The sequence below is a fragment of the Embiotoca jacksoni genome, unplaced genomic scaffold (assembly GCF_022577435.1).
Source record: "Embiotoca jacksoni isolate LCO1_2020_lvr unplaced genomic scaffold, fEmbJac1.0.p SCAF_6, whole genome shotgun sequence".
Taxonomy (NCBI): domain Eukaryota; kingdom Metazoa; phylum Chordata; class Actinopteri; family Embiotocidae; genus Embiotoca; species Embiotoca jacksoni.
This window is the reverse complement of record NW_027185414.1, coordinates 5,679,578-5,751,666: the sequence shown is the minus strand read 5'-3', so window position 1 is coordinate 5,751,666 and position 72,089 is coordinate 5,679,578. Positions and strand designations below refer to the sequence as shown.

General features: G+C 41.4%; 2 protein-coding genes across 3 annotated transcripts; both read right to left on the bottom strand.

The window, feature by feature from the left end:
* Positions 1 to 34,010: 34,010 nt before the first annotated feature.
* Positions 34,011 to 55,289, bottom strand: cyld (cylindromatosis (turban tumor syndrome)). Of its 2 annotated transcripts, XM_069173518.1 has the most exons (17): positions 54,952 to 55,289; positions 52,652 to 53,193; positions 50,594 to 50,905; positions 48,796 to 48,901; positions 47,149 to 47,250; positions 46,510 to 46,626; positions 42,434 to 42,822; positions 41,120 to 41,285; positions 40,882 to 41,023; positions 40,268 to 40,390; positions 39,952 to 40,043; positions 39,546 to 39,612; positions 38,621 to 38,753; positions 37,618 to 37,726; positions 37,248 to 37,366; positions 36,666 to 36,882; positions 34,011 to 36,354 (listed from the first exon to the last, which is right to left on the bottom strand). In XM_069173518.1, the coding sequence occupies exons 2-17, from the start codon at positions 53,141 to 53,143 to the stop codon at positions 36,170 to 36,172; spliced, it is 2,871 nt and encodes a 956-aa protein (XP_069029619.1). In that variant the 5' UTR covers positions 53,144 to 53,193; positions 54,952 to 55,289; the 3' UTR covers positions 34,011 to 36,169. The 2 variants fall into 2 exon arrangements, with proteins under 2 accessions (XP_069029619.1, XP_069029620.1); XM_069173519.1 differs by lacking the exon at positions 46,510 to 46,626.
* Positions 55,290 to 56,126: 837 nt separating this feature from the next.
* nod2 (nucleotide-binding oligomerization domain containing 2) lies at positions 56,127 to 61,473 on the bottom strand. The gene is made up of 10 exons (XM_069173779.1): positions 60,924 to 61,473; positions 59,964 to 60,090; positions 57,860 to 59,639; positions 57,653 to 57,736; positions 57,477 to 57,560; positions 57,274 to 57,357; positions 57,114 to 57,197; positions 56,816 to 56,899; positions 56,589 to 56,672; positions 56,127 to 56,367 (listed from the first exon to the last, which is right to left on the bottom strand). Exons 1-10 carry the CDS (start codon positions 61,407 to 61,409, stop codon positions 56,295 to 56,297), a joined length of 2,970 nt encoding a protein of 989 aa, XP_069029880.1. The 5' UTR covers positions 61,410 to 61,473; the 3' UTR covers positions 56,127 to 56,294.
* Positions 61,474 to 72,089: the final 10,616 nt, after the last annotated feature.

Below are 72,089 nucleotides of genomic sequence, written 5' to 3'. Positions count from 1 at the left end.
TACATCACTTAACAGCATCTGAAAAATCGCTGTTAGGAGCCTAGGCCAGGTGCAGAGTCATTAACCTATGCCATGGATTGAGAGCAAGGTCATGATAGAACACTCCTGTAATGTTTGTCTGAGAGCGGCTTTTGTTACTTGACCTCTTCTTTATAACACTATCTGCACAGACAGAAGCATGCATCAATAAACTCATTTCCTTCTCCCCTCGGCAGCTACAAAGGGTCAAGGAATGTGATTTTGAACTCTAACCCAGCTCAGTTCGGATGATACCTCTTTAATAGTTAACTCAAGATAGTTCCTCAAGATTTTCTTTTTCAGAAGGGCACTTTCTTCAGCTACTAACTCCATTTTTTTATCATGTCAAAATTGTTTCCTCATTGACTTACCATAGCACAGCATAGCAACTTTGACTAGGCGCAGCGTTTGACACTGTAGATTATAACATCCAGACTGAAAGGCAGTGGGCGGGTGTCTCCCGGAGCACCCTGGACTGGTGCTCTGTCAGATAGGAGTTTTTCTGGGGTGTGCCTCAGGGTTCTTTTCTGGGTCTTTTTTTATTTCCATTGTATATGCCTTCTCTTAAGCCAATTCAACAGTATTTCTTATCACCATTACACTGACGACATGCAATTGTATGTGTAATGCAAACCTGATGAGACGGATGATTACCATTTTGGAAAGTTATCTGACTACCATTAGGATGGCAAACAACTTTTTACAGTAAATGCAGACAAGATTGAGGTTCTTTTTATAGCCTCAGACAGCACAGCCCCTAAAGTCCCTTTCTTCAGCTGTACAGTCCAATCATAGAAACCTCTGTGTTATATTTGATCAGGCTATGTATTTTGATCAGCATAATAAGTCATTGACACATACGTGTTTCCTACATATAAGAAACGTTGCCAAACGTGTCTGTTGTATTGCAACCGAAACTGGAAACCTTGGTACCTTGTGCATATCTCTGATACTTTGACAAAATAGTGGTATTTAATGCCAAGGAAAAGAGAACGGGTTGGTAGCTCTAAGTATTATTCTTATTCTTTCGTATATATGATTAAGTGTCCCTTAACAAGGGCACCTTTAGGTTTAGTTGTACTTTACTTTGCAGTTGTGTTAAAAACTGTTCAGGCTTATGCTCATATGTGAATATCTGAAAAAAATCTGCGGAGAATCATAGTTTGAAAGGGACGTTATGCTTATTTTAATTTGTTAAAGTGGCCATAAAGATAGACATATAGAAACGTATTCTCACAGTACACACAAATATAAACAAAGACTACACATACAGTATGGACAGAAAACACCATGACATATGTGTTAATCATGTGGGTAGAGGCATGTGTTGGTACAGTACTGACTCCTCTGACTTTGCTTACCCTTGGAAAGCTTTCTGCGCCCTATGATCCAACATCTGAAGAGCTGATAAAAACCCTTCAGTTGCCTCAAAGCAGCTGCGAGGCTTAACATTGTCAAAAAGGGTTTTTTATTTCCCTACCGTTTCGACCTCCTGTGTATATTTTATTGAGCTGTTCTCATCCCACAGCGGCGCACGGCAGCCATAAGCTGCCGAAAATGTATTTCGAAGCTCATTAACACAGGATGGCATGCTTGGTGCATGGAGCATCGTTTTTCAGAGACACTTGTGAAGGAGTGTGAGGGCCACGGCGAGGGGCTCAGAAATCGTTGTTTTTGATATTCAGCGAGCTTTTCATCTTTTTTTCTGCCGCAACACTACATGAGAGGATTAGGAAAGTTAATGAATTATCCTCACAGGGGCCAAGACAGTGTGTGTAAGCTGCACTATCCCACGTCTCATAACATGGAGCTGTTTGAATTTATTGAACCAAGGGCTGAATTTTCCCACACTGTTCTGACTCAGATCAAGATTACACCCAGTCCCCTTTCTCTGTAATCAAGATGACAATATGAAAGTCTTCTTAATCTTCGTAAGTCAGAAATATTGTTAAACTTAACCTAAAGTGAAGGTTGACTGCATAGTGTAATGCTCACAGTATCCTTTCAACTACTCTACAAGTAGCTTGGTATCTACAGCAGTTTCTCTGATCAAATCAAGTGTGTGTCTTGTGTATGTGTGTGTTGGTGGGAGCTGGAGTCGGTGGATCCCCTGGGCAGCTAATGTTGGAGATTATATTCTCCTGAACTTCTCTTAAGTGAAAACAGTCCACAAAAGTGAAATATCGCTTTAAGATGTCGCCTCTTGCTATTGCCGTCTGTTTGCTCACCTCCCAGAGGCAGCCCAGTATCAAATGCACCAGCACAAATGATAATAACACAGCAAGACCTTTCTATTTTTCCAAATTAGGTTGAGCCCCAGATCGGTGCCCTTGAGGCCAGTACAAAGGCTCTAATTCTTCCCCGAAGATTTTTCTCTTCAGTTTTCGATCATATAAAGCAAATATCTCAAATGTGATTTGAATTTTGGAAAAAATTAAAGCTGAAGGGCGCCAGAAGGAGGACCAGTGTGGTGCGGTGGGTGACAAAACACCGCCTCGCTTGCACTCTTTTTTGCAGACATCGATTGAGTCTGTTTAGCTCACTGTCAGCTGGCTACACTGCAAAGCAAACCCTGGAGAGACTGTGACCAGAGTAACTGAGCAGCAGACCAAACTGCCCCCGGGGTTAATTGAAGTCCCTCAAGTGACTCAAGTGCCCTCTCTTTAATGGGTCAACTCATAAAATGTTGGATTTCTGAACAGCAATGGGGAAAAATGTATCCTCTCATGTACCCTCATTTTTTTCTCATCGGCCCTTTTTCTTGAGAGGGGATCTCGGATGTGGCTGGGCCTAAAAACACTTAACTTCCTGAACTCGAATAACAAAAGAAACATCTTGAGCAGGGTTAGGCTGATGATAATATGGCTGTGTCTTGCTTCCTGTGATTTCTTTTTTTCTTTTATTTTTTGCTGTTACCACAAGTATCTCCTCTTGGTAATAAGGCCAAGTGGATTGTGCTAAGAAGCAGTAGCTTGTGAGACAAACAAAATACCTGAGTAGCCTGGGAAAATCATGGTGAAACTTAATGAAGAGTCTTTATATTGCAAAAGGAACAGTTTAGCCTTATTCAAATTTATTTTATTTTCAAGAGTTAAACAATGGGTTCAGCACCATTCTTATATATGTACCTCATATATGGAGCTGGAGTTCAAAAGCAATTAGTCTAAACTAGGAAACAGCTACTCTACCTCTGCAGACTGGTACCACACCAAAGCATGTAATAAATCGACTGGAGGATACTGTGTTAGTTGGGATGGCAAAAAAAATGTATTCGTTCAAGTATTGTAGTTTTTTTATTTTACAATTTTGAAAGTCAATTATAGTTCCTCAATTGCTATTCAATTTACTATTTATAATGAGCTGGTCTAATAAAAGCTAGCAGCTAGCAGTTAGGCCGGGAGCTAGCTGGTTAGCCTGTTAAACAATAACAGTGTGTGAATAAAGGCAACGAGAGAGTTGTAGGTTTACATAAATGGCAGCCAAAAGTCACTGGTTTCCCACATACAAAAAATAAATCCTCATATTTAACAGTGCTCCCTGGAGAGAAAACTGGAAGATAAGCACACAGAGAGCATGAAGCAAGTGTTACTGGAACACAGCATCAGCAACAGCTGACAGTGTGTTCAGTTAATCAATGGTTAAATAAACGCTAAAAAACATGCGCGGAGAAAATGCGAAGCGTAGCGTTCCAAAATGAAGCCCAGCTTTGCTCTGTCGACACATTTTACAGCTGCTCCACCATCTATCAGTTTCAATCAACAGTGATTCCCCTTGCTGCATTGAATCAGAGGTATCTGCAAATTAAATCTTTAAACATCTTAAATCTTTAAAAACTAATTTGCTTAATGCCTCACAACGCCCGATTAAGAGCTCTGTCTGCAATTATATTAGGTCAGTGATCACCAAGTTCAATGATTTACTCTGCAACTGTGCAGTCAGAGTGTGCATCTGGGTGTTTATGTGTGTTCTATGATTGTGAAAGTTATGCCCGAAAGTGGTGAGTCGTTTTGAAAGAACATACTGTAGTTGTACGTGCGCGCGTGTGTGTGTGTGTGTGTGTGTGTGTGTGTGTGTGTGTGTGTGTGTGTGTGTGTGTGTGTGTGTGTGTGTGTGTGTGTGCGTGTGTGTGTGTATGTGTGTGTGTGTGTGTATGTGTTTGGTGTTGGAGAAAAACAAGATGGTGAGAGATGATGTTATTGGCCAGTGTTCAGAATGCCTTCCTTCCATCTCTGTCATTTGTTGGAAGATAATCTTGCCATTGATTTGTAAAAATGCTTGAAAATGAAATGAGTGTCTCTCCCTTCACTTATAATCAAGAGGGCATATTGATCAGGTTTCTAATGAAGGCTCATTTAGATAGGGTGGAGAAGGATAGGTCGGTGTATCATATCATGTCAAGGAGTAATAGGATGTCTTTATCTGAAGATTCCCGGATATCGGTAAAAGCAAGCCTTCCATATCTTTATAATTGAAACCTGCAGCATTGTGTCATTATCTAATGTTCTCTGCTTAAAGGGAAATTCCAAATATAATACACTGGCAAATTACTTTCTGCATTATTCCCTTGATGTTTCCCATTTTCTGTGCATAATGATGCTAGATAACAGCAAAGTCCCTTACTTGTTCTGTTTCATTTGATCTGAAAATCAATTTCAGTTTACCCTATTTATAATGTTATATTACTAAGTGATGCTACGATATTCTGTCATTATGACTGACAGTACAAACTGGCCTTTTTTTGTCCTGATTATCTGCACATGCTATAGTAAAGAAAGCCATTTTTTCATGAAGAATTGAAAATATGAAGTGGTAGCGATTTCTGCATCACACAGTAATGTAATTGGTATTTTTAACAAATGAAAGGCAATGCAAAAAACTAAAAAATCAACAGTAATTGACTACTACTCATGTCACTTAACAGTAGGTGGCTACTGTAGCTGTGGAAGAGCACTGGGCTGAAGGGCAGCTGCCAGCTAGTGAATTGGATATGAGTCCAGCTGAGTTACAGATCTGTCCAAGACTGGCCATGGATGGGCCTTCATGGACAAGTCTCGATGATAACTGCACTTATACATTTCTTCTTTAACCCTGTTATGTGAGAATATATCTGTCTGTTACCTACTGAGCAAAAACTCCTATGTTTTGCAGATGACTTACCATTGTTTTTGAGAGATAGCTTCCATATTTCGAATTTTTTGTTCCAGGCTATGCAATGAGTGACTAATTTTGGGTGACATCTTTCTTCAATTAAGACATTCACAGCCGACTGCAGTATGCAACCGTCGGAACGTTGGTCAGTTCAATATTACAACGATTAGAAAGTCAGCAGTCTGGCTGCTCTTCATGAACCCAGCGCATACATAGTTAGGTTTTGCAACAGTATCACAAAATATATTGAACACGCTGTTGTGATGTCCCTGCATGTTTCAGTGCATTTTAAAATGTAATGAGTGTTTCTTTATTAAATCACCCTAAATATGTATACAGAATGGAAGTAAAACAACATTTTAGATGACAAATTAATGAAACAAAAACAATTTGTTTGAAGTGCAGTTATGTTTTGTGACAAATCCATTTCTGAAGTATTTTGTATCTCCAGGCCACCATAGAAAATGAAGTACTTCGAGGTTTGGTGAGGAGCTAAACGGCGGACAAGATATAGTACAGTGAGTCTGTACATATTTTGCCAAAATGGTCAAGACTCGGGGCTATGTGCCAGTGCGCTACTCATTGCGCTACACTGGGAGTCGAACCCCTCAGCCTTGCAGACAGCCATTTTTATCAGCTGAGCCAATCAGAGCCATTAACAGTCTGATGTTGTGTCATTATTATGCCACAAAGTCGAGTTCTTGGCAGCAGCATGACCATTACGCAGAGTAAACAGAGTGATGTGCCTCTAACAAAAGGGTGTTATGGACTTGCCCTCTTTTCTGTTTGTTTCTACAGGCCTCTCACGTGTCCTTGTATCTCCAGAGTTAGCGCTCTCACACAACGTTCAAATCAGTAATGCACTTCCCACAAAGGCCGAAAGTGCCCATTCACACCTAATGGCGGCATGTTAAAACACAGTACACGCAGCCTCCAGGGCTCCATATACTACCCAGAGTGCATTGACCACTGTGACTGCATCCAGAAGGGCACTGTGTTGTGATCAAAAGACAGCAGTGGGGCTGGTGGGGATGGGAGACCAGAATCAGCTCTCATTATGGCTGTGGGACATCCATTTGAGCATTTTTAATATGTGTATCCTATTAGGCAGTTTAAGTGCTTTTTGATAATTGTGCTTTGTACTTTTACAGCACTTCAGTCTATTCCCAGTTCAATTTCCTCTTTTATCGGACGTTTGAAATATTGATCTCTGACAGATAAAAGCAAACACCATAATCTCACTCGGGTGAGCTGGTGAGTGAGTGAGCGCGCGGTGTGAGGGGAATACACTGGGGACCGGTTGCCCCGCCAACCCCTTTCTGTTTTATTACCTTTATTCGTCAACAGAATTTGCTTACTGCTTTGGGATGTTTATGTAAAGCACCTGCAATCTGATAGGTGGTTGATATGACCATCTCTCCCAGTGAACCAACACCACCCACCCACCCCAATCTCTCTGCCAGCCCACCCGTCTCCTCCCCTTCCATCAACCCCCATGACATTTTGCAAAATGCAGCACAGGGGCTCCCGAGGTGCTTCCGATGATTGCCGCTGCTTAAACTGCTGTCAGCGCTGTCAGGATAACAGTGATTTATCTCCATAGCACTTTATGGAAGTTAGTGTTTTCTGTTAACCTGAGTACTGAAATGCTGCTTGGTGCTGGCTTTCCAGTCACATTAACCTGAATCAATCACGTCTTGATTTTGCCATAAAAGAAAACCCCTCTGTAAATAACACTAGCTATTGGCGCACTGAATACACTAAACTCAATAGCAGCCCTGCTGAGCTCCGGTTGATGCGCAGATATCATTGTTACCTGTTTCCAATATCCTCACGCCAACGCAGGGATTTGATGCTTTGACTTGTGTGCATAATTTCTTCAAATGGGGCAACACTTAATACCAATACTGTCAAGAGACACACTGAACCTGCGGTATAAGGCAGAAAACCATGGAAAAAAAGTTTCAAATCACAATCTTGTAGCTTTGAAACCAAAAAAATGCACACTGATTGTGTATGAAGCGGTATGTTCTTTGTTTCTGAGTTGAATCTGTTCAGTTTTAGACGGCAGGTCCCTCTTGAGATAATAGAAAGGGCTGTTTTGATGTTTAAAGCATTGCTAATCTCCTAAAGCCTTAGGCTACCCATCCCACTGCATATTTGCAGGCCTGTCAGTTTGAGTGGGGATGCAAGAGGATGGTCCTCTGAGCAAATGAATTTTTTCTTTTTTTTCCTTTTTAGCTTTGCAGACACTATTTGAGATTTACTGCAAACATTTGACCACCGGCCTGGTGTATTGACTGCATTTGACAAGCGTAATCCTTTTCTTCTTTCCAGTCACTTCCATTCTGTGATCAATCAGAGCATCAATGCCCTGTAGACTGCTATGAAGTGCAGAGTGTTCGATCATGAGACGGTGTGGACTTTCACTATAATATAGTGATTGATTCATCTTCAAAGATATCTTAAGTGGTTGTTTGGGCACGGTATATAATGCCTTTTCGTTGACTGCAGCCCTTTCCTTTTACCCAGCTTGCAATCCTTTAAAACGGCAACACAAGCACACACATCAAAACTTAACTCAAGACAAATACACCGCATCACTTCTGATGTGATTCATTCCCGCTCACCTCTTGAATTTCTCTTGTTGGACAGAACTTTGATTTGAAAAATGTTCGAGTAGTGTACAAAGCAGACGACGCTCTTTGAATCCTTTTGGATTTTCACCGTGGACGTTCCCCGTCTGAAAATTGCAAATTTGAACCTGAATCACAAACTGAAAACTGTTTGGATTAATCTTGCAGCAACCCTGTACTTTAAGGGAAAGTTGCAGCAGACCTATACTTTGACCAAACACAGAATAAGACCAAATAATAGACTTTAAAGTTGCAGTGAAGGCCAGACCAAACCCACAGGTCTGCAATACCTTTTATGTCCATTTGAGTTAGTGTGTGTTCAGGTTTGATTTACCTATTTCAGCTGCGAGGTTCCTGATCATCACTTTGAGCTGCACTTTAATGCCACAGCCCATTGATAGTCAGCAGAGTAAGAAGTGAGGATGGGGAATATGTTTTCTCACCGGGTCACAAACCTGCTTTTTGTGATCCCATAACAACAAGATCAGCACATTGAAAAAAAATCCCAGTCCTGAGAAAGTAAAGACTGCGTTGAACAATACAGTGAACTTTTGTTCTCTTAGTGATACGTTTGTCTGGAAGAGGTGTATGTGTGTGTTGGGGGGCTTTGGGTAGAGATGGGGGTAGGAGCGTTGCAGAAGTATTAAAGGAAGTGTAGTAATTACAGCAGAGGCAGTGTCAGTGACCTCTAGATTGCACTATCTTGTCTCCTTTGTGCCTGCCTTTGCAGCCCGCCTCATTGAGTGAAATTGTATCTTTTCACTTTGGCTCTCTTAAAAATGTGCATGGTATTGGGAGCCAGTGAGGCGTGATGTTTTTTCTTTTTTTCTTTTTTTTTTCATGCCTTTTCTCCACCTCCCACTGCACCCCTCCCTCCAGCCTCCCCCAGCTGCCCCTCTCCTCCATCCCCACTGTCTTACTGGGAGGTATTTCATGAACAGCTGGGTCCCGGGAGAGGAGAGGTTAGTGAAAGAAGCGCAGTGTGTATAATTCAATGATTATCAGGTGTGTGTGTATGTGTGTGTGTTTATATATATATATATATATATATATATATATATATATATATATATATATATAAATGTATATATCTCTGTGTGTGTGTGTGTGTGTGTGTGTGTGTGTGTGTGTGTGTGTGTGTGTGTGGGCCTCCCCCTTCTATTGGCAGGTGTCAGGTGACAGGCAGGCCATGTCACTGGCTGTCAGCCGGCTTTCTATTGGAGCAGTCACACTCTTCACAACATTACCATAAGCTGATGAGGAAGGCTCGGGCCCGTCTTGGTGCACACGCTCTGATCTGTAGCTCTGATGTCACATGGGAGACTCAAGACTATGTCAATGCCAAATCACCTAAATCTCAAAACCCATCTTTTTTTTTTTCAAACCCTATTTTTAGCTTCCTTTCACCCTAAAGCAGCAGTTTCCACCACAGGAAATATAAATTATACAGACTGGAAGAATTTGTTGTTGTGTTTGACAAAAGCCAAACAAGTAGTGTTTTGTGTGTTAATATATTTGATAACACAAAACTAAGGTTGTCACTGCTTTAGCTGTGTGTTAATTTCATACTTTTACAGACTGTAAAAGTACAGAAGTGTAGTTTTACCAGTGCAACGGCAAATAAATGATTGATTAAGGTTAGCAGTAAATAATCATGACTCATTAACAGAAAGCCATGAAAATACTAAATAACTGCAAACATCTATTGCAAGAGTGTTATATGTTTGGCTTTAAAAAAAAAAAAAAACAGAGAATTGAAGGCAACAGAACAAACCTGCTGAGACTAGTGCTGCACCAATTAGTCTGTCAATTGATTAGTTGATCACTATTATGATGATATATACATCATTAATTGATCATTTCTCATCTATGAGGTCACCTTCTCTCATGAGAAGATTTGACAGTTAAAATGTAGCATTTCTCATCATAAAGTCCATGAACATATATCTACACTACAGCATTTAGTATGATCTACTCTGAGTAGATAAATGTCCTTATTGTGAGGTTCCCTTTCAGATCCTTTCTGGCTGACTCTCTGACCCTCAGTTTAACACGTGTTAACCTCCGCAATCTGCCCCCTAAACTCCACATGCTTGATAATCTTGTATAAACACTGATCCAGTCTGCACAGTTACTAGCCCCACTAATGGGCAGATTGGTTCAGGGGTGATTCAAAGATGGTCTCGCATTTGCGCTACCTTTAGCATGCTAATTGCTATTCTCCTCCTCAGTGGGGATCCTGTTTGAAATGGAGGGGACATGTGAACTCGGCTCGATCCCTAGCGCTGCTGCTCCTGGCTGCTATGTCAACATGCCGGGCCGTGGAGAAGACTGGAGGGCTGACATAAACACGAGCCAGGGCTCTTTGAACCCAGCTCCTTTCCTGTCATTTAAACACTATGTTTGTGTCAGAGCTTGTTTTCCATAGCTGTGTGTGGAAGTTAATATCACAAACATGCAATCATGTTTGAATCTTCTACTCTTTGAAATAATCTGATTGGCACTGCTGCTACTGAAACAATAGTCAAAACCTATATATTGTGATCAAAATGTAAATCTGAAATGAATGTGATACCTTTGCTTGCAACAGTTTTCACTAAAGTTTATATTTTTTTCTAATTAATAACCAAATGTCAGCCATAAAGCCTGGTCTATTCGCTACAGGAGATTTATTTATAAAAGGACATCAGGCACTTTTAAAGCCAAATGACACACAAAAAAATTATTTGTTCAAGTTTTAAAGCGGGCATGTTGAGTGGCAGGTCTGATCGATAGCATTAGCTGGGACAAAATACATAAAAAAGGGAATCAATGCTAATAAAGTGAGCTCAGCCTTACAAGAAAGCCTCTGCCACTTCCATTCACCTCCCGATCGGCCGTCTTCCTTGTCCAGTCCGATGTGAGACATGGTTGACTATCTGTGACACAAGATCTAGGTCAGGGATCATAGCTATTAACAATTATTAATCACCAAGTTCCAGCAAGGCGGCAGCAGCTGAAAAGAAAACAATGACAAAAGCTACTTTTTCTTTAAATTAGAGGAAGGGGGCACATAAAAAAACAAAAGGATCATTAAAGATTTAACATTTTCTAATGCTTTTACAGCGCTCCATAGTGTTCATACCACTACAATAAACCAGTGATGAATAGTGTATTGTAAAATAAAGATTATTGTAGTCAAATCTTTACCTAAAAAGAAGTAAAACACAATAAAAGCACATTGTTTGGAGAAAAGTGGACTGTTAAATGCTGCGAACAGTGATGAATCATGTTCCATCTGCTTCTCATGGTGTTTTCTTAAGCGGCGACCACCGAGGCTCCACTCTGCATACCTGTGCTAACCTCCACACTGTAAGCATGTCTCCCTCTCTTAAGTCTCAAGCACCTGTTAAACTCGGAAAACACTTGACTGCGTGACTGCACTCTCAAAAAAAAAATCTTGACATAGTTTGCCTGAAAAATGTTTGTCTTTATATACAGAAAAAAAAAATTGTTTTATGGTTGAATTAAGTCAAAATGCCTGAAATTGTAATCTGAGTATGAACATTAAAAGCTTGTTTTGCTGTCACAAAATATTAAAGACAGTGAGGATGCAAATTAATATGTGTGTGTTAAAAAGTAAATTTATTTTGAAAATACAAAAAAACGGATCATTTTTTGATTTGTTGAAAACCTCAGTTTCATCTTCTAAAGTCTGATGTCATTTTAGTATTCACTGATAGGACAAGGTTTATGTAACCTTTTGCATCTAGTTTACTTGTGCATAAACAGGCCTCCAAAGATCTCCACATGGAGGACATGTTCCACAAAGCCTGTTTGATTTAATCTACATTCATGGAATAAATGTTCATGGAAATTGAATGAACTCTACTCTTTTTTGTCATACAGAAACTTGTGACTTTATATAAACCCAGATCAAATGCATGTTATGAGGCACAAACATGCATCAGCATGTGAACCTCATCCTAACTTCATGTGTGCCAGCGCTGACTGTTTCCAAAGACAAGAAAAAACTGGTTGAACTTAAGTTTGTAGCTGTATTTGTGCGTGTGTGTGTGTGTGTGTGTCACTAAAACACCCAAACATGTACATATTGGGTGTGTTTGTGTGTTCATGTGAGCGCTCTGTCTGATTGCAGTTTGTCATCTGGAGCACAGCGCCCCACAGTGGCCCTGGCTGGCACAGGTTTCCTCTCTGCAGGCTCCCCCAGCACCTCTGTGCTACCTAACTGCATGTGCTGTGCTCCAAGGTGGACACTACATTTACATAAAGGTGCAAGCACTTTGCGCCTGCGATCATCAGCTCTGTTTATCGTTTGATCAGCTATGATTGATGCTCTGTTAATACAAATTTAACTTAGCGTATTTTCCCTGCCAAGGGACCCATGAAGAGGTTCAATTACAGAGCAATCTCATTAATTCGAGAGCTTGTTACTGAGAGAGGACAGCGGGCTTTTTTTTTTTTTTTTTTTTTTTTCATTCTGGAATGCAGATGTGTAAGGGACATAATTAGTAGATAAGAGTCCTAATTCGATCCTGCTGTGTGGCTGCAGAGGGTGTAGCCCTTGCTATGTTTTACAAGTTTCACGGTGTGGAAGTACACTTTTTTATAACCTGCTCTCACACACGCACCATCCGTCACACACAGAGTGGGAGGGAGCCCCTTGTAGCTCCCTGGTATTGTCAGCAAAAGATTGTCGCTGCAGATGTACGATTCTTGATAAAGTCTCGGTTGTGTGACAGTTTTAAAGAGAGTGAAGCAGTTGTAAGTGCATGATTTGCATTGATTCAGAGTATAATCTTAAAGCTCTGGTATGATATGTAAATACATTGCTAAAAGTTGAGTTAGATGAGCACAGCAATAGTCGAGGGCACATTTTTCTTTGGTTGAGAAGAAAGCAGGGTGCAAACATCAAACAGTCCTGTGTGCCTGCTTCACAGCACTGCTGTAATGTTTTTATAGCACAGGTTCTCTTTCCCGGCCTTGTCTCGCAGGCCATGTAAAATGTCAGTGAGGTGGAGGGCTGAGCGAGCCCACAGGGCTGCTCCACAGAGTCATATCAAAAGGCCGACCACCCCCTGGTCCAGCACTCAGAGCCGGCTTCATTGCCCTCGTTAGATGGCCGTGTTATTTAAGCATCTCTTGGCCTCTGTGGGGAGACCTGTTATGTAGAAACAGGGGAGGCATCCGCCCTTCATTCTCCTCTCTGAGGCCAGATACGAGCCTGACAGTGCTCATCGCGTCGGTCCACCCACGTCTGGAACTCCCACGCACACCTCCCCTCCTGTTAGGAGAGCGCGCTGTGTAGCAGACTGGAGGCGCAGGCCCAGCCGCGGCACAGCAGGACCGAGAGGCAGGAGCAGGGTGGTGGAGGTGGCAGCTTGGTGTTGAGGGGAGAAGGAGCGGGAGGGGTGCAACCCCAGCACTGGGTGGCGGATCTCCCCCAGCTGTGCCCGTCTGAGGGGAAAAGCGGCCCAGAGGAAGCTCCATTAGCTGCGGAGCCGGCCCGGGTCCTGAGTGGCCGCTGGGCAGCAGCAGAGCAGAAACACACTCTCTGTCTCCTTCAGCATCACAGACCCTCCACACTCAATTACCTCTCTGGGAAAGAGGTCTAAGGACAATGAACACAGCCTCTGGAGCACTGATTTATATTTTATTTACACAAGTTTTTTTCTTGTTCACAGTGAAGAAAGCTTTTGGAGGAAGAGCACTGGGATTGTACCTGAGTCTTGCTTCTAGTGTGGTCGAGGCCATTTACTACGTGTTTCTTTTTTATTTAGGCTGCTGACTGTGAGCAGCGTCCAGCTTGTACTTTGTTCCAAGTGTTGTATCACTGAAAAAGCAATCAGTGGAGGAACTCTCACCACACACCATGTCTACACAACACAGACAAGTCAGCAGAGGAAGCTGAACTTACAGTATCTGATGACTCTGCTCTGTCTTTTACAGTGCAACACCTGTAAAATGAAGCTGCTCCAGTATCTGTATAAAGCTCTGTATTACTATTTTGTCTCTGCTGGAGAACAAAAGTGGTCCGGCATACTTTTATAGCGAAGGATTGTGTTAACATCAAAGTCAGACATGCTCTCAGGCACTCCTCCCCACCCTGAGCACTTCAGAGGTGGATTCATTCACATCAGGGTGATTCTTTCTTTTGCCAACACCAAGCTGAAATGTCTTTATTCTGAAAGAGACTCTTCTTTCTCATTTTTATAAACTTCTAGACAACACATTACCAATCGTGAGCCTCCGCTGAGTACTGACCCATTTCTCTGCTAATTACACGTGTAGTTTCTTTCTCACATGGCAGCCCTTGCAGTCAGCTCACTTCTCCTCGTAAAACTGGACAAGGGCACAGATTTGTGTCTGCTCTGTGGCCTCTCTGTGACATGAACGACTCTTATCTCGGGTCTATCTGTTCACCCATGTGATATCGCTGCAGTATTTTTTACACGTGACACTGACATTTGAGAACATGTTTTTCTTCACGCTGAATTTAATATTTTCAGTTCATCTCTTTTAGCCTGATGTCTGTGATTTATTCCTGTTTTGCGTAGAAGGAGGAACACTTTAGAAGTATGCACACGTGCAGCGGAAATTGATTAATTGTTTCAGTATTTTACATGCAACCGACATTCTGTACTTAAGATAAACATCTTGGTTTTCAGGGGTCATGTTTTTTAACCTCTGTCCTTGTGTTCCTTTGAAGACAGAACACTCCCCCGTCTTCTTGCCTTTATTTGTCTGTCGCTCCTCTTTTTTTTGTGTAGTTGATAAGTTTGGCTTTGCGTCCGCATCTCCATGTTAACTCGGTTTGTGTGTGTTTGTTTATGTGTCTCGTAAGTCTTGGCCAGGCAATCTTGGCCCGGTCGCCTGCTGTGCTGCCTGTCATTCTTGCTTGCATTGACATTCAGACTGAGCAGCTGGGCCTCTTCATGTTTTTCAATTAGACATCACTTCAAACCAGCCTGTTTGGAATTTAAAGGGCTGCCTTTCCTTGTTTATACACCCTGGAAACACTGGAAATAAAAATCTGTGGCGTGATGAATTCTCCTCTGGAAAAATATATACGCATATTTGTGTTCATGTGACCTGTGATGCGTGCATGGGAAGAGACTTTTGAGTGTTCAAAAACGGAGTTAAAATACTGTGAAGGTGCTGTTGTGTGGTAGAAAACAAATGCACAAGTAGCAGCAGATCATCAGAGGAAGGTTCGACTCATCTCAACAGGTGTTCCCTCTGGGCACTGGGAAAAAGGCACACGGTAGTGCGACTAAACAACCCAAAAGGCTTGCATTTTTCCAATCACAACAGAGGTGTCATTTACGTCCCCGTCACCAGGCGTGACCTGGACCCAGACTGAGCCCTGAGGAGACACGCTATTGATCCGCACAGCCAAGAAAGCCAGCTGCCACTAAAGCCATGACAGTGGAACTGTACGGCATCGATCGGCAGCGCCGCGGCCCCACCATATTATTTATAGAGGAGAGCTCCATCCACTACTCTCTTATGTCTGATAATTGATGGCAAGTGGGGCCTTGCTTCCTACCCTGACCCCGACAAACTGAAAGTCAGATGGATTACATCTAACACAATTATGATTGATATTATCAGATTACGCCATGCACGACAAGGCATGCTGGCTGAGCAGAGCTGAGGTATTCACTCTTTGGAGAGGCCTCGCTTAATTCCTCCAGTGGGAAAAGCGGTGATTCCGTGGTGAAGGGGTGAAGGTGTATGTGTGTGTGAGAGTCCGCGTGGAATATAACCTCAGGCTGGTGGTCCAAGACTATCCAGTATCCTCTTATCCATGAAGCTAATATAAAACATCCGCGTTAGAGCTTCCACCTGGTCTGAAAGCGGCATGTTCACACTTCCACCTCCTTCAGAAGGTGTGAAAATATCCTCGCAGTTGACTTTGTTCGACTCCAGCAAATTAATAGGTTTGCTGAAATTAACGCTGGTGCATCCCCTCATTGATTTATTTCCACCACATTTATATGACTCCCCAAGCGTAATGATGGGATTGAGCACTTCGCATTTTCTTCCACCTCAATACATTAACATTGTTTTATGGTTTTGTGGGTCTCCTTTTCTTTTGGAAAAAAACACTTCCTCCGTCATGGGAGATGTGTTTAAATAATTAGGTCAGAAACTCTTTCTTCTTTTAATATAATTTTCTGCTGCTGCTTTCTCGACCTTCACAGGGATAAATATGTCGAAGATTCTATTAGCTTAAACTGGAGTCGGAGCCTGTGAAGGAACGACTTTCTTTTACATGCAGGAGCCGACGGTGACACTTACTTTTGTATGTTTTGATTCACAGTTAGAGTGTGACTTCTGTTTGCATTCATGTGTGAGCGAGCTTGTCCACGCTCATTCGCTAGACTATGAAACCTCTATTGTAGATGAGGCAGGGTGGAAGCGGTACACTCAGAGAGCTTCAGCAGCACAAACCCTTTCTGTCCCATCAATGACCGGCATCCTGCTCTCAATCCATTTCTTTATATGCTATTATTATGAAGTTTACTTGCATTTTTCCCTCTAATCCAATTACTCTGACCGACTATAATGCGATTTAGACATTGTTTATTATTCAATTACGGGACATATCTCCCTCTCAAACATGCAACGCTTGCCCTTAAAGCCCCTCTTTATGGCTCAGAAGTTTCTGCATACTGCGGAAATCGTCAGAATGGGGAATTGAATTAACATGACAGAAGGAGTAGCTCCTTATGAGACTTAAATTGTAACGACAAGCCAGTTAAAATTAATTTTCCACTCTGATTGGATTTAGTGCCATCATCATCGCTTCACAGATATGTCTATTCTTCATTCATATTTGAGTGGAAAGAAAAACGTAAATCTCACAAATTGGGTCCTGTCCCATCTTGTTAAAACGATGGAGATTTATGGGTCGACTGTAGCACAAGGTCTCAGCCTGTCCTTGCCAACAGCAGCTTCATAAATACACCAACAAAAATGTCTCCAGTAGTCACAGCAATTGTACCAAATTAAATTAAATCTGCATCTGTCTCTCCTGTTAGATTTGTATGTCCAATTCATTTGAAAAACTAACATTCTTATTAGTTACAGAGGTTGGATATGTTGCACACCACAGCATGGACTACATGGTGTTTTAGTGGTTCCACTTACTGACTTACTTTGTATTATCTTGTGTTTTTATACAACTTCCAAACCTCTTTAAGGGGCCAGTGTAGAGTTAAGGGGTTATTTGGGGGAATAACTGTGTACGCTAAGCATTTGGGGAATGAAAGTGCAAATTGGACATCCTCACCTGATGTTAGGCTGTCATACAGTAACTAGAATGTCCACTCATAAATGAGCGTGCGCAGCATACATTACAAACGAGAGTGTGAGTCTGTACAAGGCAGCGAGCAGATCCAAAGTTCCCCGTAACAGTGTGACGAAGTGGAGGAAGTGATCGGGAGCAGGCCGGCTGGCTGACTCTCCTGTTGGTCTGGCCTACTGGCCGAGCCAACAGCATTTTAACACCTGGAGTCCTGGCTTGGTCCTTGCCAAACACCACACTATAATGAGTTGTTAAGGAGCTCAAAAAAGCCAATTCACCTGATGAAAAGAGAGGCGAGGAGGAGGGGGGGATGATGGGGGTGTAGTTATTGAGTGTCAGCCAAACATAGAAATGCCCCATTCAAAAGATGGTGTGTGTTACACCCCTGTTAGTCTCTATCATCTTAATTTAATGGCCTCTACTCATTTGTGATATTTGATTTCATTTTTCCCTTCAGCAGAGAGAGGCGGTCCTATATGTATGGTCAACATATGGCACATATTAGATTACTCATATATTGTGTTATGTTTCGGCAGGATCGCCTTTCTCATGCAGTGGCTTCATGCAACATATGTTCTCTCCCATTACTCATATCACAAGCTATTGAAGTATATCTGGTATCTGATAGCAGCAGTACTTTATCTCCATAAAGGACCACTAAGCTCTAAGTAACTTTTTGTTCCCCCCCTCCCCAAATTTTTTTTACTTAGAACTTATGTACATGGAGAGTGGCTGCACATGCATTCACCCAGTTGCCTGCTAACTTCAGTGTGCTAACACGCTCAAAGTGCCAATGCTGACATGTAGAACTAAAATAATGCGTTGAGGAATTAAGCTGCCAACCAAAAAAAATACATCACTATTTCGAAAATGTATCAATCATTTCAGTCAATAATCAATCAAAAAGAGTGAAATAGTGTCATAAATTAATTTTTAAAAAATCCGGCTACATTTGCACTTCCCTTTGTTATATGATATAGTAAACTGAATACATGTTTTGGACTTTTGGTCAGACAAAATGCGTAATTTTTTTAGGATTCAATTTGGTTTGTTTATTCATTTGGTTTTTTTTTTTAACATCCATTCTTTAACATCAAATTGTGAAAACAGGAGATTATGTTTTGGCTGCATCCACTCCCTAACAATGGGACTCAAATAGGCTAATCTGAGTTTTATTATGGTTTTGTGTTGGTACTTCTTTTGTGAAAGAACATGAATCAATCTCCCCTGTGCTCTCACACACTCGCTTAGTAGACGTTTGAGCAGCAGAGTAACATAATTGTGATTGTCCCCAGTGCATATGGTTTTTTTGCTTCTCCTTTCGCATTTCTCAGCATGCTTTCCTCCCGTGTAACTTCTGTGAATAAAACAACCAAATTTAATAGGTGTAAGTGATTGGTATAAATTATATTTATTTTTAATAAAACATGCAGTTTTGGAACAATAAAGATACATTAAAATAGCCTCCATAAAGTTGGCTCTGACTCAAAACAATGAACACACAAGCTGGGAAGGTGGTATATATATCTATATCTATATCTATATCTATATCGATATCGATATAGATATAGATATAGATATATATACACACACCTATCACAATCCATGTAAGATGTGAAGCCATGTTGAATAAACATAATAGAATTAAGTCCGTTAATAGACCCATTTCAAAGTCTTACATGAGTTCCTGACTGCTTTGGCTTCAGATGTACTGGCGATAGTAAAGTCACGGTGCATGTTCACGAGTGAACCCAGACATAGAAGTTAACTTAGCAACGGTTCTTGTGCATACTAAAAATAATCCTTCTGGCACCACTGCATTTGAAGATCACTTTTGAGATATTTCACTTTTCCACTATTTATTTTTTAAAATTAATAATTTTAGAGATTTTAGAGAGAATTGCTGCCATGTTTTACATAGCATATTAACACTTGCCAGTTAGCACTAAGCACAACGCACATCTGAGGCCTGTGGGAGTGACATTAATTTAGCGTATATTTGGTACATAAAATTAAGTTTGGGCCCAATGATGAAATTTCATGGCTATCCACAAAATGTTTTTTGTAACATTTTACTTGTGATGGCTCTGAAGGACTGACCAACCATCTCTAGAGCATAGACACATATTCCAGTGAGACAAAATAAACAAGCAAAAACTATGAGATTTGTATTAACTTGAACTAATAAGCAGTTATTGCAATTTAATTAAATGAGCCACAATACTATAAAAGTATTAGTTTTTATAGATTTGCTTAATTTTTTGATTGGCGGTATAAGACTAGTACTACCAATTTTAGTCGTTGTACCTTTAAATGCAGGAGGTTTGATAACGATTATCACTTTTTCTTAATTTAACACAACCAAACTGACATTTACAAATTATTTTCTTGGCAGCTGCAGTAAAACTCTGTATTACAGCATAGTGAAGCAACAGAGGAGACAACAAAGTGCTGGGAAGGCTGGCATAATAGTTTACTGAGGGGAAAAAAGTGACATCATTCTGGACGCCACTGGGCACCACAAGCTTCCTGTTTTTTTCCCCTCACAAAAAAACCTTATGGCGGTTTATCTCTCTTTGTATCTCTCCTCAGGAACAGGAAATCCATGCATCAGGCAAACTGTGACACTCCAAAAGAAAGTGATGACCGTAGAGAAAGTCTTTTAAACATAAAACCCATCATAGAAAGAATGATTAAACTGCTGTAATGATTTACATAAGAACATGTTTAAAAAGTTGTATTAATATATATAGACATTAGAAATACTTTCTTGTTTTTACTGACAGTTTCAGTGAGAAATAATATAATGCTGCTGAGATGAAATGTATTTCCTTTCACCATGTACGGTGTACCATCCTAAATGAATCATCAATTGTCGCTGTCTTCATCTAAATTGTATTATAAAGTCAAAACGCAGTACAATACATCTTCAGCGCAGCTATTGTGGCAAGTAATTGAACATATCAGTTCACAGAAGCTAATAAGCCCTAGTTTTGCAATGTAGGAATTGTACATTGACAAACGGATTGCATTTATTTCTTTCTGCCCTGCTTATTATCAGTAACTTGTAATATAAATATGCAAATCCCCTGCTTGAACTTTACAATCCTCCGTTGAGGCCATTCATCTCCTTTAAAGCGTTCATTTACATGTGGAGAGCCGCCATGCATCAAGCCGTGTCATTTTGAAAGCAAATATTAATCAATTTTGCATTGTGGATTTGCCCCGGAGCAGTGTGTAATACATGCGGTGTCTCTGCAGGGATGGATGTATGGTTCTCTACTCAAACTTCTGATAAGTGTGAAGAGGCTGCACCAGTAATTGGGATCACTCAGCTTTATCATATTGGCTGCACACAGGCCCTGTCATGCCTCACACTAGGGCCTTTTTTAAATCGTTTTATTTAGAGAAAACAGGTTTTACTCTAATTCTGATCCTTTTTTCCCCGCTTAGATGCACTCATGTCCAGCTTTTCAGCGTGTATTCCTTCGGTGACAGTCAGACGTATCGTAGCTAACATTAGAAAGCTTATTTTCCTTGCTTGCTGTGGTCAAGCAGCAAATACTGCGCTTGGATCAAAGTGGTAGATACAACCTTTTTAATCGATAATTGCGCTGACTCTGCAGAGCCAGCTGGTATGTTGGCTTATTGGCAGCGGCACATGTGTTAACTGACACTGAATCATCCATACTGTCCAACTAAGACTGACCTTGCCTACTTAGTTCATAATACCTACTGAGCCATCCGTGATAATCTTTCAAAAACAGGCTGAGTCATGCAACCCGATCCGTTTCAACCGACATGAATCTGTTAATGTTGATACCTGTCAGAACTTATTAACCTCGTTCCACTGGGCCGCAGCATGACTATTCGGTTTCACAGGAAGCTACATCAGTTTCACTTTAGTGTAATGCGTTGGAATAACACTGATTTCCTGTACTCGGGCCCATGTAAATTGTTTCTCAGCATCATAATATTGCACTAATGAGCTCCCAGTGTTGTGTCATGTTTTCATATGGCAGACACTGCTACTATCATCTGCTGGTGAGAGACTGTCTTTGGCCTTGTTACAGAGCTGCATAAGCAAAGAAGGATTCAAGTCGTATTTGTGCATCTGCTCGTATTTTCTGAGCTTCTCTCCTCATGGCTGCACTGGCAGGAAAATATCTGAATCTGTTTTGGCAAAAAATTGTATCAAAACTTTAAAATGTGCTAATAAATGGTTAGTCATTTCACCACTTTGGTCCAGTCTAAAATCCTGTATCTCAAACTGTACCGGATGGAGTTCGGTAGCAACATGTAATCCCTTGTCATTCGGTACCAAATTTCGATGCCTATGTTACATTACATCCACACCAACATGTTTTTTTGGCCACAAACCTGTCTGAGTTATGTGCTCCGCAGTAACTGGAGGCTTCTCTGTGTGCAGCCGGCAGGGAGCCGGCATTTTTTGAAAAATACCGAGACCTAGTACAATGAGAAGGGGATGGAAATAAGCTTGCAACGTAATTAATTTTCAGCATATGTGCAACATAGCAAACCAGTGGAAATCCTAAGCACAGCTGCACTCTATCTTTGACCGGTGGTGTTCAATCCGACTTTCTGATTGTGTATAAATGCAGCTAGGCCTTGTAGTTTTGTAACAGTACCGCTGAGGCCTTGACGAGCTGTCATACTGAGTAACACCACACACTATTCCGTTCTGCTGGTTTTCGTGAGCCGTGTAACACACCTTACCAAGCAATCTGACAGGCTGGAACAACAATCCTGATAAAGCCAGGGTAGCATCTAAGTAAAAACGGAGCATACAGCAAATACAGCAGCCTGCCACCATTTCCCTAAGGGCTCCCTCCTACTCAATAGCGTCAGACACGGCAGACAAACGATGATAAAGTGATCCTCTCATGACTTTGACAGGCAGCAGCCGGGCCGGGCCGGCCCACGCAATAACGCCAGTCAACCAGGCTCAAAGAAGAGCAATGAGACACGCATTTCATCTGCAACACTGCAGTCAAAGTAAACACCTACGCTCGCAATCATGCCCCTAATTATTTCCAGCAGCTTGTTAATAAATAAAAGCATATTGCTGCTGTCAGATCAGTGTCATGGGTCTTTCATTTTAATTTGAAAAATTGCAGGATAACAAAAATACCTTTTTAATGGGTTAATCAGTGGCATTAGGTTAATATTGAATTATTCATTACAGTTTACAAACCTGACAAAATAAAAAAAACAATTTCCATTACCACTTTGATTGGGGAAATGAAATTTGTAATATAATGAGCATGGTATTCCTTATGTTCTTCACACAGCAATGCTTAACTAAAACTATCCTTCCCCACTTCCTCATATACAATCACCTCCGATAACAGAAACGCCGCCATCTAAAAAACTGTATCTTAGTGGACTGAAAGACAATAATTCTACTGGAGATGGTTAGAAGACCTGCTTATTGTTGGAGATTTTTTTTAATTTTAACACTTGAAATATCTGTCGGTCTGGGTTAAACCCTGCAATAAATGAGGATCGACTGCTAGTGTTTAGATTCTAGCCTGAAGATGAGCAGAAATGTAGAGAGGACCTGGTTGTGGTGTCATTTGTTGGGAATCCAGCAGCAGCATCAACAGCAAAGAACGTCTTGCTCAAAGTAAAATACACAGAAATGAATTTACGTGTATGGGTCTAATCGCTGCCTTGCTTGGTCCTCAGGGTGATTTTAAAGCATCTGAAAGGACCATATTTGATTTGAAGAAGCAACAAGGCCAACAAGGAGAGTGGTTGGGCCAAAAGGTCAAGCATGTAATATCAAGGAGACACTGAAATTGTCTCCAATGAACAATAGCATCCATGAGCAGACTGCCTCCAGCCATTTCAACATGAGCCATCCATTTCTCTGTTAATTATAGTCATATTGCCGTATTGAAGTCCAGTGTGCCTTAACATATTCTTTGTTTTGAGTCCTTTTCGTCTCGGGTAATGGAATGTCAGCTCCGTGTGATTCCTGCGTGTTGCAGTGTTGATCAAAGTGACCTCTGCACCCCTCTCTGCTCTTGCAAATCAATACACGTAGTCAACAGGAGCTGACAGATGCAGTCGCAACATATAATAAATGGACAATTCACCATCACAATGGCAAGAGCATATCTGACAACTGCTGCTCATGGCAGTCATTTTCATGTGATGCCAAGCTGTTGTGTTCAAAGTGGGATTCATTTGCCAGGACTGTCTCACACAGATGCTGATATTACAAGGCTGACTTGTAAGCACCTCATCCCCCAGTCATACGCTCCCGCCGAAGCTGTCCCAGCCAAGTGCTGACAGAGGCAGCGGTATTACAGTTGTATCTTTTTATTGTTGTTGTCTTTCAACGGGAGCTTATATTGAAAGCAATTTTCCTCTTAAGGGAGCAAATTGTTCAAAGAAAATTGTAACTGCCATCGCTTGGAGATGATTGGCTGCATCTTTTGGTGTTGGCAGCTGAGGATGGAAGGATTTCATGTGCGGGAGGGGAGAGGAAGAAGAAAAAGGGAAAAAAAAAAAAAGAAGAAGAAAAAAAAGGAGCAGCGCATATTAAAAGATGTGTTGTGAAAAATGAGTGTGAATTTTCACACGCTTTGGATGAAGAAAATGGCTGCCGTTTTGCCAGGTGGAGGGGAAATAGAAATCTGATGTGTTTTGTTGATGTGCAAACAGGCAGAGGCAATGTGTTGTGGGGCTGGGAGAGGAGTTGCAGGTTTTATTATGAATTTAAATGTGGGCCTATCAAAAAAAAATGGAGACTGGCCATTTCCCTTCATGTTTTGCAGTTTGTAAGGATCAAGAGGATTTTTTTTTTTCTGCTGGCAGCTCGCCCGTCACCTGAAACTGAAAAGCCAGTTCGACTTCTGGGTTATGTTGTGGCCTTGGTAGGGGCCCAATATCAATGTCTGCCACATTGCTGGGTATTCTTTAGAAGCTTTTAGTAGTGGTACCTTGACAGCGATGCTAGTACTTATTTCGATACCAATTTAATGGTAAATGGTCGGCACTTCTCTTTGTTTTATCACTTTAAAACTTTTTTTTTTACACTGTTTCTCATTTACCCACTCACGCACACATTCATATACTAACGGCAGCGGAGCTGAAAACGTGTTGGTGTGGAAGTTGTGTAGGTATAAAAATGTTGTACCAAATGAATTTTTGGATGCCAGATATTACCGAATGGGGAATCGTTTGCATTGGTTGCATCCTACTGGACTTAGACTTCGGGTTCATTTTAAAACGACTGGAGCAGCTTTAACCAATCAGTATGTGCATGACTCGACCACTGCTGCAACTACATATAGAAAAAAAGTCTTGACTTCAATGTCATTGTACTTACCCATCTTCGCTGGTCGCTTTAGAGTGGCTGAGTGAACGTTGATGTGAGCTGCATTTCCAGACTGGCTCCAGGCCACCAGCATCTACTGACACACAAATAACGTAAACCTCCCAGCAGAAATAAGCACATCCTGCTGGTGATACCTGCTCTGTGCATCTTATAGCGTCAGTTCAAACCAAAGACAAGCAACGAGATGATTGGAAACTTGCAACTACTCACAGTTCGGCCGTCTCAACATTCTGAAACCTGCCACTTTACACCAAAACAACCAGACAAGATGTTGTAACGTCTCCACAGCAGTAGCCGATACTTCTGTGCCAGCTTTTCAGGCTTTTCCAAAGCTGGATATAATTTGTAGCGTCATAAAAGATAAAAAAAAAAATGATTGGTAATGAGTTACTTGCCTCAAGGAAAACTTGTATGCTGTGAACTTGAAACATGAGATCTCCTCTCGTCTGTCAATTTCTATCATCTTTTTCCAGAGCGGTTTTGTCATTTCTCCTCTAATAAGCAGAACAAATATTATCCTGACTCAATTTCTAAAACTGCCCACTTGCGACTTGATAGTCGAACATGCAACTTTTCTCTGCAACACTCTAAAACCGTTTCGTCTCATTGTGAATCTTGGATCTGAACTTGGCTGTCAACTGTAATATACAATCTTCTGTATTAAAATTAATTAGCAGATCAAGCTGCAGGAAACTGTTTGTACCATTTGATTTTGAGTTAACATTTCAATCAGATATTTACAAAAAAATCTTTATTAAACTGTAAAACAACAATAGTGGGTGTAAGCTCTCGTTTTATTGCCAGAGTTCAGTCAGTCTCACTGTAGTTGTTTCTGCTTCATCTCTGTCTGTTCTTCACTGAGCACCCCCCACCCCCCATCATCATCATCATCCTCCTCCTCCTCCTCCTCCTCCTCCTTCACCACCAACAGGTCCCTGCAGCTGCTGCTAATTGCCCAGATACTGACATTTCTCCTACTATGGACATAATGAATTATGAAAGTGGCAGACCGAGGCCGAACTCCCTCCCTCGCAGGCACACATACACACCTTCCCACACCTCCCAATAAACCTGTTTGTTTTGGGCTCGCTGGCCCCATCCATTAGTTGTTATTGTTTTCTCTAAACATGACATTGATTGAATTTACCACCAATCAATTTCAAATGGTTCTGACATTCAGATATGACCTTAAAGCCAGGCAGTCCAAGAACTATGATTAGGATTAAACTTTTGTTAATGAGGTGATTTCTCTTCACACGGGCCCGGGTGACACGATGGAACAGGAATGGTCAGTAAAAATTAGATCAATTATTGTGAACCAAACCGCTTTAGCTTGATTACCCTTGCACTCGCTAATTTGTGTAATTAATAACGTCCTCTCAGCTGCAGAGAGCAGTTTATTAATAACAATCTATATGTGTGCTCCTTAATGAAATGGCAGGAGCCAGGCCATCCATTCTGCAGGTAGTGTCATAATCAATGGTGCCCAACACACGTTAATTACCGCAGTTATTAATTGTTACAGTTGGACTTGAATGCTACATGCTGTCAGCTCCTTTGTCCTCCTATGTATGGCAATCAGTGGATTGAAAATGGCAAATCTAATTAGCCATTCAGCAAGCAGGCTGGGAATCCAAATGAGACGGTATCAGCTCTGACAGCTGGCAGCCGAGGCGCCGTTCACACTGGGCCGTGAACAAAACCAGCATTATCCACTGCCCCGGGAACAACAGGAAAAGGCATGTATCGCAAACTAATAAATACATTCACAGCAGCGGCCTGCCATATCACACAATGGTCTAATGAAATGCCTGCTTGATGCCTTTGTTTGGGTACAAGGAGTGTTTATGCATTTATCTGTACAGGGAGCGCCTCGTCCATCCAGCAGCAGCAGAGAGTCATTTTTATGAGATTCTGTACCAAGTGGTACTCCTGGTAAAAATATATCTTAATATGACGAGACATTTAGACAGCGCTATTCTTTCCCTTAACCTATTATATTAGTTACTAAAGTTCGAATTTTTGCTTTATAAATTACAATGTATATAAATCTGTATTTAATGCTATCATACATTAAAAGTCAACATAATGTTAACAGGACAGGTCATGATTTAAGAAAATTTCAAATAAAAAAATGTCAAATGTAATAGTTAGTGTTATCTTGTTTTATGTCCCTTACTTTTACCAGCTGGCAGTGATTATAACCCCCAGAAGGTGGCGGTGACGGACCTACAAGCTGTTTGTCAACTGCCATTAAACAACAAAAATAGGAGAAGAACAGCGTGTTACTAACAGGCTCCAGGTGGCGCTGTGAGATCAGATGCTGCATCCCAAACAAGCGAAACATGCAAAGACGAACGTCTTATAAGAAACAAACTGAAACGAGGTGCAGTGCACACGTTGCCAGCTGAAGCTAGCACACAAGAGTAGATCAAAAAAGTCCCCAGACCGTTCCTGTTGTGAGCAAATGCAGCGCTGCACCGTGACATGCACAGAGTAGCGGGAAGCTGAACTTTCGTGAGTCTGTACCCCAAGTTTTGTCACTTGATCAACATCAGCATCTGGGTTACACACGCTTCCGTGACCTGTGATCTGGTGCTTTGGCAATTCCTCCATGTACATTAGCAGAGAGCGCAAATCAAATTATGTGTCAAACTTGGAAAATCGGCAACAGAGACCTTTGAAATGCTCCAGAAAGCCTACGACAATGAAGCAATAAGCCCAGCGAGGTGTTTTGAGCTACATTCAAGTTTCAAGAGGGGCAGAGCGTCTCTTTCTGTCTGTGTGTGTGTGTGTGTGTGTGTGTGTGTGCGTGCGTGCGTGCGTGCGTGCGTGTGTGCGTGCGTGCGTGCGTGCATGTGTGTGTGCGTGCGTGCGTGCATGTGTGTGCGTGCAGCTGTGGCAGGGAGCGGTTTTCAAATGATAGATGAATACTTTCCAGCGAATATCGAGTCGTGGTTTCGCTTGAAATGCCCATCTTTACTAATGTGAAGCTCTTCCTTTGAGGTTTTGCATGTTCTTTCAGCCTTTTTTTTTTATCTGTAAACTGTGAAGGTATCCTTTTGATGAAATCTCTGGAAGTGAGCTGAAAAATAAGCTTTCTACATTGAGAATAATACGTTCCCCTCTGACTAATCACGTAATTGTCCTTTGATCCACACGTGACTCTTTCAGATAACTGCACGTCCCTTTGAACACATTTGCCTAATCTGGCCATTATTGCTTAGTTTGTGAGGGAAAATCGGGAGGGAGATTATAAAAGGTCATTGATGAGGGAAGCAGGACATAGTTCAGTTAGCCTAATCTATTCCTGGCAGTCATTTTCTGCTCATTACAGTGAACCGTAGTGCATAGTACACAAAAGAGCACACTGTTAAGTGTGTCGACAAACAGTCACTGCATGTGTGTGCTGTCCTCATAAAGCACATATTGTATCTGATAATGATTTCATCTGGAATTGGTATTTGTTTGCATCATTATTTAAACTATAATGGATTAATTATGAACAGTAATTATGTTACCTCATGGGTCAGGGGTCTTGAACATCAAATGGCAGGATGAACTGACGGTCCCATTAGTAGAAGGTCACAGGTTCAATTCCCACAGCTGGACAGGGAAACAGCAGACACACACACACACACACACACACACCATTGTTGCCTTGTAAAACTTATGTATTTCCAACTCTTAGTCAACCAGAATTAGCCAACCAATTAAAATGGAGTTTACATAATTTACATCCATGTCTCTCCAGACTCGTGTAATATATGTCGTGAACACTTTAAAGGAATTTGATCAAATTATTCAGTGTATTTTTAGGGATATAAATGAAACTGCTGAACATTGTGATGTTACGGTGAATTTAACTTTTGAACTTGTGGATATAAAATGTCATGACGTCACAATTTTATCCTATTTGACATTAGTGTGAAATTTTCTCATTAGGTAGTTTAGGAAATCTTGAGTTATGGCCACTAATGTGTTTTGTCGAGTCACAGTAACCTTTGACCTTTGGTCACCAAATTCTAATCAGGTCATCTATGAGTTCCCTGACAGAAAAACACAAGTTTCTCATGTTGACAGGTGGGACACGTGATCACATGTATGATACATGTTTACCTCATGTTGTAACATATGATAATACTTCAACATGGACTTCACACATGACATGTTCCAAAACCACTTGTTTCACACGTGATCACGAGTTTTTGCACGTGAAAACCATGTGGTTTTTCTGTAAGTATCCAAGTGTAGGTTTGTGCCAAATTTGAAGAAATTGAGATATCATGTTCGTGAGAATCAGACAAACAGACATACTGAAACATGACGCCTCTACTCACAGCTGTCACCAGCAAGGTTGCATAAAAACATCACCTTTGAAGTTAATATGGTGAATCTGCTGAATATATTAGCCAGCTCAATTTAAACAATCTCTGCAACATTTGCAGGAGCTTCCAATTTTCCAAAATTCCTGCAATTTTTCCTCAAAAAATGTTGTCAACAGAAGTGGTGCTGAAAGTATTATGGCATAAAGTAACCTTTCCAAAGAAAACTTGCTTTATTAACAAAAATAACTCACTCATTTACAACGAGCAAGGCTCTGCTCCTTCTCTATCATCACCACAACAAACTCCGCGCTATCCAACTGCCAAAAACTCCCCAAATGGGGGAAAATGTGGTCTTGTCATTAAAATGAGGAATACTGTATGTTAAGTTAGTTTTATACACATTTCAAGTTGTAAGAGATTGCACTTTGTTTTAATGAATACAGTATGTGTTGAATTAATATTAAGTAAAAAGCATTGAAAGCTCTCATCTCCTGTATTCTATATTAGTCACAGACTGTACGTTTTGTAAAGCTATGTTTTTGTAACTTTTAGCCTCATGGTTCAGAACTAAAATATGTCTGTGATCTGCAGTATTCTCATTATCAAAGCAAGTGATTATACATTATTCTTTATCAGGTAGTGCTTTAAAAAAAAATGGCCTATTTGTTTTTTTTACCTCGACTTGCAATTTTTTTCTAATTTGCACAATTTTACAAAAAAAAAAAATCCCCATTAAAACGACGCAAAATCCATCAACATTTTTGAGAAAATACGGCGCAAAATCAGGCATTTTTCATCGCAAAAATCACAAAAAAACTCAGCAAAATCCTGGAAGGGCTCATTAGCAAGCAGGTGCTTGTATTTTTTTTTTTTTTAGCTCTTCAGCTGCAAAATGTTCCAACTGCTAACTTTGTGTTGAGTTTGAGTGTTGTTTGTTCCTTTTACAGTCACTTTTTTTTTTTTTTATAATGACATTTGATACATTGTTGTAATAAAAATACTGATTATAGCTCCTTTTTAAAAAAGTTGTACATTAACTAGCCGAGTTAACCTGATGACCAGTATCATTAATTTGTGGTTAGCTAGCATGACATGACTCCATTTCACTCTTTCACAAGCAGTTACACACACACAATGTATATACACACACACACGCACACACACACACACACACACGCACACACACAATGTATATATACACACACGCAGACGCGCACACACAAACCCATCCATATTTAAAGTCGACAGCAGCTTGTGTCTCCATCCAGAGAGCACCTGTAAATAATGCAGTGTTAAAGGTGGCAGCCAGCAGGGAATTAGAGGGCGAACAGGTGGATGGATCCCGCAGCCCTCACCCTCCACCCACCGAGGCACCAACCCCACCTCATCACAACACAACACAACACCGCACAATACCAAGTCTCGCTCTCAGCCTCCGCAGCCGTATTCTTAACACCACAGGTGCTGAGCTCCAGCATGGAAGGCCCAGGGGGGCCACCGGCCTTTTCTCTCGCCATACTCAAAGCAGTGATGGGCAATAAAAACACTTCACACCTTAAGTGAAAGATACGACTTTAAATATTTTACACACATTCTGCATATGCAATTTATCCACACCTGGCTCTTAGGAGCAACAACATCTGGTAGCTATTGCTTTAGAGGCAATTAATTCTTCATCCAAGCGGCCAGGTCCTTTCTGGAAATGTGGGAGAGCGACTTATGTGTTACTTCGACGAGGACAAATGTTAAGATTACGCTGCGGTTTATTTACATTTAAACACAGCAGAACAGAATGCCAGTTACTGGTAGCAGTAGTATACATTTTATGTCAAAGACAACAAAAATTTGAATTTAATCGCTGCATGTTTAATTAATTTCTCTACATTTTTTGAAAAAAATAAAGGAAAAGAAGCATCTGGTATCTATTTTATGTATAAATGCAGTAGGATGTACAGTTATAATTAAAAAATATTGTTTGTTCGTTAAATCTGGATTTATTTCAAGTACAATGGCATATTTAAAAGGGAGGATGTGGCTCCAAGACTGATAAACCAATAGAAGGCTGCGCTCCCTGATTAAAGCAGGAGACCGAAATGCAAATTTTGTGTCCTGACAACACTCCAGCTGGAGGCACATGTGTCCCTCTACTGATGAATAGAATAGATGGATCTGACGGAGTGTAATTTCGGAGGGGCATGTGTCCACAGAAAAAAGAAAACAGGTCTGTGTAATGGTGAAAAACGACCTTCTTCTGAGCCCTGAGGATAAAAAAAACAAAAAAAAACAAAAAAACTAAAGCAAAGATAGCTTAAAGTGACTGAGAGAGGAAGTGCTGAGTTATTACTTTTGGCAATAAACATTTAGGTTGATTACACTACTTTGACTTCATCAGAAAGTGACCTTTGAGGACACTAAATAAAACCGGTTACCGTGATGGAGTCAAAACACCACCGAAGTGGTAGATTGAGTTAGGACTGATTGGTTTAAAACCTCCTCACTTTTTCATCTTTAGTGCCGGAAATCACTGCTTTCCTGTTGTCTGAATGGCCTCAAACATTTACCTTCCTCACTATGCTGATAGGATTCCTTTGTTTACTGTCGTCTTTTCCCATGGGAATGGAAGTGGAGCTGTCCTGCATTCCCATGTACTGTATAACAAGAGGAGGGACACCAGGTTATGAGACGGTGTTTATCGTGACCACATTGCCACCAAGGCCTGCTTCCCAACGGCGTGGATGTGAGAAGCACAGCGAGGAAATCTTGGCAAGGTTATAAAAGAACAAAATAGTCCTCAGTCAGTGAGAACGAACAGGGGAGCCAGACGTTTCTAAATCAGCACCAAAATAAGAGCTTCTGTTTTGGGAGAATTTTACAGTTTAAGGTCAAGTGGGTGACCTTAAGCTTGTTGTGGAAATGATTGAAGCTCTCCACGGGACGGGGTAAGTCCTACCCTGCTTCCTTTTTAACCCTCCTATTTGTTTGGGTTTGGCTGTTGTTTTGGGGGACTAAAGAGCCGAAGCTCAGGAGCAGGTGAGGTTAAACTACTGTGATCCTGTTGGCTGTTAGTTTGTTGGGAGGGTGGGGTTAAGGTGTTGGATGGACACTGGTTGGACTGGCTGTTTATCATAAACACAGCCTAGCCCAGAGAGGTCCATCTGCTTTGATTTTATTTAGTGATTCTCCCCAGGGGCCCCGAGCTGGAGCGAGAATAACAATACTCGAGCCCATCTGTTCCCGTAGAACCAACCCCGGCTAAATTACCACGCGCTACGAGCGGCTGGCATATGCTGTGGCATAAAGCTACAAGAGGGCATTGTGCGCCAGCTGTTCTGTTGACAAATACTTATCTGGCACTTCTGAAGTCAGCTTGCTAAGCTGGTTTCAAGTTTGACTTGAAACTAAACAGGGTAAGGTGTGGAAAAAGGCTCGTGTGAGAGGGGGGGGGGGGGGGGGGGGGCACCGATGAAACATGCTGATTTATCCCGGAGTATGGTTTTGTCACATTGTCTGGGGAATTGGGTCACTGGGTGTAGACTTAATCTGAACATATAGGGCAGATAGAAGACTGAAGCCAATCAAGTGGACAAAACAGACTGTAACTAATCTCTGTCATCCTCCTGTAAGCAGAACAGCATCTAATCATATTGTTGTTATATGTTTACAAGTCGGAGGATTCAAAGGCCTCTAAATTGGGCTTGATCATAGTAATCCTGGCACAGCGTGTTGGAGATAGGTCTGTCTGTGTGAGACGACAGTAATCCTATCAGGAAAGAATCAGATCTTTCGAGGGGTGGATAATACACACATCAAACATTTGAAAATACAACCAACAGGTTTTATAAGGATTCACACCTACAGCCTCCAAACATTCCCAGGGAACAATAGAAAAATAAAAAAATAATAAAAAAATAATAATAATAATAATAATAATAATGCGTGTATTGAATAAAACAATACAAAATGACATCTTCACCAAACACTTGTTTTCCGTGATAGTGTAATAATCTGAGATATTCCCAGACCCAAATTCACAGTGTGAATATATGGGGCTGGCCACACTCCACAGGGAATAATGTATCCTAATAGCTGTAGACCTCAGGTTAATTTAGAAACTATTGGAGCAGCCTTTAACCAATCAGCACTGACCACCATCTGTGCCGTAACCGCTGCAGCTACATTTAGAAAAACACTTGACTTTAATGCCATTGCACTGTGCACCGAGGCAGTAGCTGAAGTTGTGCCAGAAACGTCTATTTAGCTGGTGTGGTGGAGCCGGTCTTAGAGAGATGCACCTAAAGACACTGAAATGTGACACTTGGCAGGTTGATGCTATGCGAACCACATTTAAGTTATTTCCATGAGCGTGTTCTCTGTTCGTATACAGAAATGATCTGACAGGAACAGTAAGTGGTGCCCAACTTAACCCCGTCATCGCACTTGTGTCTCGCAGGTTTTGTTTCCAGCACCGTCTCCACTGCCACGCAGAGCAAACCTGCTCAACTGGTCTCCACCCAGGACACAGCACAGACGACCGTGAAGCCTGCTGCAGCAACTTGTTGAAGGAAGGTTAGTGGAAATTATTATCCAGTTAGGAACAGTGTTTTGGGACATCTTTAATATTATTTTTTTTAATAATTATTTATATTAGTCAGTCTCTTTTGGTAAACACCACTCTAAGCTCTTCCTCTGATTCTCCTTTACTAAAAATTCCCAAATTTAGCTTTAATAACCAAAGCAAACTTCAGTAAGAAAAAAAGGGCTATTTATATCGTCTACAAGGGATGGGAGGTTGTGCATACATGTTTTAAAGTGACTTTAAAAAGTGACTGTAAAGCAGCATCACTGCTGCAAAAAGGAGGAAGATAAACAACGGAGAATCATGCAGTCACTCTGGAAGTTCATGTTAAAGCCGTTCGTTTCATTTAGAGACCGAGCTATTCTCCCATCACAGAAATTCTTAAGTTTAATCCGAAATTTTAATTGGCTAGTTTTATTTGACTGCAGCTCGACACGTGTTTTGTATCTACAACCTACCTACTTACTCTGTGTTGCAGATTGTAAAATAACTGATTTTATTGTGTTAATTCTAACACCGGGCCACTGGCTGAAAAGAATATTTCTGACAGATATATTCCCTCCGAGACCAATGATGATCTGCAACCTGCCGACCTTCTGAAATGCACTCACAACATGCCGCGTACCCTTCAAAACGGGCTTTATTGTTGTTAACATTTACAGGAACATCACTGACATTAATTTTCCACCCGTTACATATGTCTACACTGTACAGATGCAACAGAAAAAAAACAAAACAAACAAAACAAAAAATCTAAAACCCATCCTCTGTTGCGAGACTCCTCATAGAGAACAAGGCTCCAGTCAGTGACAAGCTCCAGCAGTGCAGAAAAAGTTCACACAGGAAGCTCCTCTGTCAGAAAGCGGAGACGACCACAGAGCAGAATGGAAGTCGTCAGGTGGAAAGTAATTTATAAAACACTCAGTTACTTTGGACTCACAACTAAATCCATAATTAAGCTGTGATTCGGTTTAGGAAAAATATATATGATGCCAACATCTGTAGTTTGTAAATTTGATCTAATTTGATGTGATATATAAAAACCAACTTTGTATCTTAATTGGTCTTTTGTTGTCTGTAAAACTGGAATATAATGGAATCAAGGACTTTTTTTTTTCTTTTTTTAATTAAATACACATATAATATATATTATATATATATATATATACAATATATAATATATATATATGATGCCTCAAGGGTTACCAGCCTTGTGCCTCTTCATTTCCCATCCTTTGTTAACTGTGTCACTATTAACGTTCAGTAGTTGCTATGAGACAACGGAAACTCTAATAACTCACTTCAGTATACAGTGAATGAGGACAAGCAGTGTCCAAACAGTACAGTTTCATCAACCCCGTTTCACTTTCTTAAAAAAGGGACAAATGAGTTTTGTAATATAATTCGAGGAGAATAAATATTCAAATTTGATCTTCTGTTATGTGGCGTCTGCCTGACTGGAAATGTCACACTTTCATGAAAGGCAGCGAGAGTCAAAACTTCGGCCACAGGAGATCTGAGCCGCCGTGCCGGGCAGAGAAAAAGGCTTTGTAAACAAAAAAATATAATTTAAATGTACTCATCAACACTTGAAAGTCTTCACATCACACACACCTTAAAAAGAAAATGGCCAGGCTCTCCCCCTCCCCCAGTATTTCACCTCATTGACCCGATGAATCGCATGGAGTGCTTTATAACAGGAGCCATTGTACAAGTCTCCCCTCATGCATCTATCTGGCATCTCCTCTGCATTAGCAATGCAGAGCGTTCTTTACAGCTACACCGGAGGAGCAAATTTGTATTCTGTTACACAAAACTCTGATGTCTCCCAACCAACAAATTAGCACTCACTGTGACTTCCAATGGGAGGGAGACCAACACACACTCCAAAAAAAAAAAAAAAAAAGGCTAAATGTTTCCTGATAGGTCCACTTGAGGATGGAGCAAAGAGTGCAGCATTGGCTGAGCAAGTATGCACTAAAACGTGAGACTTTTACAATGGCTACATCTGTCTCTGCAGGACATATACTGTAAAGACATTTACACAGCGTGATGGGGAAACCGGTTCACGAAGAGCAGAGTAGTCTGGTCTTACTGCAACAGCGCAGCAGGTTGACGTCTATACTGCTGATGTTACTACCTGGAGAAGTCTATGCTACTAAGAGATCTTACACGAGTTTTTAGAACAGCACACACGGCTTGGACGAGGATTTGCGCACTGCGTTGCTTCCTTAATGTGCGTTATAGAAAGCTCCCGTCTTTTACAGAGATTAAGAATAGCAGGACTCCTCTTTTCTTAAGGTAAATGAGGTGAGCAGGATCCTCCCACTCGCTCATCTTGTTTATGTTGCACATGTTTTGTCAGCCGCGGCGACGCATCGTGCCCTCCCGCCCCTTCTGCTCCTTCCTCCCTGAGCGGGGAGCGAGTCCTCCTCACGCCTGCCTCTGCTTCATCATCCACCACCGATGCTCAGCTGAGAGACACAGGGAAGCTACATAGGACTACATGAAGAACACAACACTTCAACTAATGCACAGTGCAAATAGGCTTCTCCTCCGTCTCCTCCGTCTCCTCCGTCTCCCCGACCTCCAGAAAGGGGGCGGGCGTTGATGAGAGGTGGGGTGGAGAGGGTTAACTCCCGGACGGCGCCCCTACTGGCAGCCAGCCAGCTGCTCTTCTCTTAGTTTAGTTTTCATTTTTTGGTCTTTCTGGGAATCTCCTAACCCCAGGGAGGAGGGAGGGAGAGGTGGTGAGGGGGTAAGAGGGTTTGGGAGAGGATTCTACTTGTACAGGCTCATGGTCGGGCTCTGGTACATGCACATGTAGGCGTCGCACAGCAGGCGGCGGGCCTGGCCCTGGATGCTCTTGGGGTCCAAGGCGTGCAGCTCCTCTGGGGTCATTTTCAGGTAGGCTTCCACCTCCGGACAGGGAGACACCTGCGGGATGTTGAACCCATTCTGCCCTCCTGCAAAGCCACATGCGAGGTCATTAGAAACAACGCAACGGAGCAGTTGGACAGTTTGACTTATTCTTCAAAAGGATAAAACTAGTTTTGATTATAGACAAATCATGCAAGTCCAATTTAAGAAAACCACCAAACACGACTTCCCGCTCCACTTCTCAGCTTGTCTTTTTCTGGCATTTCACCAATCGACCAATTCAATTTAAAAACATCTGCAAATGTATTGCTCTTGCTGCCATGTTCGATCTCATAGGAAAAATAGATGCACCATAACTCAAAGTCAGTGCACAACTTCACAACGTCATTTCACGCACCGTCGCGGTCGGCCATGCTGTCGAAGAAGAGCCAGGCGGAATCTGCGCTGCCGTACTTGACGAAGGCCACGTAGTGACTGGTTTCGATGCACAGCACGGCGAACAGCTCCATCCTCTGGCGGGGGAAAGTGCCCTGACGCATCGTACCGTCTTGGAGCTCCTTGGGGACAGACAGTTTGCCGTGTCGATGGGTTTTCCTCCGCGGGTGGAGATGAACCTAAATCAGTGCAGGCGGACACACATCGTCACACACACACACACACACACACAGCATTCATAACTGTGGCCTGCTCAGGATCAACAAACGTGTTTTTATGGAACATGTAGCGGGAGATCACAGGATATAAAAGCCTGTGAGGGTTCCTGTTGTCACTCAGCATGGTAGATATGCATTCAATATTATTTCAATAAATGCTCTGCCTGTGTGACCATGTGTTAAACTCTGCAGCAGCAAGTCTTCTTCAACACAACTCCTACTCAGATGGTGTGAATTCTTTGGATTTGGCGCCACCAAATGGATGATCCTGACACAACTTGTTTTTCTCTTGTACTCGTGTTGCTGTGACGCCCTCTGTGGTTTACCTGCGTATTGCACTTTTCACAGAACTGTTTGATCTTGCCAGCCGTGATGTCGCCGTCCTCGTAACAGTCTCGGCACTCGTAGAGAGCCAGGCCTCCGCAGATACGACATTCCCTCGGAGCTGGACAGTAAAACACAAACCTTCATCACTGCTGACACTGTACACAAGTGAAGGACTTTCAAAAGTTAAAGAGCAGCGTGGAAAGCAAGGAAAAAAAATTGGATTCCTTCATCTCAGCTGAGCTGCAGCGACAGCTCAGTGGACTTTCATTAGCAAACGCCACGCAGCTCTGAATCCCCATTGATCGACACAACACACTTACAGACTGGGGAAAAATATATATATTTATATATATATTAGCCACAGCTCACTGTCTTCAAGAAGGTCTGTGATGTCTAACTCCAAGGAGGGGAAGATTTTGTTGAACATTTTGAAGTCCTTTCCAAAGCGGGGCATCTGGATAATAAGGCAGGAGGGAGCCTGCAGGAGTCAGGAACAACAGAGAGGGGAGAGAAATCTTAAGGAGTCATCAACAAAGCAGCGCGGAACTGAAGACTGAAATGATCCCGTTATTAGGTCCTTCAAAGAGATGACAATCTTGTTTAAAGAAATACATAATATACAATCAACTGCCTCACACACAAGACACGCGTGTCGTGTGTTATCTCTGGTTTAGATTCAGGTGTACGATCAGCAGAGATGGAACGATGACTAAAATACCGACAGCACAGTATGTCGTTATGTGTAGTTATAAAAACTACTCATGGCGGAAGTGTATTTTGGGGGGTTTAAGGGGAAAGGGAGGGGCGGGGTGGGGGGTATTTTTGGCATACACTGAAAAGATATTGAAACTAAAATTAAAGGCTGCATAATTCTTAAACTTTTTTCTTCTTTTTGTTGTAATTTATACCCACAATTATACCCAAAGCACCCTGCCACTATAACCTGAATACATAATACAGCAGCATAAGCTGTGGAATTTTGGTGTAACACGTCTTAAACACTTGACTGGTTCATAAAACAAAATCTGATGAATTTCACGTAGATGATAGAGGTTATTTCTGTCTTTACGCCTTTTGATTGTTTTATTTGTTACCGTGTTGGGGGTTTTTTGGGACATTTTTTTGGCATTGTTTGTTTGTGATATTTTGAGATAGTAAGTCAATATTTGAGAAAATATGTCAATATATTGAGATATTGAGTCAATGTTTTGAAATAGGAAGTCAATATTTTGAGATACAAATACAATATTTTAAAATAGTAAGTCAATATTTTGAGACAGGTTCTCATCATGTGATTTTATTGTTTCAACCCACTGGGGGAAACAGGCTTCCATATTATTTTTTTTAAACTGTGAAACTAAATTAAACTCACCTCTGCAAACTTGAGGTCGCTGTTGATGAAGGACCACTCCAGCAGCTGCTGGATGGTGGGAACTCCCACTTTGTCCTTCTTGTCCATGAAGATCTGGTAAAAGTAACAGTCCTGAACCTTCTGACCTGCTGACCTGGAAAACAGAAAAGTGTTTGTTCATTTACCTTCTTTAGTTTTAGTCACATCTTCACTTCTGAAGGGAGAAGACAACGGGACAACTCTTCATTCGTCTTTCCAAAAAATATTACGACCAAAGCGGACCTTTTGTACTTACGCTAATTCATTAGTATCGATTAATCAATCAATACCTGTATAATCCCTGAAATGTTTATAGCAATTTATCAAACCGGTAAAGGCTGGAAAATTGTGTCAGTTCTTTGTATTTTTTTTTTTAATATATTGAGATTTATTTTAAGCCCGTTTCACAAAATTTCATAGAAATAGAAATAACCTAAATAAATAAATAACTTAGGAAAAATAAGTAGAAATAGTTTTTCCTTTGTAAGCGGTTCAATCAACAGGCAGTTTAACGTTTGACAGTTTGAAGTTTGAAATGTTCGGTGACATCTGTGTCATGTCCCTGATGAACTGTAAAGACAGACTCAGCACTGTTGAAGTACATGTTCCAGATCAATCATGTTATGCGACAGCTCTGAGACTGTTGTGTAACAGCAGACAGGAATGATGACATTTAGATTCTTAAACAAGACGATAGCACCAAAATAACGCCTACAGTTAAACCACATTGCCCACACTGTCCGCCGTCCACCGTCGGCACTGCAGCACGACTGAAACTTGAAATCTACATATCACAGATTTAGACAGGACCGATCAGGTTTTTTTTCACATCTTTTTTTATCCTTGTTCATACAGTTATGAGTGGAGGGGGACTTTAGATTTTTTTCAAAAGTCAGTTGGTGCTTACCTTAGCTTGAGCAACGGATCCACCCTCAGTATGTGATGGAAAAGGATATTGAGGAACTCCTCTGGGTCTGCAGTACAAAACACGTTAAGATGAGATCCGAGGTAATATTCCAGGATAAATGAACTGTTCAAGCTGAATGAATGTATTGATTGTGTTAAAGTAGTATTTTTGCTTTGTTAGTAATATATTTTTGTTATCCCTAAAACATGTTTTTTTCATTATATCAGCTTATTCATAATCAAATAGAAATTCCCATGAAGTGGGATAGGGCTGAGAAAGCAACACCATTACAAATAAGTTGAGACAATCATCCACATCAATGTACCACCTTTTGACAAAGAGCGCAATAAAAAAAAATAGGAGAAAGTGTTGAAATACCAACAGACAAATGTTCTCACTGCCCTACCTTTTTCTTCAGAGGTAAACCCAGAGGCAGCTTCTACCTTCTCCAGGATCCTCCTTAGCTTCATCACTTTAGTAGCACAAACATACCCATGTCTGGAGGACGAACACGGAGGAAGGTAAAAGCTAGATGAACAGCCACGTATTGTTTAGCTTTTGCTAACTAAATTTGCATCAAATGTGCATTCAGGGTTTGTTTTCATTTGTTTAAATTTGTGAGCTCCTATTTAAAGCCCTTCAGTGTTCTTACTTAGAATAGAACCAGAATAAATGGATGTCAATGTCAAAAAGTGGTGGCAGAGTATGTATCAAAGGCTTACATGCGCAGCGGGTTGACGATCTCGGTGCGTAACAGTTCTTGGGTCTCTCTGTAATACTCGACGTCGGTCTTTGATCGTGGCCTCAGCAGAACCGTGTCCAGAACAGAACTGAAGGAGAAAAGACTGCAAAGCAGAATATACAGGAAAGGCATTAGAAATCAAAGGAATCTGTCTATTATCTGGCACACGATAGGTGATATTTAACCAGTGTTACTTGTCTGATGTTCACCTGTTATTAAAAAAAACAGATTGTGGAAAAATATCCATGTTGTAAACGTCATATGATGAATGTAATGCAGTTCGTCCACAACTTCAAACCAGGTCCCAACATAAATAAAAGGGGTTTGGGTTGACTGCTTCATTCAAAAGGCCCTTTGGCGGTGTTGACAGAAACAACAGATGCAGCGGCCAGCTCACAGCTGGAACACATCCTCCTGTCAGAGCCGCTGGTCAAAGTCAAAACAGTTTACTAATCAGCCTCTGCCTCTGGGCAAACACAGCACTGCTGCCTGATGTATATTCAATCAATGTGACTGAAGTGCATGGATGTTAATAGAAAATGGCAAACACTGTAGATGATAAAGTATTTACAGTTGGACTGAAAGAGTACCGACCAGAAGAGGGTTGAATCCAGGTAGCAGGAGTTGTAATGGCCCTGAATGCCTTTCTTTTTTCCCACCATGACATCCAGACCATCATTCTCTGTGCGTGGAGGTGTGTTCTCGTGTACCACCTCACTCAGGTAACCCCCGAACGCTGCAAAGAAAAAACACAGTACGAGTGTAAACGCAAAGCTTTTGGGAACAACAGTTAATCTGATAAATGTTCCCATTCATAAACCGACTGACTCACCGATGGAGTTGCACCTCTCTATGGGGTTGGACGAGTGGTGCAGGGACGGGAAGCGTGAGTCGGGCCGGCAACACTTGAGCTTTACAAACAGAGCTTTTTTGGGTGGGCAGGTGAAATAGCGTGTGCCTTTGAAGGTGCCATCAGTGCAACCAGGGCACTCTTCTTCCTGGAAGAGAGGGTCAGGATCACTTAATCACTACAAGGTACTGTGTATGGGCGCAGTAACAAAGCATGAGGGTTTTATTTATTCTGCCTTCTACTAACAATGAAACATGTACCAACAAAGCATCAATAGAAAACTGATTATTAGAGCACAGTGTTAATGGGAAACGTACAACATTTTAGGAAATATCCTTGTTCACTTTTCTGCTGGACGCCGTGACTTCCTCAAATCTGATCACCACCATGAAGTTGCCAAGCAACCAGTAGAGAATCAAGGAAGTCACTGTGCTCTGTTGGGCCAAAATCTCTAGGTTTATTATTTTTACTATTTTTATACTGTTTTCTGTTCCGATTAAAGAAAGCTGGTGTAACGTTTTGATTACAAACTGTTTAATAACCGAGTCACGCAAGATAGTGGTGAATTAGTTTTCCCCGTAATGACATGTAACTCGGCTCTCAAGCTGTGAGCAACACGATCAACATGGGAGATGAAGGAAATAATGTGGGGAGGATCAAAACAAGCTCTGCTGATGTAGGAATGTTTGTCTGATGTGATCATCAGTCAGGCCGAGCTGGTAGCAGCACCTGCACTTATCTAGAAGAATTTAGCAGTACAAACGTCAACGCCTCAAACACAACAACTGAGGGAGAGTTGTTGCATTTCAGGTTGAAGTGCAACCAACGAATAGCAGCTAACAACAGCGGTCACCAGAAGAAATACATATTAAGGCTCGGAGCGTTGCAAACAACATAGACCAGCTTATAATCAGCTGATCTCGATGCCACTAATCATTTTATGTTCTTGTCTGAATCTCAAGCTCCAGAAATGTGTTTATTTTAAGATGTAAAATTGTATTAACAGTTTAAAATAGTAACAATGTCAAAAATATCCTTCTAGAAGAAATGTACAGAAAAAAAAAATTATCTTTTGAATGCAAACACACACACAAACAACTTCATCTCGACAAAGCAGAGCAGTCTTCAAGAGAAGATGTGTTACCGATAATGTTCATAACACTGTCCTGTCTCCCGATATATTAATTTATCATCTTCTCCCCGACATGACACGGTACCTGGGATTTTATTTTCCTCCACAAAGTGAAACTGAAATCTAAATCTAACTTCCGTGTTTACGGTGCATTGTTGTCTCACCAGTTCCAGACCAGCCAGCGGCTCCAGCAGGCCCGGAGGCTGACCCACCCAACGGATGACACCGCACAGAGGCGGGTTCTCCTTCACCTCCACCAAAGAGCCCACCTCCAGACCCGGTTGTCCTCGGGGAGGCGTCGGAGGCCTCGGCGAAGGAGGGGCGGCGGGCGACGGGGGCTCGGGCTGCTCTCCCATCACCGACTGGACGGACAGGGAGAGGGGCCCATGGCTCATGCTGTCAATGGGTCCTGTTTTGCGATTCAGGCTGAAGGGCAGCGAGTGGAACTTGTTGTCACTGGACAAGGAGGCGGAGGGCGCGACTCTGGAGGGCGGGGAGGACTGGTTGAAGTCGGGGGGCGTGTCTGTAAGTGACTTGGCGGGGTCCTCCCCAACTGTGGGAGAGAATCCAGAAACCAAAACTTAATGTCTATTTGTATCACGTATGCCGTGTTTACCAAATGAAGAAAGTCATCTTACTGATCTCATGCTCAAAAGTTGGTCACAATGTGAGAACTTCAACCACTCGAGATCAGCAGACGGTGTTCATGTTTATTTTAACACAGTTTTTACAATCTCAGCATCTAAGGGCATTTTCACACATGGGCCAAGTTTATGGTTAGTTTGAGGTTAGTTTCCTCTTGGAAAGGGCATGTTTGGTAAAAATTTTTTTAAAAAAATCAAACATTTTAAAGTATTAATGCAACTCAACAACCTCATTTTCTTCTGTGGTGTTAAAGCCATCACAAGTAACAAGAAACATTGCTGATGAATATCTGGACGAGTAAAAGCATAGGTTTCATTGTTCAGGTATTTAACAAAGACATTTCACTGGTAAGCCGTGGTTGGTGGCAGCGGCCTGCCGCTGATATGAAATGTCTTCCTGATATTTTACATTTGAAAAAAAAGCCAAACTGTTGAGTGTATAGTAGTGATAAAAAAAAAAAATAATAAATACTTGTGTCTTTGTGAGATTGTAATGTGTAAAAAGCGTTAATTCCTGAAGAAACAAGTTGGTGAAGTGTGAAAATACCCTCAGCTGAGGTGTGATGTTCGGTGTGTAGACTCCATTTCCCATCTGATGGTGCTCTGAAATTAATTTCCGTGTGTTTGTGTTGACGCACTGAAGTAATCAAGAACACATCAATTAATGTACTCGCAGTATACAGATTTCAGATATGTCATAATTTGAGTCAGCCAACTTTGATCATTTAGTAAAGAGAGGTTGTGCAAAACTGCTTTGTGACTCAAATAACAGCTTTTAAAAGTCTGAATACTCCATTTAAAGCCACGTGTTTCAGAGGCGGAGTGCCACCCTGTTTCTGCAGCATCCCTTGTGTACCAGGACAGTTCGGTCAATACATACAATACAATAATCTTTGCTGAAGCTAAAAACTAGAGAATAATCTGACGTTACCAAGATTCAACATCTGACACTGCTCTAAAAATATTACTCTGTATGCAAATCCTTAAACAAACAGCTGAAAAAAAAAAAAAAATCCCCTCAGGGATTAATAAAGTAACTACCTAAAAAACAAAAACTGGAAGTGAACACTCCAGCTCTCACACAAGTGAGAAGTCAACGAAATGCTCCGTTAACTCTCATAATGTTAACATATTCTAGTCAGAGAAGATTCTGATTCTCTCTCAATTCTAACTTTATGAAAGGAGTGACATAAGATCACAAGTACTGACTGAACTGTCATGACACAGACATGAATACTTCAGTTCACTTTTAAGCTTGGAAACCCACAGCTGATATGTTCTGTCACTGAAAGAAACACCTTCTCTGCTGATTTCATGACAGACATAAAAACACCAGAAGCAGAAAAACAAAAAAAAATTTGAAAAGTGACCCTGAAGAAGATGACGATGATGATTACACATTCACAGGATGAGTAAGCAGTTGTGAAAACAGCACATTCGCCATTTATGACTGACCTCTTGATTTCTGCAATACAAACAGTAAGTGAGATTACATGAATTAGTGTTGAAATACTACTGAAGCCTCTCGCATATTCTGTTTTGCAGATAGCAGCACCACAATCATTTGTACACGATCAACTCTGATTATGATTAGTTCAAGTCTCAGACCGTCCACATGTCATATCTGCCATGATGGTGAGGCACGTAATCACCTTTTCTTGTGAACCTTTTTTGGATGTTTCGTGATCTTGTCTCCAAGTACAAAAGAAAGTTCATAGCTCTTTATTCAGGATTAAAGATAAATGTATACTGTACAGTATACATACAACAGTCATAATCATAAAAGGTTGCTTCACAACTGACAAATACTGGTGATGACATGAGCAGTGGAGTTTTATAAACAGCAACAAATAAATCCAACTTGTGTCCCTCCACCGACAGAAACACAAGACCGACGAGACGACGTGTGACTGAATCTGTCAGTCCTGACACAAGCATCAAAGTCTTTTACTAATGCTTTGGCCTGCAAAAAGTTTCACACCAAAATCTGAATCTTTGAACTGCAGCAGCAGCAGCAAAAACACAAAGACAGCAGCCAGTTAGAGTCATTTGCAGCACAGCATTACTAAAAGCCTTTGGCAACACCAACAACTCCATGCAGGTACAACATCGTACTGAGATGGTGATGAAGGACAAGACTTGGGAGAATGTTTTTGTAGCAAGCTACTGCAACAAACTACTGATTGTGTTTCATGTGTTTGAGGCACTTTGACTTACAGCTTGTTGTAAACAACTCCTTGTTGCTACTACAACTGATCGAGAGAATTAAGATGGCTTTTTGTCCCTGGATATAGTCCCAATAACACGTGACCTATATATATATATATATATATATATATTTTTTTTTTTATATATATATAAATATACTATATATGGTGTATATACTGTATATATTTTGTATAGAACTATAATTCTCCCACTTGTTTGAAAATGATCATAAAAGAGCACATAACTTTTCTTTCTTTTTTTAAAGGTACAAGAGGAATTCTTTGACACTTTGACAAATCCACTCTGGCACTGTTGTCTGAAGCGTTTTAGTCGTCTATCTCACAGAACAAATATAGTTCAGTTTCTACAAATACGTCGCTCCTCACCAGCTCCGAGAGATTGTGTCGATATGCAGCCCCACCCCTCGGGTTTCTTATGTTCCAAGTCGATTTATTTGTCGATTTATTTTGTACTACGCATGTTGAGAAGCAAACAGCCAAAGCACAGAAATCTCCTACTTGCTGCATTTTGGAAGCTGAAAGCCAAATATATCTACAGCAGCTGATTAGGACATCCAGCTTCATATTTCCATAAAACAATAATAAACTAGGTGAATAATCCCTGCTTCTCTCCTGTAGATATTTCAGTGAACATAAACCACAGCTCTTTTGTAACCTGCTGAAACCTATTTTTGTTCGTGGATAAGATGAGCTGTGTTGGTGGTATTTCTTACATTAGCCAGTTTTGGTGAAGACAGCGGACTACCACTCCAACAGCTCCATTTAGTTCCTGCTTAAAGGATAAAAGGAAGCTCAACCACTAAAGTCGACTTGCGACAATATGCTGAGGAGTTATTTGAACTGATAGTACCTGACTTTGAACTCATAATACGATTTCTCATGAATAATTTAACTTAGATTCACTAATTATGAGACACTATATGCAAATAATGACATAATGTACCTCATAATTACACTTTATACCAAATAGGCAATATTAGAATATGTTACTTAAGTATGAGATGTTATGATAAACTCTCATCATATGTATTTTTAAGAAATCTTCGGTCATGCGAGTAAAATGATTCAAAATGCCCACATGACAATTAAAAAAATAATTGTGTAGCACATGTTTTGGCAGGTGGGAGAAAATGTACGCTACATTTGGAGGACACAGCCCACAGTACCAGAGTGTATATGTCTTTGAGTCCAGAGGTGGCCCAGTGGGACTGGAACCACTGACCCTGCCACTTTAAATGTATTAATACCAACAATAGTGTGCCTCAGTGAAACACATTAGCATGTAGCTTGTTGTGAACAGGAGCTTGCCGGTAAGATGGTTGTCATCCTGTGAGGACTTTTTATTTTATTTTTTTTTATTTTTTTTACCTTCATCAATGTACCATGTGCTTTTGGATTTGGACTGGGCTGGGGGATCAAGAGAGCTGCCATTTAAAGTATAGTAAAATTCAGACTTGCTTCTACTGCCACACTGATGACCTAATACTGGAAATAACATAGGTAAATGAAAGAAAAGAAAAAAACAGAGAGAGATAAACATATTGTGCATGTGCAGTATGAATACGTGTCTGAGATTATGTTTTGTCACCACGTTTCAAAAGGGAACCAAGGGAAAAATATACAAGTAGAAAATCCATTAATCAGCAACTGTAAAAAAAAAAGAAGTCAGGATAGAGACACATTCACATCAAATCAATGCAGCTTTCTCATATTTTATTTAAAATAGAGGTAAACAAGCCTTGTGTTGTTGTTTTTTTAAAGGGACTTCCCACCAAAAGTGCTATATAGGTTTTTCCTTATGTTTATAAGTTTCAAAAAGCTGTTTAATTCCGAAGAAAAGACATCTGTGAAGTATCTTTAGAATTTGTGAAAAGCAGAAGTCTCCAGGACAAATAGCTTTTTTAAGAATCACACCCAGTCAATTTTAATGAAACGCCCCTTTAAGAGTTACCGTCACACCAAGCTCTATCTGTCAGTTAGTTTTGTGTCATAACAGCAGTGCAGTACCTTTGTTCTTTGGTTTGCTTTGGCCAGAGGACGACTTGTCACTGTTGGTGCCTCTGGGGGCAAAACTGTGCTTTTGCAGCCTTTGGTCCTGCATGGAATATTCTGTAAAACCCAGAAACACATCAACATTAGAGACACAACAGTCCACATTAAACCACCAGGGACTAAAAAACGTCAACAACCCACTCACAATCTAAGTACATTTACATTGACCTATCGTTTTCCTTTATGGTTTCCAGTTTGTTGAAGTCTAAACTGTATTTTATTTTCCTTTGCTGTAGAAAACATGTTTTTTTTTTTTTAATGTAGGACACTTTATGCTGGTTATTACTTCACAGCCGGTGCATAATGTGACCTACGACTCTGAGCCAGTAGCATTTTTCCATTCGGATTTTGGGTCAACTCTTTACATGGGATGTGATCCCGTACAGTCTGGTGTTTACATGCGGCGATGGATTTAATCAGAACAGCTGTGTGATGTGTTTGATCGCCTTTGATTTTGTCTCCAACCCGCCCCGAGCCTGCCTTTGATTGGCTCTAAACATGATACTGTTACCATAATAACGAAGGCAACAAGTAATAGCCAATCAGGTTGGGGTGGGTCTTTGTGGAAGAAAAATGGGGAGAAAAATTGGATTGATATGTATCGTCTGTTCAGTGCAGTATTTGCCATTAATGTGTTGCTTTTAATCAAGCAACAAGCAGATAACAACGCATGACAGGCATCCAAAAATGTTCCAAAACAAACTCAGCTGTGGTCCAGTTCAGCTTGAACGCCGCCATGTTTTAGAAGTGGAGGGAGAAACGTACGTCTGCTTGTATTTACATCAACAGAGGGTATACGCAGAAAGACCGCTGCCAGGAAGTAATGAGTTTTATTGTTTACATGGTAAAATGTTTCTTTTGATCAGTTTAAAATCACCCCTTTGCAACCAACTGAGCTTTAAATCAGTTTGGGCCTGTTTATTCTGAGGTTTTTATTCTGTTGGAGCTTGTAAGCTGATTTTAATTGAAATATGAGGCTCCATGTAAACCTGGTTACTGATGGCTGAAGGAAGGTTCCACACTGAAGATACTGTATTTTACTGTAAACAAACCATAAGTTATCTTGCCTCTCCCTTTGCACACAGGCTTATGGTTGCAAAGAACAATTTTCACTCTCTAGTTCCAAAACTATGCCAAATTACAAACCACTGTTTGTACCATTGTTTATGGACACATGTTTAAATAGCTGTACTTAGTGATAACATAATGTATATTTTGTGTAGCCTGTCCACAGAGAGCTAAAAAAAAAAAAGGGGGTTTTAAAGAGAGATGACAAATTTGCTAAATCAACAATGTAAAATCTTAATGATTTCTTGAATGTAAGTCTGAATAGTCAGCGCAGTGGCAGCAGTACACATAAACAAATCAATATGCCACTGTGGAGAACAAAGAGCGAGAGTATCTCACTTGACTTTCAAAAACAAGTGAGCCATCAACACAAAAGGCTCTCTGTTCCCGCTGCAAGCAAAACACAAACTCTGAATGCTCAGGAGGAGCTCAGTGCTGGTCCGAGTGAGGGACCGCTGAATGTCTTTCGGATAACGATAACATTCAACGACACGCACATGGTGCGAAAACGGGGACAAATACAAAATGACTCACCTGGCATTACGTCACAGATGGGGACAAGTCGAGTGTGCTCCAAACTGGCAAAATTACACAGCAGCTTCCCGTCAAACACACCATCCCAGTCCCCGATAGGATTGTCCTGAAAGAGTTGGAGACATGACAACCTTGTAACCCTCTCAGGCGCTCTTGCTCACTCTGAATAAGTTGGTGCCACACGTGCTCCTTCCCCTTGTTTCTTTTAGTGAATACTGACGTCTATAGTCTTGTCGCTCTATCTAAAGATTAATCCTCTGTGTTGTGATAATCCAAACTGCTCATCTCATCTTCTCCACCCAAAAAAAAGATCTTCCACCTGAGGTCCTCCCCGCAGAAAACTCCACTTTCTCTGCAAAGCACAAGCGCGGTATTCTCCTTCTTTACTTTGGGATCCAGGATTGTGCTCCAGGGGGACGATCTCAGATGAGCCAGTGCCACTAGCTAGAGAAGACAGGGCGAGGCTGGACGCAGAGTGAGGCAGAGCAGTGGGCTCTCCTCAGCTGCCTGCTGGCCCCTTGCCATGCAGTTGGGTCATACAGCACTAAGTCTTTACCTCACTCCCCGCGTGACTGCCTGCCTTTGTGTGGGAGGCTCAGATGCACTGAGTGGGCTGCTGCGGCTGCTGTTGGTGCTGCTGCTAACGATCAGCAGTCAAATGCCTCAGTTATGTGTTTCAATCTCTCTATGAATACAATACCATTCCCGCCTGACAACAGTAGTCATAGATACCAGCTACTGTGATCCAAGGCAACAAGACATGTTCCTTCAACATATTCAGGAACGGTCATTACAAAAAACAAAACAACAACAGAGAGATCATGACAGAAAAGCTGAAACAATAACTGAGAATTAAAGCTCAAATCTGTCATTTACCCTCTAATCATCATAAGCCAATAGCTGAATGTAGATGCCACACTGGCTTGGTAAAAAAAAATAATTATGGAATTAAATGACAATTATGACAGTTATTTTCCTTCTTCTAAAGCTCATTGATAAAACCAGATATTTTTGTACAGATTAAACAAACTAATGAGTCATCTTTAAAGGTGCCAATTGGTGGATTTTGATACCTCTGGACAGGGTCAGGCTCCATGTCTTTTATTTTTTATTTATTTTTTTATTTTATTTATTTTATACACTTTAGTAATCCCCGAGGGGAAATTTCTTCACTACAGCAGGGGGGCTCTCAGGTGGGAGCTGCTGCAGCAGGCTGCCACTAGCGCGGCGCCAGGTAACCTGACCTGAGGTGCATGTTTTTGGCTGAGTTATTTAACTGCTGGCTGTACCTCCATGTGTAGCTTAACATATGACAGTGGTATCAATCTTCTAAATCTCTCGAAAGAAAAGTGAACAAACTAATTCCCTCCTTCATGAATGAATGATTCGCAAACTTTGTCAATCAGGACCAGGAGTATGTTTGACCTCATCGGGTCGAAAGTTGAGTCGGCTGCAAAGGTCGTACATACGCTTTAGCACTGAGACAAAAATGCTTCAGATCCGTTTCAGATATTCTTGCTAAACAACAGTGGGAGTCCAGATATATGTGCTTTATCATTTATTTATTTTTTAATGGACTGATTAATTGTAGAATCGGTATGATATCAGAACACTGAAAAAAACATGATATATATATATATATTTCACAGAGCCCGAAGTGATTAAATAATATTTTTGTCTGGACACGAGTTCAACACCCCTAAAAGTATTTAGGCACCATGATTAACTACTTGTTCCCGCACCTGCTTAGATGTCCATGTGTGGGTACAATAACCGGTTTAGAGGGAGCTGTGCTTACCATGTCGACTCCCACATAGTAGCCCAGGCTCTCATTGCCCGGCAGCAGGTCACAGAAAATAATGGTGCCTCTCTCGGGTCCCTCCCTGGTCTGCACCAGGACCCTGGAGTTGATCTCCAGTGGGGGAAAGTCCTGATCGTCTTCCACCAGACTGACGTGGTGCACCTCCAGCTCGCCCAAGGCTTCGTCATCGTCATCCTCCCAGAGCTCAAGCTTGTCCAGAGCCACGAACACGCCGCACTCATCCTCGCAGCGGAACAGCTGGCGGCCCTGGTAGGAGCCCTCTGTGAAGCCCTGGCCCCGGCCCTCCTCCTGGGACAGGAAACATTATGAAGCAAGTTTAGAGAGTGAAGCAGAACAGGGGCAAGAGAGATGAGCAACTTATTGTCATAATAAAGAGGGCAGGTCGCGAGGCTGCCTGCTCAGCATTCTTCAGTGAAGTCAACATCCGAGAGCTGTGAGAGCATCTGATCGATTACTGCAGCAGGAATACCGCTTGAGTTACTGGGATGATAAATGCATTCAAAAATATCTAGTACAGATACTGAACGCTCTCACAGGTCACACTATCACACACTGCGCATGTTTTCTCACTTGCAGGCTCTTCAGATGAAAAACTGCTGAATCACTATTGTTGCTGACAAAAAGAACACTGATCTATATTTGGTTAGCAGCATAAAATGAGATGTTTATCACGAGCATATGCAAACTGAGGCATTTCTACTGATCTACAGCTTGAATGCTTTTAGCTCCATCAGCCCACTCAAGAAGACTACAGCTGGACTCAGTAGAATAAAAACAACATTGTGCTGCAATAAGCAGCCCTTTGTATTTTGTTACTAACTGCACTGTACATACGGACCGAAATGAATGGCGTGACATCAAGAACTCAGATTTAGAGTTACGATTAAAGGAACAGAATTAAAATGTTGTCCTTATCTGCTTACATTCACAGCAGTCAAACACACTGCAGCTTTGTTCCAGCTTTCACTGAAACAAAACAACATTTGTAGCCTGTTTGTGTCTCTGAGGTGAAAGTAAAATTGGCCATAAAGGTCACATTTGTGGAATATATGATTTAAGAATTGTTCAGGACAAACTTCTAAGGCTGAGAGTCCGACATGTGCTTCATTAAATCCTGCTTTTTAAAAAAAGTCGAAATATAGATATAAATGAACAAGATGGCAAAATGTGACCGTCCCACTGCCAAAGACACAAAGAATTGAATATTCAGCCTTTCATTTTGCCACCGCAGCACCGCTTTGCGCTCTGTCCAAACAAATATGGAATAGTCACCAAAGCTGGTCTTAAATAGGCACCAAACTTTTTTGGTTTCAAGATCCATATCTTATTATTGCATGTGACCTCCAGAGCCAATAACAGTGCAAACTGAGCAGAGCATGAAATTACCAAGACACTCTGTACCAAGACGCCAGGCAACCAGAGCTTTGTGAAGATAGGATTTGGGGAAATCTGGGGATCTTTTTTCCTTCTGTTGGGTACACTGGTACGAGTTCCAGGTCCACTGAGCGTAAAATAGCTTTAGAGTCTCACTCCAGCAAAAACCACAGACTTCTTTCTTATTTATTGGAAACAGAGGTACAAACACTTCAATGCAAGTGCAGGGGCACTTTTACTAATGACTAATGATCAAGAAGGGTAAGGGGAAATGGTTGTACTTTTGTGCCCAACAAATAAAAGAAGCTAAGAGTGTGTTATTGTGAGGAGTACCGGTCAATGCAGTTGGATTGAAGTTTTGAAAAATGGTGCTTAAATCACCTGTTTTGAAAAAGCTGTTTTCAGTTCCTTGACCAGACATAGATGCAATAACTGGTTTAAATCACCATCATCCGGCCTTCAATAACTGTTTGCTTAAAAAAAAAAAAGGTATTTGATAGATCTAATAGAGGTTTAAACCAATTTTCCTGTCTGTGTTCTATTTGTCAAGTTATTTTAAGAATAACCTCAATCAGTTTTAAACATCAAGAAAACACTTCCTATTTTTTAAGCATTAAATCTTTGTTTGATTTAAACTGAGTAAGTAAAAACATTCCTCACCAGCAGCTCCACTCCGAACCAGATTCCAGAGAGGGCTCTGTCAGGGAGCAGCGAGCCTTTGAAGCGGACCACACCAGGCAGAGGTTCGTCCCCCGAGCGCAGCTGGACGCGCACCTTGGAACCACAGTCAATATCCCGGACGCGCTCGAGCCGGGACTTGTTGCAGAGCAGGGCGTATCGCTCCTCACAGTTGGTAATGGGGAACAGCAGCTCGGCCAGCTTCTCGTCCAGCTCCATGACGTCCCGCTCATCCAGGCTCAGCACCACGTTGGTCTGGTCCAGAATGCGGAGGCTCTTCTTGCCCTTACATGGGGGCAGTGTTCGCCCCAGGCTGTTGCGCTCCTGGCAGGCCTGGCCAAGACTGCCACGGGGGATCCTCAGGGTCTTCTGGGGAGGCTTCTCCACTGTACACTCCTTCACGACCACGTAGTAGCGCCAGTCCTCCCTGAAGCCCCCGCTGGGCTTCTCCTGGCTCCACAGGGTAGAGCTCATGGCTGCATGCTAGGCAGGAGGCCAATGTCAAGGCAAGCTTGACCTGTGGTCTGAGGTAAAACATAACATGCGTGACCAACTCAAGCAGAGACATACATCATACAACTACTGTTATAATAGCAAAAGAGAGGGTCACATTATTTTCTAAATTAAAACTACACTAATACCAAAAAATAGACATAGTTAATTAAAATGTCTTTCCATTTGAATCTGTTGAAAGGCAAACCAACAGAAAATGCCCAGCCAACGACACACACAATGTAAATCTCTGTTTCTGTAACTGTTTGTATGCTTTTGCTTGGACAGCAATAGTATTTAGCAGTTTGGAAAACGTGTTTGGATACCAAGGAAAGCAAAAAATTAGTAAACGTATCACAATGCATAAAATATTGCACCAGAAAAGATTCAAATATGGGATTACTGCAGCATTGCAATTCAAAACATAAATAGTCTTTCAAGATCTCCCTCCCAAAAACAAATCAAAACCCAAGTAACTTCCAAAATTGTTGCTTCTTTTGTCTTCAAGCAGACTTCAGCATAAACACGTGGACGTAGTTTCATTTAATCAGATGTAAATGGTTGCTGTGGAGCCATATTGAAACAAAAACAAAAAAATAACATGATTGAACATTCGCTAAAACTGACTGAACGACATTGATGAATGGTGACGTCAGGATAAAAACTTGTAGAAAAATATATCAAATTTATAAGGCAGCATCTTAATTAGCTGATGACTGATCTTCAACCCACACATCAGTTATCCAGTCTGCTTGTTGTGGTTTCTTGGGAGAAACCCAACACTAACGTCTGAGTCCAGCTGTGTATCGTCCCCTGCCTCTACCAGGGATGAGCAGTGTGGACAAAATTTTTTTTTTAAAAATCACGATATTTTCGACCAAATACCTCGATGTCGATCTTGTAAGGATGACTATCGTGCCTTCACAAAATTCTTACACAATAAGGTTTTTGATAAATAATCCTCAGTGATGTGGATAAAATGAGTAAGTGGGTATCGGTAAGTAAATAATAGCCAGAATAAACTGGTAAGTGAAGTAAAATGACATCATCTCACAGTGATGCAGCCTTTAAGACCAGGAACAGACAACATACCCTCTGATATCACAATACAACGTCCACTATCTAGTTTCACATAACAATATGATCAAATATGAGCGTATCAAACAGTCATCTCGGTGCAGCATCCTGGTTTTAGCAGGACCTCGTGTGATATTATTCACGTCTACTGATTTGAATGCTCTAAAAATAGACGGTGAGCAAACAGGAGACTGAGTCTGACTCTCGGGGCGAGACTAATAGGAGACGAGTGGATTTCCCCCGATCACACCTCAGATACGACGTCCAGCCGCACACATCTCACACATCTCACACTACGTCGACATCCGTCGTTTCTCAAAAGCACGCCACAGCAAAAAGAAAAAAGAAAAGAAAAAAAAAAAAAAAAAAAGCTGTTTTTTTTTTTTTTTTTTTTTTTTTTTTACAAGTCACTTGTAGAAACGTTGTTTTGTCACTTACGGCTGTCACGTTAAAAAGAAAAAAAGAAAACAAGAAAACAACACGTTCATGTTAACGAGACACAACACGGGTCATTTAAACGCAGCCGGCGCGGTGTTTCGGGCGGATCAGCCCGGTAACGTGGTCCCGGAGCAGCGGGGCTGCAGCGTGTCACCGGGCAGCTGTCAGTCAAAAAAAAAAGGGGCCTCGGAGAGAGGGAAGTGGCTAACGAGCCGCGAGCTCAAAAAGTACCCGGTAGTCGTTCACGCTCGATGCCGGCGACACCGGGACCTTACCTGCGTTACGAGTCGGGTCGGTTAGAGGCTGCGGACGCCTGTCATTTCAAACGCCCGTCGCCATTAGACGGAGGCCCAAGAAAACAAGCTCCCGTAATAACCTCCTGATTAGCTGAATGGCTAGCTGACGCCAGCGTCCTCAACCGGCCGTGGTATCACGCCGACGTGAGCCCGGCGAGCCGGTCAACAGCGAGCAGGCCGGCAGAGAGGACTGCCACCCTCCGAAGTAGGCTAGCGGCATTTAGGTAAATCTGTTCTCCATGAGAAATGCGTGAAATAATACAGTGTGGCGCTACATCTGTGAGATATATTATTTACAAGAGGCGACCTCACTAAACTTAATGTGTGACGTCATCGCCGCCCTCCGACAAGACATTGGTCGGCCGCTTTGTTCTCAAGCGCTGATTGGCTGTTTGTCGTGTCTAAAAAAGAATAAAAAAAAGAAGTCCCGCTCTGTGGGGTTTTCCCATGGACGGCAGAAAACCTAGTTAGGTTGAAGCGTAGCCTCCAAGCTGAACGATGCTGTCTCCTGTCATCTGCAGGCAGCGGTGGAGGAAGTCATCAGCTACTGGACAATAACTACCTGAAGAAAAGAAGCGATTCTCAATGATGAAAATTAAATCCAAAAAACACTTAGTTAAAACAAAGTAAAAATTACTATCAGCAACATGTTCTTAAGAATAAAAAAGTGTTCATTACATACAAAGGCCCCTCCAACACGGTTTTATATATATATAGCCTGTTATTATTATTATTATATATATATATTATTGGAATATTATAATGATGTATTAGAATAAGAGGAATTTATTTGCAGCTGCTTCAATTTGCCACTGCTTTATATAATGTGAGAAGGTTTTATGTTTTAGATTAAAACTATCAATCAATCATCATTTAAATGTTATTTATATAGTGCCTTTCAAACAAATGAAATGTAATTCAGTGCTATTCTGGAAACTGAGACAGTGTAGGATGTTAAAAATGGATCAAAGACAAATGCATACCAAAACAACCAAAACAAACCAAAAATACAACTGCATCACAACTGTTGCTATTTTCAGAACACACAAGTCTATTATTATTAGTATGAGTAGTAGAACATGTAGTGATTGTGTCAGTGGTGCTGTTATGGTGTAATGTGAACCCACACACGACTTACACCTTCAGAAACTCAGTACAAAGGTATTTTGTTTATTTGAATAAACCCTGAACAAATTGAATAAAATAAAATAAATGTAACATTTCACATATGTACACTACACAGTTTCACAGGAAATATTTCCAATAATAAAATAGATATCCAACTTTGGAAATACACAGTGCTTAGACAACCTAATGAAAGATCAGACAATCAGTCTTGGTTCCCGTTGTGTCATTTCGTTGACCTCCTCTGAACTGAGGTCATTGTTTCTCAACCTGCATTGCAAAAGAAAAAGACAAAAAAACAATCAATAACAATGCACAGGAAGTTTGGAAATGGAAACACAGTTTAAAGCCAAATTCATATTCGAGCTACACTAATATATGCAGCATCAGCAACAAGTTCTTTTTTGCACTTAAACTAGCAGTACAGCCATGCATTGCTCCATATTCAGGATGCAAACTGATGAGTGTACGCTTTGGTGTGCATCACATACCATATTGACTTCATATGGGTATTGTGTTCAAGGGCTTGAATCAGACACTCCACTCCTGCTCTGGTTATGCAGTTTTCCGTCAACCTTTGACAGGAAATAAGAGGGCGGAGCAATTTTAACACTATACGGTACAGAGAGTGCTCAAATGTTAAAACAGCCTTTTGGTTATGGCAAATGTCACATGCACTAGTAACTTTAAGAAAGTACAACTTGTCTCCAACACTCACCAAAGCTCCTCCAGTGATGTGCTGTTCCTGATGATGTTGGCGAGGGCACGAGCACCTGCAGTCCCGACACCATTATCTACCAGGCTGCCATGACAAAGAATAATAATCATGTTTAAGTAAAGTAACTGAGGACCTTCAACTACTACTAAACAAAAGGTGCAAAGATGTGCTCTATCCCTGGCAACAGAAACCTACTGATATTAGCACACATGTATTATTTCATACTATAATTCTTGTAATGCATTTTCCACACTGTCAAAGGTTACCTACATGTGTCAGTGTTTAAAGTAAGTATTACCTCAGCCACAACAGAGATTTGCTGCTCTCTAGGGCACTGGCAAGGGCCTCTGCTCCGGCATCTCCTATCTTGTTGCCCCAAAGCCTGAGAACACAAAAAGATTAGTAAATGGAAATGCACCAACAATACCAATGCATGAAATTTTGCATTCAACTTTTACCCTAAGTACTTCAGTGAAGGATTGACTTTCAGTCCCTCTGCAAGCTGTTTTGCCCCCTCTGCTGTTATATTGTTGTTTCCTAGCCTGAAAGTAAATACAGAAGTTAATTTGTTATTCCTTTACACAACACAGACTTAGTTATTAGTGCAGTCCCATGTTAGTGCCACATTTGATGACTGCAAGGATATTCTATTTGTGCTGACCTTAAAGAAAGGAAATCCTGCTTGGTCTTCAGAAGATGAGAAAAGTGTTGCGTGCAAGCATCGGTTAGGTTGTTGTTGAAGAGCCTGCAGAGAAACAAAGTGATGACTCAAGGTAACTGATAAAATGTCATTTGCAACTTCTTGGTACAGTTATTAATCATCTGAACATTACGTACGCAATCTTCTGGAAGTTGTCACACTGGATACCTTTAGCAATCAGTTTGCGGATTCCTTCATCTGTAATATTATTATTTCTGAGGCTGATAAAGGAACAAAATAGACACTTAAGCAGAACAGGTTTTATTCCGTACAATGAATTAATAGCCAAATGGCTGACAAATAAAATTTTAACAAAGAAAGAATTTTAAACTTTTCACACTCACTAAAGGGAATTACAAATGTGCATGCAGGGAAGAAGCTGCTCCACTCCAACATCGCCTACAGAGTTGTTGTCCAGCTGGAGGCCCACAGGGTTTCTTAAATGCTGGAGCACAAAGGCCAGTGCAGTGCACTCCACAGGGCCAATGTTACAGTATGTCAGTTTCAGATGGTCCACCTCCAGCTTACTCATCGCCTCTTTGGCGATACTGCTCTCCTGCATTTCATAGATGCATTTGATAAGCCAGACGAAGCCCGGCATTGCATGCATGCTCTTCTTCTCCCCCTGCACAGGTTGAGGGATGGACTTGAAGTGTTTCTGCATGCCTTTGGAAAGGCATCTTGCCACCTGTCGGATCTTTTTTTCTAACATAGCGCCGGAGCAGCAGTGGAGCCACAGGCTTCGATGGCGCTGGGACAGGAGACCAGACACAAAGGTGGCGGTGATCTGCAGATTCGGTGTTTCGGCTGCTGTAGCTTCCTCCTTGAAAACCTGCCCTTGTTGGTCAGTAGAAGGCAAGCAGGCTCGGAAGCACGCGCTGCCCAGACCTGTGCCCCTCATGTCCTGGAGATCAAAGAGCTTAGCGATAACTGATCGGTTAGCGTTACTCGCCAAGACAATGTAGAGAGCAGCGAAGAAACATTGCATTGTCAAATGAAGGAATTCATACTGTTTACTGTGAGTGGAGGACATATCATTGCTTTGTATGAGAAAGCCCATGCAGTTATCCTTCTCAGTTACACCACATGTCTCCAGGTCTGCACCTGAGAAGATGTAACAGGTGCTTGCTATCCCCTCAAAAGCAAGCTGCCCTAAATGCAAGACTGTTTGGAGGTGCCCCTGTAGCCAGCCTAACCTCATGGTGGTCTTTGGGGGGCTTTGGTGCTGCAAAAAGTGCTGTAAGATCATCAGGTAGACGTCTGTGATTGTCTGTGGGCTGCCTTCTCCGCAGCCGAGCAGCTCCTTATGGCACTGTGAGACAATCCAGCAGAGGACCGGACTATGACACAGTCCAAGCAAAGCTGTGTTTGCCTGTAGGGACTCTAATACTTTGGCAGCTACAGCGGCGTCACAGTGATGCTTTCTTACAAAACATTCGATCCCAAATGGGGAAAAGCCTTGCAGCAGGACCTTTTTGCGAAGGTGCTTCGTTAACCCAGGGCCCACTGCCTCTGGACGACTCGTGATCACTTTCCGCACGCCCTTCATCAGGGAACCCTGGATTAAGTTGAACAACAGAATATGAACAGGTGCACGCTCGGAGGGGCAGCAGATTCTGTATTCGTCTGAAAAGCTCTGCTTGAGCTCGTCAAGGCCGTCAAAAGTGAAGAGGATGAGATGCGGATTGTCCAGGATGAACTGGAAAATCTCTCCCTGCTCCCTGTCAGGCCAGCAGCAGTGCTGAAACAGCAACTCCTCGACAGACAGCTCCCTCTGCTCTGAGTTCAAGTGGCGACAGCTGAATGGAAATAGAAGGACAAAGTCCTGAAGGGCTGCCCCCCGAGCCCAGAGCAAGTGCAGCCTCTGGAGTAGGGTGCTCTTCCCGCTGCCCGCCTCGCCTGATATTAGTACGGTGTCAGCCTCCTCGTTCACTGTGCCCGCCGTACCGATTACGTCCTCCAGGCCCAAAGGTCCGCAGTCGTCAGCACAGTTGTGAGCTAGTTCTAGCTGGCCTTCAGTGTAGATGTCATCCAGAGACATCTGGCTCGTCCCTCCGTACGTACTGAGAAAGCAGGACTGGGCAGACACAGAACTGCTCAGCTTCTTCTGGTACTTCAAGAATTCTGTGAAAAGAAGTGTACAAACAAAAGATAAACTAGAATCAGTCTATGAATTAGAACTGAAAATCATTTCTTGTCACTGCACGCTGACCAGATTATATTTTGTAATGTCTGAAATGTGGAACACGGACAAATAGTCCTGGCATATTTTTCAATGGGTATTTTTTTAGTCAACCTTTCATTTTAGAGCTCCACTTCTATATTTTCAAAATAAAAGTGTAAATAATGTATATTTCAGAGTATGCACAGGTTTAAACAAAGATGTGTGTCTGCTTGGTTTATCATGCTCATAGAAATACATTTTCAGGATGAATGATAGCAACAGACCTTTGGGGGGAGTCCCTTTCTCCTGGCTCAGTAAGGATCCGGTTTCCTGTTTTTCTTGAATGTACTCCAGGACGACCGTCGCCGCTGAATTGCCTTTGGATCGGACATGGTCAAGCAGACGCCTTGCCTGATGGTCAACAATTACACATTCATTACTGGAGTGATAGTTTAACATTTTTGGAAATGCAGTTTTGCAGTAACTGATATCACACAGACCCTCGGCCCACCTGACATTAACATCCATCCTGGGTGATCAGACCATTCGTGGTCAGATAAAAGTACAGGTGTGAATGCACCCATGATGCATTGTGGACCCAAAGAGGTCCAAACTGCTCAGACCACATTCGGGGGAGGTTTGTGACACATGTGGCCACATTCATTTAGCAGTGTGAATGCTAATACTTCCTGGGCCACACTTAAGGAACACTTACTCAACTGATTTCCTCTGAATAAACAATGGAAAGGCTGACTGCAGCTCTTGGTGCCACGTTCCTGTTTCAGCAGGTTTGTTGGTTTTGGGTGGGGGTTTTTTCCCTCCACTCAATCGGGTCCTGATGGTTCAGGTTGTATATTCCAAACCCACTGAACTGTGTTCAGATATTTTCAAACGTGGAATGCGTATATACATTTCTAAAAGGCAGCGCATTAAAATGAGGGTTGGTGCAAGGATGTTCTATTGTGTTCAATGCCTTTTGCTTCAACTCCTCTTCTCCCGTTTCTGTATGCGTTCGTGTGTTAATTTACCGTTATATTTACATGATTTTAACTAAGCAAATAGTTTTGACTGATAAGAATATAAACATAAAATCAGAAACAGCTTGATTTTCTGTATGACACCACTAATAATAAAAAGCAAACGCCGAGATTCAGCATCATGACAAGACAGGCGAAGAACAATTACAAAAAGTTGTCAAGCCACATTTGAATGATGTGTATAAAACTTGTGAGTGCTTACAGTACCTGCTGAGTGGGGGTATGTATAGGTAGCCGCACTTCATCACAATCTGCTGAGGTAAAGTGACCTGATTTAACCAGAGCTTCCAGAGTACCATCAATACAGCCCTGAAGCTTGCAGACAATGCTCGGCCTTTGAGTCAGAAGACTCTGAGTTGATGTGCTCTGAGTTTCTTCATTTGCTTTTTGATTTGAAGAGCATCCAGAGAAGGAGAAACCAGCTCCCTGCACTTCAGGCAAAACCTGTTCGAGAGCAGTGAGGAAGAGCTCACAGGTGTCCACACCCTTAGTATAAACCAGGTCGAGCAACTGTCTGGCATTGGAATACAGTGCCCTTCCCGGTATCTGAATGTTCTGGTAGTCCTCCCATGTGAGCTCTCCCTGGGCGAGCAGTATATCAAGAACCCTTTCCAGATGTTCAGCTGACCCGCTGCTGCACAGTGCGTGCAGGATCTCTGTCCGTTGTTTCAGCACAAGCGCCTGGGCAGACATGCTTTGAGCATGTCAGCATCCATGCTTGGGGATATCCAGCGAGTATTTCTGCTGCTTCCAGTGTCACAACCTGTCACAAAAAAACACCCACATTGTTACTGTACTACCCACCTACTGCTTCACTCTCACATTGTTACTCAGATTTTCATTAGATACAGCAGGAGTACCCTTACTAACACCATAGCTTTTTTGGACTATTTTTTTTCTGTGTATATGTATTACACACTCCTTTAAAAAAATCAAAACACAAGAACATACTAAAGAACTTCAACTCTAAAGGCATACAACACACAGTAACGCTACTGTAAAAGGAGCACTTACGTTAGAATCTCAAAGCTCTTTTCCCTCCATCTGTCATCAGGGCAGAAACACTGCAAAACTTCAGAGTCACCCCTTCCTCATTCTTTTGCTGAAAACGAAACTCACTCTGTTCCCAAGTCCCTCCTGTAAAATGGAAACCAAATGCTACCAGCATGTAGCACTTGATGTTTTAGATGTTTCATCTAAAACATCAACAGGGTGTGCTCGAGTCACTTGTCCCTTGTTTTTCAAAGAAAACAAAAGTGTTTCACAGATGGTCTGTGGATAGTGAAAGGTGGTTGAATACAGTCTGCTACATGCCACAGCCCATTGTTCACTGAGATGTGATGGCATTTCAACATCCCCCTGCCTCCTGAGGTTTCCAACGCCACATTTTAAAAACCATTTTTAAAAAGCAGAAGTGCTTGCATTGAATGGAATCGGTTCATTCGTACTAACACCAAAGACAAAAAGTGCAGGTCTAAGTTGGCAGTTTCTCTGGTTGCAGTTTGGGGTTGCAGCCACAGGATGGAACTGTTGCATAAATAAACCAACCTGGTTTGCTCATGAGCCCTGGACTTTCTTTTTTTTTTCTCTCTATGACACATTTATTTATTTCCCTTTTTTGTCACATTTCTTTGTTTCTTTTTATATCTGAGGTGCTGTCTTCTTCCCGTCATCCAACCGTCTCTGTGCACAAGGCACAGTTAAACTACAGCGGTTTAATTAGAAATCCTTTTATGATTATAGGCTGGGGAGGGATTACTGAAGGGTTTGTTGGAAATATAGATACAATCATCTTAGTATGGTCATAACTCTTCCGTGTTATTTGGGAGTAATACTGTATCCACTGACAACCTGCAGCCGAGGCAGCATGCTGTGCATCTGAACTTCAGAACGTCTTACAACACACAACCACAAAGCAGCTCATGATGTTGCTTCCTTTGATGTCAAGAAGAAATAAGTGCAAGAGGGACTTTTTGGGCAGTCACATGATTTATCATTATTGTTATTACAGCTTCCTCCTGCGTACCATGATTAGTTTATTATGTGTCTTCACCGTGCCCTGTGGGGGGAAATCCTCAAACACGCAAGGGCAGGAGCAATCAAAGACAAACTGGAAGAAAAGTTTTAAAAGGGAGCTTCTTTTCTTGTTCTTCTTTAAGAAACAGGCAGCGCTACCAAGGGGAGTGCAATGCAGAGTGCTCTCTGTCAGGCATCCTGCACGAAGCTCTAAGGAGGAGTTCTGTCATCCAAATCACAGCAGGGGGTCCAGAGAAGTTTGGACGGATAAGAAAGAAGTTAAAAAATTGTCAATAAAGACACAGATGCAATCCCAGAAGACATCTGAATATTTCTGTCCTCTGTTACAACAGAATTCTTCACACTTTGTGCCAAAGCCTGGAAAATATGCATATAAATATGCAAATTCATGGATTTGGACTACATGACCTTGTTCATTATTAATGAATAGATTTTTGGACCAGTTAAATAGTTATGCTCTTCTAAATCACATTTGAAAATTAGGTTAAAGTGTGTTTCTATGATAGACCCGCAGACTGACTTAAACCTGGCCTGGAGGATCTACTCCTCAGCTTGCAGTTTATTGGGCATGAAAGTGAAGTCCTGGTCCATGTGGACTAAGTTCAGCTCTGTGTGCTCGACTAAAACTCCTGCCCAGCACTAAACAACCTCATCCACCAAACTGCATTGCTGTGACTGCAGTTCAATGCTGGATCTTTCCCGGTCTCCGAGCAGAGATGGAATACTTTGGCTGCAGCTATTTCATCGCTGTGCGTTCTTTCTGTGTACATATCAAAAGCACATGTTGTGGTGAGCTCAGTGTTGGGCCAGGTGCATTGACTGATGTACTGTATGTGTTCTGATTGGTTTGCCAGAGACTCAGAACTCCCATGCCGAAGCAAGTCAGCTCATCGTCAGTGTTTTCTGGTAAATAAACCCAGGAAACGTTGTTTGTTGATAATATGAACATTAAATGAATGATGTACTGTACTGCACACAGAGCAGTACCATGATAACATCATAACACATAACAAATAAGTAATCAATCAATCAATTGAAAACCTTATTTTGTCCTTTTTTATTTTGGTCCTTATACAACTGGATACACAGTAACAGCACACATACATTTAAATAGTATGAAAAAAAAAATCTGTTAATAGCTACTATACCTATTAACTTTAAATCAACCTAATAACAATGTCATCTGACAATCATTCCATTGGTGTCAGTACTACGCACAGCCTCTCCCTCTTTAAACCTCTTTAAATAAAGATTCTTGTCAATCAAATTTTCTGTCTATTCACTCAAAGCGAGTCTCTCCTGATTGAACTGTAGATAATGGATGAATGGTTGGAGATGTAGCGTTGATTCCATGTTAGCTGTCAGGTTACAATAAAGACACAAGACTTGTGACATTACATTTTATGTGTTTTGAAAGGTCCTGTGATTAGTAGCAAAGCAATAACTTCACAATAATATTTAAGTAATGAACATTTAACACAAGAGTTACACTAAGGAAACAACAGTGAGGATTCCCAGTCATCTAAAAAAAAATGGCTCAACCAACTCCTCTGTCCAGTGCATTTGTTCATCAAGCCTTTGAACAGAAGTAGTAAGAGGTTCATGTTCACAGGTTACAGAATTAAAAGGACTTTATATATAGTGTCAAGTAAGTTACGCAACATAACAACCTGTAATGTTACATTCCTCTGAGTCGAGACCTCATTACGTAACTTGTGACTTATGTTGTGATTTGATGCTATATACAACTGTAAATAAAATTAAACTGAGGACTAAATTGAGACAAGGGGGGCGATGAATAAAAGTGTATCACCTCATCCTGATTCACGGAGATATTAACTGCAACAATGCACAGATTTAAGCAGACTGACTCATACATTGGAAGGATGAATGTATAATTAGAAAAGGCCTCTCTGTGCCAGGAAGAGATGTGTTCAACAGAGGAAGAGCATGGCATCTCTTTGAGAGCCCACTGGTTTAGTGGGAGCACGTGTGTGTGACCATGTGTGTATGGGTGTGTGTGTCAATCAGGATTTAATTGACAGGAAGATTAAAGCTCACATCTGAGAGCCCCCCTTTTTGCAGGAGCAGCCAAGTTGAAGGAGTCTGGTCTCCAGCGTCTGCCCGAGGTTTGGGGTGCTGCGCTCAAGGTTAGAGCGGGCACCCCGCTGAGCACACGCTGTCTGAGATGGGTCCTACTTGTTGGACATTCATTATCAAACTCTGTTTGCTCCTTTCATCTGCAGCTCTCTGCAGCACTCAACGTAAACTACAGAGGCACCTTGCAGCTTGACATCTCTCCATTCAGGCTGTACCTTAAACAGCATGCTGCCACATCAAAGAGCTGCGGCTGCCTTTGATGTTGCAAAAAGAAAGAGCTCCAATGATCTACTAAAAACCAATGCAACTTTCTGGAGCCTTGTTTTATTCATTTGCTATCTCTAGAAGTCTGGAGTCAGTCTCTAGAAGTCCGCACAGTAGATTTGGATTTTAGAAAAGTTGGACTGTGCTCTTTGTGAAAAAAAAAAAAAGTGAAAAAAGAAAAGCCAATACCTTTTACATTTTTGTGGTGGGGTTTGTGTTTTCAGAATATCCTACAGAGATTGTCATCCAATGAAGCTCAAGCGGACTTCCATCAACTTTGAGGGTGTATATAACATTGCATATCAACTTCCTTTCCTGCTGACTATGACAACTTACAATGAAATACAAGGCTTATACAGGGTATTGCATTAATTTGTCTAGCAATGGTAAATATGACTGTGACAAGCTTTTTGGGTCAGTTCAAGTAGTTGTAAATGGATGGTTACTCAATCAGTGTCTGTGTCTATATATTAAGAATTTAGCTGCTTCATAATAAAAAAAATAATTCCACATTTTCATCACAACCTTATAATTAATATCCTCAGTGTATACATTGTTAATACCAAAATCCTTCTTACGTTCAACCCTTGGCAGTGTGTTTCTGGTTTAATTCCAAGTTGGACCTTTGCTGCATGTCATTCTCCATCTCTATTCCCCCACATTCATGTTCCTATCTAATAAAGGCAATGTGCCAAAAAAAGAACGACTACAATCAACAATGTTTTCTCAATACAAGTGTGGATCAAAAAGTTCTGATACTGCTCCTGTTGCATTTCAATAGAGCGCAGCACCGTGACGTGCACGGAGCACAGAGAAGCTAGAACCTTTGTGAGTAAGTAGTCCAAGTCTCGGCACTTTATCAAAAGCAGCTCCTGAGTTACACATGCTTTTGTGGGCAGTGGTCCAGGTGCATCGGAGATTCTTTGCGCACGCTAAACTAAACGCTATAAGGGAATATTCTGAAGTGTCTGAGGGAAAAGACCTGGTGCACAACTTTACCACAACGACACAATCTTTGCTCCCCACCACCCCTACCCACTGGATTTGGTACCCTGCTATTTATTTATGTTCCCCAATAATTTTTGTGCAATTTCACAGTGGACTTGGGCAGAAGAAACATACAATTGTGTGTAAACGTTTGGGAGATTGGCAACAGAGACCCTTAAAATGCTTCAGAAAGCCTGCAGCAATAAAGTAATGCATCTAGCAAGGTGTTTTGCGAGGCATTCGTGTTTCAAGAGGGCCAGAACGTCACTGTCAAAGACCGAAGAAGGTGAACTCATTCCTAGGGGTCAACACCAAGTTCTACTGTGACATACTGAGGCGTCTGAGAGAAAACCTTCAGAGAAAACAACCTGAACTGTGGTGCGATGGCACACAACGCACTCACTCACAACGCATCCAAATGTGCAGGTTTCACACCCGCAACAACACAATGGTCGCTCCTTTCCATGCCTTCTCGCTGGACTTGGTTCCTAATTTGACACAAACTTCGATGTTCGCTCTCTGCTCGAGTTTTATATCAATAGAGAAATTGAAAATGTGCCTGTTCCACTTATCACAAAAACGTGTGCAACTCAGGTGCTGATAGTTTATAAACTCGTCATACTTTCTTACAAAAGTTAAAGCTTCCCTCTGGTACATGCACATTACCGTGCTGTGACCCATTCATGTGCAAATGAGAAGTCTCTGGACTTTTTGATCGGAGCTTGGTTGATATCCCCAGACATATCCTTTAATAAAGCTGGTGCAACTGAGTTGTTATACATTTCCGGGAGGTACAAGCACTACATCAAATGTTTGGTCTCAGGATCTAGATCACACTTTTCCTGATGTATGCACACACACACACACACACACACACACACACACACACACACACACACACACACACACACACACACACACACACATAAAACTCTGAAAATGATCAATCTGTGTTTGTCTTTTTTGTATCCAGTGAATTTTGCTTGAATCCTCAACAGACTTTTGCTTCGTGCTGATGACAAATGTGTTTTAGCTCTGGATTTCCAGACTGTGACAAATGAGATTAGTTAACAGTATATATTGTCAGACGGATACAAATGTTTGCCAAAGACTAAAAAAAAAATCACTCCTGGACACAAACAGCTCCTTCGTGGTTCAACTGCCTGTCATTCATCTCAAGGATCATAAAAGGTGTTTGCTCTCAGGGCAAAAACTCAATTTGTTAGCAGTTAATTATGGCGCATCTTGAGTCACTTTCATATTGATAATGACTTATTTTTGATGTACATAAGTTATACACGTATTTGAAGGGCTTGGGAATAATGATGCAACCACTGAGAAGTATATTAACAGCAAAATATTGGATCGCTGAAGGACTAATTTCCCCCCGAGGCCCCGGCTTGAACAAAGCAGTCTCTCAGTGCCAGCTTGATGAATATAGGGTGGATTTAATCCTGCTAATTATAATTTCATCAGATAGAACAAAGCAAATGTCGACAGTGAAAAGTGACATTTAATGCAAATGGCTACTGGGTCAGGCAGAGTGAACTTTAACTCTTTGTCAGCTTGTTTCGTAATTGAATGAACTTGACAATAATTGAAGTGTTTTATTTTTGCCCTTCTTTCCACACATAAAAGACTGCCATGGCAATTAGCTTTAATTCTCTCCTTTCCCTCTTTCTTTTCATGCTCTTGAGTAGGCAGGAACCGGCATATTCCGATCATTTGTATTATCCAAAGCAAATCTGCTTTGAAGTTCTGGGATTCTGTAAGAAAAAGGATCCACTTATCCCACATGAAAAACTGTTCAAAGCTCATAAATTCACTGCAACAGATGTACATTATCATTGGATTTGCCTTCCCCCCCCCCTCTTTGCTCCTGTATTGGTAATAGACTACCTCATGTCCTTCTCATCCCTTAGCGTTTAGCATCTTGCCTTTTACAGAAGCTAGCACCCTGCTGTGCCAATCCACACTTCAAAGCACTCTGCCTATCTGCTGGAAACAAAGCACACAGGACATATTATGGCAGCCTCTCATTTCCTCATATTTAAGTCAATATCATTGCCTTTTTTTTTGCCAATGGCAGCACAGAGATAGGGTTTATTTCTACCCAAAAAAGACCATTCCCTGTAACCCATGTCTCCCAACAACACAAATACAACACAGTACACATGCACAGCCAAGGTTTATACTATTATAATGTGGAATTTTTCTGTGACAGTCACCAAGCTCTTCATAGCTGTAAATATGAGACAACCAGAGACTTGGCTTTTATTCTCTTAAGAATCCCATTGAACTTAACATAGATATAAATAATCAATGTTTAAAATAGTCATTTTGTCTGGATTTACTGCTGAGCTCATCACCTATAATTACACCAGACGTGTATTTTCCATTGTGCAAATTAATATCCTCTTGGGGACAGACTTATTAAAGCATAAGTGAATGAAAATGATTCTAGCCTTAAATACCTCTGTGATGTGCAGCACTGAGAGAGAAGAATTCCCCTTTTGCTGCTCTTTATTTTCCCCAGTGCAAGCTGCCTCTCAGTGTAATTGCTGTTGGCAGAGTTCATCTATGACCAGGTGCCATTTTCTCAGACTTCCCATGTTGAAATCCACTGACCTTTGGTCACTTTACAGTTCAGAATTAAGGAATCCATCAACACGTATAGAGGCATTGTGTTTGTTTATATTGAGAGCTTTGGGGTTATATTATAATATTGCTGATCCATCTTATTACGTCGAAGAGAAGAAGTGAACCTTCATTTGGTACGACTCCTGGAAAAGGCCAGACAGGCTTTGATTACAACATCTAATAAAAGATGAACATTATAGTGGTGTCACAGTGGCTGAAAATTTTATAAATCAAGTTGGTAGATCTTTATATTTTGTGTAGTATACCTTAAGTTATCTACATAAATGGGTGTGCCTTTAACTTGTAAAGTAGCTTTTAACAATAGCTATGAAATACTACCCCTTTGAAATGTACAGTAGAAAGGTAAAGGTATAAGGTAGCATTAAATGGAAATACCACTAAGTAATGTAGTCTACCTTTAAAGTGCATCTAAGGGCAGTACTTGGGTAAATCCACCAGTGATAAGGAGATGTTCTCAAAGTCGGGTTGCCACTTGTCAAGGGTGAATTAACACTTGATAAATTTTGATATGTTCTGACCCACCGGCAAACAATTATGATTTCATCCATTGGTTTGTGGATTGTTGTTCTGAAGCCTCCAGTTCAGTATTTCGGTTGTCCCTGTCTTATATATTTTGGAGCCAGAAGTGACCATTATTTAGGTGAGCTGTGGAGGAGCGAGTAGTGAATCTGATTGGGAATCTGAGGACTGTGTTGGACTATGGTGGAAACCTGACTGCACCACAGGGCTGTCAATCAAACAAACATTCCCCTAATATCTAATTAACGATGGCATTATTTTCAGATAGAGCGCCAGAAAACTTATAAAAAGGAATGACTTCAGCGAATGACACCATTATTGCAAATAGGAAACATCTATTGACTATGTATTTCACGAGAGAAGCTGAATGGGAATCTATGGAGCCACAGCGTTTTTGCCGCCAACCCCTACAGGCCCTCAGTGGTATTGTACATTGTGACACTGCATTGACCCGGGAATCCACATCCACTTTTATATACAGTTTATGGTGTCAATCAATCAAAGTTCCACTCCCAACTGTTCAGCAGGCTGTTGGCTAGCTATCGATCTAGATGCCTGCACACGATGGAAACCTTCTTTAATCTGCAGTCATCAAGTGACACAAAGCCCAAATCAGCCAAACTAAGAAAACTGAGTTTTGCTTCATTGAGAACAATGACAAAAGGCCTCCACGTGTGATCTGTCTTTGGTTGCTAGCAAATGAAACCATGAGACCAGCAAAGCTTTTCCGCCATGTGACAGCGCCCACACCCACACCATGCGTGTAAATCCAAAAACTTTTTGAGACCGAATGGTGTCCCGCCAGAATAAAAGCAAATGGTTAAACTTAGAACAGTTGCAGAAAAAGCACGTCTTAATTGGTGGCTGGGCGGACAGTAAAACGCAAGAAGAACGTACACTATCAGCTTTGGTTCATTTATGTGTGTCATCACTGCCCACACTAACTGCAATAAAGACTACACAAAGGTAAGTCTAAGCTTTTGCATGTTTGAAATGACAGAAGAGTCAACTATACCTCTAAAGAGTTCAGAACCTGTGTTGTGACAGGCTAAAATGAAAAAGACTGATTACTGTTCTGTAATCGTTTCATATTAATGTCATATAGTTGTTTTTATAGTATGTTTGGTTTAACAGGCGGGGTTGGAGGTCCTTTAAAAGAAAAATACATTTAGTTTAATATAATTTCAAAGCAAAACTTAATTTTTCTTCAGACATTCACATTAATTCCACTTTAATTAAAGGAATGATCCACTCTTATTTGTTATCCAACAGCATGTCAGGGTTCCACTTTTTTATACCACTGCACCATTTATGACCGAAAACAGATTCTTAGTAACATTATTTTCTCTCCAAATCTGATATGCATCTGTGTGCAACACACGATAAGCAAAAGTAATAGAATATTTCATGTGCACAAAGGAACTCGTTTTCATTCCCAGGGTGTCAAATACGTTGTTTTATCAAAGTCTCTTTTTCGTGTCTTGTAGACATGGTCTTGTGTGTCCACATGACATATATTGTCATATTGACAAGGTGCCTTTCATTCAGGCACAGAAAAAAAACACAATGAGGAAAAGATTACAGTTTGGGTTACTTCAGAGAAATCCACGTAGACTTCTGCCTTTCACAGACCCGAACACCGGTCTCCCGGGTTTGTTACATCCAACCACCCCAACTTCCTCCATCTGTGGACTTTACTCCTCTTTGTACTTCGTCACAGGACCTTCTTCGAACGGCCTCGTCACGGTGCATAAGACATAAGGTGCATTGTATGTAAGTCTTTGACCCCCTAGGGCGGCAACGTCTGTGACAAAATGGTATTCTGTGAAGCCCGAGGAATGAGAACAGTCCGAGACGCCAGAACCTACAGCAGCCTGAGGAGACTAAGGTCCAGCAAAAAGAAAGGGCTGATGCAGAGTAAAAAAAAAAACCTGGATACACACTTCTGTCGAGTTAACAAAGTTGAACTGTAAGATGGCAAGCAAATGTAGATCACCTGTCTTCAGGACTTCAAAGGAAACTTTAGTTTGAGTTTGTAAATCATGTTTACACCCTGAACTCTTTTACCTGACACACTTATGAAGAGTCCCGAACCAAAGAGATTGAGCAGCAGAGACGGGCTCACAGATGAGAGGAAGGACACTGTCTCCAGTGCTGTCATTTCAAAAGGCGTGAATGCATTATCCAAGCGTTACTCTACACTGGAGAAGAAAATCTCCATGAACACCAAGGCTATTACCAACATATGTGAAGAGTTGAAAGGAGCGCAGATCAAAGTCAGAGTAAAAAAAAAAAGAAAAAGAAGAAAATGTAGAAAAAAAAAAGAAAAAAAAAGGGAAGAAGAAATCTCATGCCAGTGCTAGAGAAGAGATGATGCAGGAGGATACAGTAAGAAATGGCGCCTTCGGCTATACAGCATCTAAGACTCGCAATGAAGATGTAACGAAAGAAGTTTTGCAGCTTTTCTTTTTCAAACAAAACTGCGGAGGACAAAAGGAACCATGGGTTTCACACAGCAACAAAACGTGTCATAACAGAGACATTCACACATTTAGGGTTAGTTATAATTGGCTGGTATTAAGGTAGTTTTTATTTTTATTTTATACAAGCATAAAAGACAGGTTTGAGAGCAACATTTCTCACACTGCAATCAAAAATCAATCAAATGAATTTACACTTACAGTTTTGTTGGTTTTGGTCACAGATTAGAGAATTTTTTCTTAAGAAACCAGCCTCTTTATTGTATCACAAAGAGTTTTAATTGTGATTTCAGCCTCTTTTGGTTGAAAGTTGAATCAGGTGTAA

Excerpts from the sequence above, each read along its gene's own strand:
- cyld (XM_069173518.1), bottom strand. The coding sequence starts at position 53,143 with ATGAGCTCTACCCTGTGGAGCCAGGAGAAGCCCAGCGGGGGCTTCAGG. Across the intron at positions 50,906-52,651 it reads GGTTCGGAGTGGAGCTGCTG|GAGGAGGGCCGGGGCCAGGG; the intron begins GTGAGGAATGTT and ends TTCCTGTCCCAG. Across the intron at positions 36,355-36,665 it reads CAGCATGGCCGACCGCGACG|GAGGGCAGAATGGGTTCAAC; the intron begins GTGCGTGAAATG and ends GTGGCTTTGCAG.
- nod2 (XM_069173779.1), bottom strand. The coding sequence starts at position 61,409 with ATGTCTGCCCAGGCGCTTGTGCTGAAACAACGGACAGAGATCCTGCAC. Across the intron at positions 57,737-57,859 it reads CACATTTGTAATTCCCTTTA|CCTCAGAAATAATAATATTA; the intron begins GTGAGTGTGAAA and ends TTCCTTTATCAG. Across the intron at positions 56,368-56,588 it reads ACCCATATGAAGTCAATATG|GTTGAGAAACAATGACCTCA; the intron begins GTATGTGATGCA and ends TTTGCAATGCAG.